The sequence below is a fragment of the Cupressus sempervirens genome, chromosome 5 (genome assembly GCF_028749045.1).
Source record: "Cupressus sempervirens isolate cs-2001-9-10 chromosome 5, ASM2874904v1, whole genome shotgun sequence".
NCBI classification, from domain to species: domain Eukaryota; kingdom Viridiplantae; phylum Streptophyta; class Pinopsida; order Cupressales; family Cupressaceae; genus Cupressus; species Cupressus sempervirens.
In genome coordinates, this window is record NC_143122.1 from 348603673 (window position 1) to 348675761 (window position 72089).

The 72089-nt window shown below is 35.5% G+C and overlaps 1 protein-coding gene across 1 annotated transcript; it reads left to right on the forward strand.

The window, feature by feature from the left end:
- Positions 1-11149: 11149 nt before the first annotated feature.
- LOC149556145 (non-specific phospholipase C1-like) lies at positions 11150-34697 on the forward strand. The gene is made up of 3 exons (XM_089830264.1): positions 11150-12295; positions 16082-16258; positions 34134-34697. Exons 1-3 carry the CDS (start codon positions 11170-11172, stop codon positions 34454-34456), a joined length of 1626 nt encoding a protein of 541 aa, XP_089686390.1. The 5' UTR covers positions 11150-11169; the 3' UTR covers positions 34457-34697.
- The last annotated feature ends 37392 nt before the right edge of the window (positions 34698-72089 follow it).

The following is a 72089-nucleotide window of genomic DNA, read 5'->3' on the forward strand; positions in this document are numbered from 1 at the left end:
ACTTTGAATCCGTGATAGATGAGATCAAATGGATTGTACCACTACATTATACTCTGAATTTTTTTAAAGTGTGCTATTTTGCAAGTCTTGACGAATCCATCTACACACTTTTCTAGGTCCATTCCATTTGAGAAAATCATTATTCTGCCATTGTTTCCAATTTTGCAAATTTTGAGTATCCCACTTTAATCGCTTGCCAAATTTTCCCAGTTATTCATCATGAGACCTAATCAGAGATTTATACTTTCCTCATGATAGTGAAATAATGCCCCAGTTTTGAAGCCCTCAAGTGTCATTTTGACCTATTTTTGAAGCCAAAACCAAATGTGATCTATTGTTTTCTGACATGTTTGCTTGTAGGCAGTTTCGCGAAGGCAACTTTGACAGTCAATATCTTTTGATTGAGCGATTGGCATGAGGCAAGATTTTGCAAGATGCAAGGATACAAAACAAAGAACCAACATGTCAGCTTTCAGAGCCTAGTTGTTGGTTTTGTTCAGTTTTTAAAGCCAGTTAGAAGACCCCCTGGCACAAAAATCACAGATTACATGAATGAGGTGAACTCATTTTTAATAGTTAATCAATGGTCAAATTTGATCTTGATCAGTACCAGGTGTTCATCAGAGCAGTTTAAGGAATAATTTGTTTCAAATGCAAAAAGATTTTAGTCGGACTCACTTTGGGGCTCGACTAAAGTCACCTAATAGACAAGACAATGGGAATTTAAAAAGCTCAACATAGATGATTATAGTATTCCAAATAACTATAATTTTTTCACGTGGATATATCATTATTGGAGAGCAAGTAAATTCCAAGTCAAAAGAAAGCTTATAAGTCTTTTAAGAAGATATTAGAAAATTGCAGACATATTGCAAGAAGGAGGCTCATAACTATATTGTGCAAAGTGGGAACATGTTTTAAATATGAGGGAAGGCCTAGTGAAAGTCAAAACAAATATTTTCCTCAGTCTTGTATCACGTGGAGAAATTGGATCTATGAGTACCTAAGTGGATTTAAGGATGGCTTGTGAGTGTTAAATGCAATGGGCGTTGACCAGTGTAAGTTCTTGCACCAGTATATTTTCCTATTATAAGCAGAGTACAAAACAAATGATGCAATAATAAAGACACAATACTTTCAAGTATACAACCCAAGCATAGGTATTTCCTATCAGAAAGTTTGCACCTCATGAGAGGGGCAAAAGTGGCACAGATAGTGATCATCATTATAATGGTCACCGTGAAAGAAAATAGAGTCAAATATTTGACAAGGTCTAGAGGATGGAGCCATACCAACATTTTGATTTGTTGACTAACACTTACAAAGATCACATTTTGCATGTACCATCACCTATTTAGTTGACCGAGGGGAGAGCATAGGGGATTTATTGCTGCTATCCTCCACATAGAATGAGGTGTTTTATCGTAGCAAAAGCCAACCAATTGACTCGGCATTGTTTCTTATTTGTTGTCCCTATCTACAATGGAGAACAAGTGTTTTCTTAAACTTTTGCTACAGGAGAGAAGCAGAGCAACTTAGAGCAATGAGTAAGGTCCCTTGCCTAGTTTTTACCTCAGGGGTGGGCAAAATTTCAAGAAGGACGTATCCCCTATTTTGATTAAGTCTATCTATCATTTCTCTCATGCAAACACATCCAGCTATAGGAGAAAAGCATGGTGAACTTGAGGGAGCCATTGGAAAGCTACTAAGACCATCGGTGGAGCAATTAGAAAATACTAGATGCTCGCAAATGATGGAGAAAGACATCGTCAAATGAATACTCACAAAACATTAAATCAAGCACTAATAATTCCCTTGCAACATTTTATGAGAGAGCAGGTGTAAGGTAAAGCATAGCTAGAATCGTAGGAGAAGGGAAGACCACAATTTTTAAAAGGAGGCTTAATCCCACATTCCTTATGGGGGAAATTTCAAAGTATTTATAACCCCAATCATAGCTCAAGTGTCTTGAAAGAAACAAGCTTTTGAAGCCACAAGTTTTGCATGGGGGGCCTTGTAACGCCCTGCCAAGGGATCCAAAAGAATTAACCTAAAGTTTTACTAAGTTTGCCAAACCTTTTTTTTTTATAAGAAAGAATAACATACATGTCAAACACAAAGCAGCGGAAGCAATAACATACAATCATAAGTAAGCAAACATCACCGATTACATTCCTTAAGGATCCCAAGACGTTGAGTCACATTTAAATTTAAATAATACCAAGTCTAACAAATACCACATCCACATGAAAGAATAATTATAATTCCAAGTCCATTTAAATAATATACATTTGTTCTGAATCCACTTGGTAATAAATTTTGAAATGCATAATCATCCACTGTACATGTCATAGGGTATGAAAGGTTGAAAGGATATACATTTATAAAGTAGATTACATCATCCCTTTCATATCCATGATACAAGGTACAATACAATAAGTGAAATCATCCCTCATAAAGATATAACCATCCAACATAAAACACAAAGATAGAATGAAAGAAAAAGCAGACAAACAACTCTAGCTACGACATCAACAGACATATCTCAATGGTAAGGGTAAAAAAAAGCACTACCACCCGACCACGTGGTAACCCAAAAAGGCCCACTCCCACCACACTAAGGAGATAGTCTCAAGTCCCAAACATGATATCAATCCAAAAATCAAAAGTAATATCTAAGTCAAGGAAACCCTAAAAGTAATCTAACTCAAAGGTTCCAAGATAAATAGACATCTAAACCCAGAGGCAAACATAGACATGTAGGAAACCTAGTATGTAAATGGGCAAGTGTCATCACACAAATCAGTGCTAGAGTTACCCTGGTAGTCTAACTTGACCCTGGCTCCTAGTAACTCTATACAACACTAGTATCCTCTCGTATTGACAAGGCATACTAACAATGCATGGTTGCAACCAAGTGTTCTCTCTACTCCCATCCTAGTCTGTACTAGCACTCGAGGCATGGGTGAGAACATACAAAGACTCTTATTAGGTTCACTTTCCTCTCATTTAGTGTAGTGTTTTCACTTATTAAACAACTTACAATGGGTTACCATGGTAGCCACTTAGCGCCTTGGCTTCCATTGCAAGCCACTTCCCGACATTACATATAGATAACCTACCCTAAGCTCATAAAAGCACAAATCAAATAATCACAATATTTCACCTTAGTCCTATACAAGTGACTAGAGAGCATCAAAAGATAATTCACAGTAACCCATTAGTTCTCTACAAGCAACTAGAAAGTATCCCAAAAATATTGATTGAAGACTCAAAATGGTTAAGTCAAGTATGTCATAACATTCATCCTGTTATCCCATAATAACTTTGAACACAATAACCAACAATATAATCAAACTCATCATAGAGCATACCAACACATTACCATGGTTGAGTTTAAAAGATCAAGATCAATTCATCATAATACCACAATCACAAAACTCCCAAGCCTCTGGTAGATGTCCTAAAATTGGTCGACACTCTAGTCAACCCAAACCCAAAACATAGACAACATATAGATAACATAGTAGTTTCATAGTTTGGTTTGATTTTGAAAGCACATAGTTGTGTCAACAGTAAGGTTTAAATATTTGTTTCAATGTAAGTTTGCAAGTACCTACGATTTACAATTCAACCCTTACAATTTACCCCATTCTTATATTTGAATAAAATGCACAATCACCCTAAATCAATTTTGAGTTCATTATTCCAAATGACCTAAGTGTAATTATTTCTTTAAAACATTAAAAATAATACTCATTGATTTTAAATAAAATAATTTACAATTTCATTAAAATCAGATTTATTAATAATAATTAAATAAGCCTAAGACACCATTGAATGTCTTATTAATTAATAATTATTAATAATTAATAACACTATTAATAAATTCATTTGAATAATTAAATTAATAATTAAAACTTATTAATAAACATTATTAAATAATAATAAGATTAATATTAAAAACTTATAATAAATATTATTAAATAATAAAAATAATATTTAAAACTTATTATTAAATATTATTAAATAATAATAAAAATAATAATAAAATTTATAAATTAAAAAATTTATTAAAACTACCCCTACATTTATTGAAAAGTCCACCGGCTTTGACAGTTACGGTTACTGCCGTGTGACCTCCCTACTATTGCAGTACCCTGCAGCAGCAGTTATACCATTGGCAGGACTTGGGGGGTGGGGTAAAACCCACCTCCCCTTCTACACATATATTTTTTAATTTTTAATTTTTATAAATTTTTTGTATATTAAAAATTTGTTTTTAATAAAAAAAATTCTCATGTTTATTTTTAATAAAAACAACAGTTTCCCCTTCTAATAAGTTTCATTTTTTTAATTTAAAAAAAATTATATATATATATATATATATATATATATATATATATAATAAATATTTGCAATTTTAGCCTGATAGAAAAAATATAATCAACCATTCGAATTTCCAATCTAAAATTTCCATTTCTAAATTCAAAACCCTTCTGGGTTAAATTCCAATTTGTAAAATTACTAAAAACAAGATTCCAATGATATTTTGATCTCCATGTATGCAGAAGAAATCAACATGCATATTAGTAATTCCAAATTGAAATATTCTCTATAAACAAAATCAGATAAACAATTCAAAGTCATGAAGAAGATAGGAATAATAAAGAATGTAATTTATTGTGCAAATTTAAAAACAATAATCTACCTAGATTTTGATGCTAAATCGCAAACACCAAAAGATTTGTGAGAGTAATTTCTTCTCTCAAAACCTTCTCTCTGAAAATTCCTTCTCAAAAATTGTGGTCTCCCTTCGAAAATGGACCCTCAAATGCTGATAAGGAGTTCTCTCCTAAATCCGGGGCACTAATTGTGTGATCACCGAAGAGGACTCCTTGATCAAAACTTTTTAACTCTCTATTATCTTTTTCAAAACTTCATGCATACTTTATGCAATTTTAAATATCTTTAATAAATTGATTTCCTCTTTTACTTTTTAATTAATTAATTATATTTTAATATCATGCATAAACTTTATGCAATTCAATTAAAATGAACTCTTTAATAATTTAATGTCTTTCCCATTCTTTAATTTATTTTCGAACAATTAATTAATAAGATATTTATTAACTAAAATAATAATAATATTTAGTATTTATTTAAAAATGATCTCCTAAATATATTATTATCAAATTAAATAAATATTATTACGCTCTAAAATTAAATTTATAATTTTATTTTTAAATTTAATTCTTTTATTTAATTAATTTCCAAGTAATTAAATATAATTAAATATTGAGAATATTAAATCATTAATTAATCTTTTAATTTGACTTAATTAACAGAAAAATCACAAAAGACCTAAAGGATGAAATACGAAAAACCCATATACAAGATCAAACTAAAGGGTTATAATCATGAATTTATGTCCTACGACACATTCGAAAGGGTAAACATCTCAAATACTTGTCCTAATTTTTTAGCACAAATGGGTTTAAAGGTTAGGATTTGAACTCAAGAATTTATCTCCCCTCTTACCATTGAGATAATGCGATAGGGGATGCTCATCTTGGCAATTTAGGGAAGTCAATACCCGGTACCTGCAATTTGCATAAAATCCACGCATGTACAAACACATATATTCTAAACTAAATAGGCAATGGTAGGAAGTGGTGCATCATGTAGATCTCGACTAGTAGGTGACTATGACTCCCTTCCTTAACCACATCAGTAATGTCATACATAAAGAAAATATACATGCACACCATACACATGCAGTATGGGGTAAGTATCCATAAGAAAACACGTATGATAATCCATCTAACTAATCATCATCAATAATTGAAATCACTGTAATAATCATCATCATGCATACATGAAGTAGATAGTACCTAGTAGTGTCATCATAAAATCAACTGAACATGAAACAATATTTGATAATCTCAAAAATAACGCTACTAATCATCAAGCATAAAACTGACCTAAAAGAGTTCGACAATAATAACAAAATGTAAACTAGAGGCAGACACTATAGGCCCATTGTAGATGGCCATGCCAGCTGGTGGCGTGATTGAACAAAATTTTGAATGCCCACATGCATGACAAAGATGATGATGTCGGCAAATGAACAGGTGGCACCCAGACATGAGTTCACAACAAAAATCGCATAATTGGAATGAAATTGTGTGACAATGCAAAAAATGGAGATGTAACTGTGTCGTAAGGTCGTCGACAGAAAATGCTAAGAATGAAAACCACAACAATTGTGTGAGATGAAGGAAATCATGACTTCGCAACCTTAACCACATAGTTTGAGGCTAATCACACGATGACGCGACACAGTTAGTTAACCGCCAGGCACAACATCACAAACATAAAATCTTAAGTCTAGTTTGAGACCCTGACATTGTGAAAATTGAAGCGATTTCACATGGCTTAACGATAGTTAAGGCCTGAAGGTTCTGAAGTTGTGAAAATGATGGTTTTGTCAAGTCACCAGAGTTAAGGTGGAACCCAGGGTTAAGGATGTAAAGGTGCACTAAGGTGACACGTGGCAAGGGTACTAATAGGGTAGTGACGATGTGGCAAAGCTAGCCAATGAGGAGCTACCATGTGGTAGTCAAAACAAAGGGTTGACTCAGATTCCAAAAAGGGGGTAAAAATGATAAAGTAATAAAATTTCATTTTTATTATCTTCGTTAAATTTTTTGAATTTGATTGACGTCCATTCGAAAATTTGAACAAGCCTAATATGAAAAATTTAAATGTTTTAATATTTTTCTATAGTTTTGACTATAGAATATTTTAAAATTTTCATTTAATGTCTAAACTATGAATTGGGACTTGAAACTTCAAATGCATGCCAGAGGGGAAATTTTCATTGAAAATATGTAATGTAGTATACCGTTGGAACCAGGAGAAGACAAGCCTTTCGAATATGGGGTCAAAATTTTTACAGATATTCACTGGTACGTGCTATAAGAAGTTTTGTGTTTTCCAAGGCATTCTTAGTCAAATGGGCAAAATTCATCATTGAGCATCAAAATTAGTTGGAAGTCATATATGAAAGTCTGTTGGCTCCAAAATTTGAGTAAAATAATCTAGTGAGTTACATTTTGCCTCTAGAGGTTATTTGATGGGTGTTTTTGCCCTTGTCTTAAAATCATATCTAGCATCTTTTTAGTTAGATGTTTCTATTAGTATTGAGATATTTTCAAGGCTTTCTTTAAGCTGCAAAGAAAAGATTCGATTTTCAGTTAGAAAAAGAAGAGAGAGAGAGAGATTGTTCTTCATCAATAGATGGAGGTTTCCAAGTGGACAAATGGCAACATCTTATTTGATCTAGCTTTGTGTATTCTTAATCTCTTCTCTTGTCCTTCTCTAGGGTTGTTGATGGTTAGCTATTTTCCAAACTATTGAGCAAAGCTGTAGTTGTGATCCCACCATTCATGCCCATCATTTCTCTGATGTAATGAACAACAAGTAATGAATACAGATAGTTCTAGTTTATTCAATAGTTTCAAAAGTTGTTTTTATTCATCCTTTATGTATTTGTTTCAAGGAAATGAATAAAATGCAGCAACAAGTTTAATCTTCATTCTAATTTCTTGTCTCCTGTTCATGTTGTTTGTGATCTTTTAGGTTTTGTGAACAAAGAGCATAAAACTTAGTTGCATCCTATTTTAGGTTGTATGTCGTGATTTGTTTTTCTTATGATTCAAGGAGTTATGTAAATGCTTGAATTACCATAATAGGGTTGTAGATTTCGTGAAGGGATTGATTGAGTATGAGATTCAAAAAGATGTAGATGTCTGATTCACAAGGTGAATGGATAGATCAGGAAGTCCTGATACATGAGATGTGTTAATGACTTTCAAGGATTAATGTCAGTGATTTTTGGGATTGCCCAATAGATAAGGCATTGATTAGCTACAGGATCAAAATGTTATGTTGTTCATGTCTAGGTTTTGTTGAAATCAATCTTTATAGTCAAAATCCTTTTCTCTTCTTGTTGAAGAGCTGAAAAGTGTTACCCTCACTTAGCTTATCTAGTTCATATGTCATGATTCTAGCTATTTCATGTTTATGTTGTCTACATAAGTATTAGAAGATTAAGGGTATTATCTGCTTTGTTAGATTCAAGTGTATGCTTTAACACTGGTACCATATGAATGAATCTAAGGTACACTCGCCTAGGTTTTGCAGAGCTTGAAGTAGAAGAAGGGTATAGCCTTATAGTTGGCCTTGGTGTCTAAATAGGTATGTTATAGATGGGAAGTAGCTACCCCTAGATGTATTTTATTCTCATTGGGGATTTTGAAACATGACATTTTAAAACACCAACAGATGGATTCATGATTAATAAACCCTTTCTCCTATTTTGTCTCGCATCTTGCATTTTCATTTGCACAATTTTTTGAGATCCTAGGGTCAGCTCCATGTGGTCCAACTCTATAATAAGTCAAATTGGGTCAACCTTTTCTAGAATAGGTTGGCCCACGTCAATTTTTTTTGAAATAGGTTGACCTATTCCATGGGGACTTTTAGGTCTCGGGGCCAATTTTGTCTCAGGGTTGCAAATTTAGAAATTGGGTAACCTAGTTGGCTTGCTTTATTTTGCCCTTAAAAACAGTATATAAGGAAGCATATGCACCTCATTTTCACATCCACATACAATCCACAATCAATATAAAAATTTCACATTCAAGTACAACACTCAAGAAATAATTTTTTCATCATACATTCAAGACATTCAAAGATTCAAGGATCCTTCATGAGCATTTCCTCTTCAAGGTCTAGTATTTTGTTGGCCATTAAGGGAGAATATCTATATCAAGGAATTCATCATCTTCTTTGATACACATTTATATCCATGGCTCCATAATGTGGTTTTGGAAAATTCATTGCATTTGTGGAGATATCCTACATCCTTCTTTGCAAATTCAACATTCACAACACACAAGAATTACAAAATCCTTAGTGATATGAGTTTCTTCAAGCAAAGTTGAATATTTACATTTGTCTTCCTTCCTTTCATGTTTTACATTTCAATTTCAAGGGTGATTCCTCAATATAGGGTTTGACCAAGGAAAACCCTCATTAAACCAAAATAAAAATTAAGTTTTGCAATGTATAGGAGAATGATAACCAAATTGTGATTGTAGATCCAAAAACTACTCGCCAAAACATTTTTGAAGAAGTTGGGTCAACTTTGCTACTATGTCCATCTTTTTATAAAGTGTTAAGACACTTTACCACAAGGTTGACATATTTTTGGAGGTCTAAGAAAAGCAAACATTTTCTAGGTTTTCTATAGTGATTGTGAATTCAAAGTATAAGTATTAGTCATAGGTTCATATCCATGAATTTTAGAGCAAAAAAACATATTCCCTTGCACATTTCAAAGTGAGTACTTTATTATTCACTTCACTTTTTAGTCTAAACCTATTTCCCTATCTTAATTAGGCTAATTGCATATATTTAACATCTACATCTATCTTACACTTCTCATTTAATCAATTAGTCCAATTTCACATTTACATTTACATTTCTTTCATCAAACATACATTGCATGAAATAGGATTTGCTTGCGTACTTCTTTGATATAATTAGGTTTGGAAACACCTCTTTATCTTGTATTTTGAATACTAGCATGGAAGCATTTAGTTAATGAATTCATCTCACATAGTTTATTTTACACTTAAACAATAACGTATCCATATACAAACATCCCCACATCCATTTCCATATCTTATTTGTCTCTGTACATTTTTCTATGTATTCCTTATTCATCCATTATTATGTGTTCACCTATATATTCCATTGACACCTTAATTTGAACATCTTTTGGTTCTTAATCAATCTCTTGGGTATGTGATTGATCTCATATATGCATATCCAACTTGTAAAATTTCAAACTAAAAGTCATAACTTGGCTAACTCCTACCCATTCCTTTCTCCCTAAACTTAACTAAGCATATTTGCACAATTTATTACTATGTCCTTATATTTGGAGGTATTTAATTACATTAAGTTGCTCACCAAGTAGTCATTAACCTATCATCCACATTTATGCAAAGAGCATGCTAGGAACAATTCAATTAGATCATTAAAACAAATTATGAGTCTACAAAATTATCGTAGAAGCATATGTATGGTTAAAACTTGTTATCTTCAATCATTTAAATGATTGTGAAGTCGTTCTTTTGAGGGGTTGATCTAGAATATGTATCCTAGCAATTCAATAACCACCTAAAGGTACTTAAAAATGCTATCAAATGTTTAGCATAGAATAGACTAAAACAAATTAGGCGAACTAGGGACAAGAGGCACACATCATACTAAATCAAATCCAAGGTCAAAGATTAGATTTATGTTTGTAAAAGTCACCAACCTCGTCATTCAAATTTTCACGAAGTGCAAACTATTTGAAATATGAGGTGAAGTAAAGACATGTACTTTTGTGGATTTGAAGTTTATTCAAGGTCTTTATTCATTAAAATAAATACCTGAACCTTCTCATTCAAATTTATAAATAATGTTTTATAAGTTTCTTTTTAGATATATATCTTATAGATCTAACACTAAATATATTATTTAGATTAATACTCAATGTAAATCCTAAATTAGTCGACCAACTTAGAAAATTCATAAAGTTTTCTATAATTTTTTTAATAATATTATTAAACTTAAAAAAAACATTTGCTTACCTTTATTTAAAAATAAAATAAAACACACCTAAATTATTTTAATATATCATTGACCTAATATATTTTTAATTGTTATAACTTAAATATAATTATTAGCTGACCAAATTACGACAATAAATAGAATTTCTTGAAGAATCAAGTTTATAGATTGTTCTCGCTCTCACAATCACTCAAAATCATGGCCTGCCCAGGCGACTTACACAGTAATATTAATTTAATGTGTTAACAATTGTGAGAAAAGAAAAAGATATTTTCCTTAATTTTACTCCACCAATCTCCGTTTTCTTCCTCACACAGAAAAGCCCTTACGACCAGTTCCATTTATATCTGATCCTAATAAACAGCATATATAGAATATACTTTCTAGGTAGACGACCAACCTTTTGTCCTTGCTTGAATTTTCATAATATAAACACCCAGAACACAATCTAGACATCAAATTTGTTTATGAAGAACAATGCTTGCTGGTGCTAGAACAATGAAGTATCAGAGGAAAATTCTGTTGCAGGCTCTTGTAGTAAACTTGATTTTTTTCAGTTTTACTTCTTTTGGCCTGGAATTTGACAAACATAAGCACAAAATCCATGGACCCATCAAAACAATTGTGGTGTTGGTCATGGAAAACAGGTCATTTGATCACATGTTAGGATGGCTGAAGGCCTTGAACAATGAAATAGACGGTGTTACTGGCAATGAATCCAATCCTGTTTCAACCATGGATGAAAATTCTCCGAGAGTATACTTTTCCAGTGATGCAGAATTTGTGGACCCTGATCCGGGCCATTCTTTTCAGGCCATAAGGGAACAGATTTTTGGGTCAGAGGACACCTCAGCAAATCCAGCCCCCATGAATGGATTTGCCCAACAAGCGGAGAACATGAGCGAGGGCATGGCCGAGAAGGTTATGAGCGGTTTTAGGCCTGACGCTCTTCCTGTTTACAAAACACTCGCTACTGAATTTGGAGTTTTTGATAGGTGGTTCTCCTCTGTACCCACCTCAACACAACCCAATAGATTCTATGTCCACTCCGCAACATCTCATGGCGCCTCTAGCAACGTTAAGAGAGACCTAGTTAAAGGCTTCCCTCAGAAGACCATTTTTGATTCAATAGATGAATCGGGCCTATCCTTTGGGATTTATTACCAGAACATCCCTGCGACTCTTTTTTTCAACCAGCTTAGAAAACTTAAGCATGTTCTCAAGTTTCATGAGTTTGATTTATCCTTCAAGTTGCATGCCAAATTGGGTATCCTTCCTAATTATGTGGTGATTGAGCAGAGATACTTTAATGTGAATATTTACCCTGCCAATGATGACCACCCTTCCCATGATGTAACAGACGGGCAAAGATTTGTAAAGGAGGTGTATGACACTCTTAGGGCTAGTCCTCAGTGGGATGAAATGATGTTTTTGATTACCTATGATGAACATGGTGGATTCTACGATCATGTTCCTACTCCTGTTACCAATGTGCCCAATCCTGATGGCGTAAACGGGCCTGAACCATTTTACTTTGAATTTGATAGGCTTGGAGTTAGAGTACCCACACTTCTGATATCTCCTTGGATTGAAAAGGGCACAGGTATGTCTTATCCTTTAGCTTCTTCTTATCTACTTCTCTTTTTTCCGAAAAATGCTTCTATACAAAGTTGTCTACAATATGAAATACTTTGAAGATGCCAGAAATCTGTTATTGTTTGAAAAACTCTCTTTTTCTTTAATCTGAATTCTGGAATAGCTGTTGGGTGTCATTTCTTATATTGGTTTTTTTTGGGGGTGAAGATTTGTTTTTCAATTCTACTGTAATTTATATGTAATATGAGAGTCTGGTTGTGGCAATTGGGTTACATGGAAGTGGATTTCTGGATTGTATAATTAAAGATGTTTTCTACTCAAAATTACCCGGAAACTGAACCTGAAACAGAAACCATAAACATTGATTTTCTACCAAATGCTGGAAATGAATTGGTGCGGGTAAGTCTGCTCAATTATTATGAAATGTCAAGATAAAACTTAATAGTGCACAGGAATTTCTATATTTTTTCATAAAAATATCACGAAAATTCTTGCATTTTCAGGGAACGTCCTTTGTAATTCTGGTTATTTTTGTTTTTGGTTTTGTTTCAGCTAAGCATAAGGAAAAACGAGGACATCCTATGACATTTCCCGCAATTTAAGTTTTTGCCGGTATATTTTACATTTACAGTTTGTTAGGCTCGAGGTTCTAGTGCTCAAAGACATTGATACAGTAGGAAAGGGTTCCAAATTAAGGGACTGCCTAGTCCCTGCAGCCCAAATAGATTCCCTCAAGAAAATAGCAGACAATTTGGTAATCCATGTAAATGCAAAAACGAGGATGTCAACTGAATTGCCTCTTATGTCTATGGAAGGCATGAAGGAGAAATTTATTATAAACATAAAATGTTATACAGATATGTGACAACACTCGATTGAATCCTGGTGACAGAGCTTCAATAATATAGTTTCCAGTCTGTCTTCATCAAATCTAGCCACTGTATGCTCTTGAATGCCCGATGATCACTCTCAGCAGATTGTCTCCACACATGATCTGAGAATCTCTCCATCACAGTAGGGATTTTTCCCTACTGCCCTGCATTTACAGACCCAGAAACATGGGTCTCTGGAAATGAAATAGATAAGGTCTACATGCAAAGCTGCAAGCCATATTCATTTATTTATTTAGTTTACCCATCAAAGTGTGAACATTGCTTGCATTTAATAAAGATTACCTCATCTACGATGAACGTAACAAGCCAAATGCAGAATAGGGTAACATGAGATGTTCTGCAGCATTAAGTGCAGTAATAACTCGCCCAGAAGTGTTGCTGTGTAAAATCTGAAGGTGGATCCTTCTTCCATTCAACAAATCCAGAAAAAAAGTGTCCTCAGTTCCTCCTAAAGAAGTTCCAAATCTTCCAATCACTATAATGCTCTGGCATTCTTGCAGAGATTAAAATGGCAGGAAGTTTAAAACAGGCACAGTTTGTTGATGTTGCTTTTTCTACTGCTATTATAATTATTATCTATCTACAATATTATTGTTATTTTTGGATGATGTGGACTGGCATGAACCCAGGGATGCTCCTGCTTCAGACACATCTGTGTGTATGTGGTTAGTTCTTGGTTGTTTGATCTGGCTTGTCATGCAACTGGGGATGAAGAAATTTTGAGCTCTTAAATGCTCAGTTTTATAGTTCAATAACAGGATACCAGGACTGTTGAGCTCAGAAATCGGTGAGAGATATCAAATATCTACCCCGGGATGCACACTTTCATGGAAAACCAGGAAGGGATTCCCCAGCTAGTCAAGCAACAAAAGCTTATTATATTTACCTTTGCCTATCTTGCAATTGGGTGTCAGCTTGATTTGGGTGCACAATGTACGAGATCTTTCATTAGGATTTTAAAGGGCAAGATGTCCACAAGATTGGAATAGAGACCTTGCTATGTGTCTTCTATTTATCTCCCAGTGATAGTCTTACGGAATTAAGCTTTCTGAGCTGTTCTTGGGTCTTAATATACAATTCATGGATTTCAATTGCATCCCAACAATGATGTTTGTATAGCGATCCCGAGTATATGAATACGATGGACAACTTCCAGCATAAATTGTTCAAGTCATTGTTAGCTTAAGTTTGTGTACAATTCTCTGTGGTAACACAACCTGGACCCTGATGTACTGGAGCTATGAGTGGCATTATTATTTTTATTGCCGTTCAGAACTAAAACCATATCTTTTGTATTTGTAGAGTGATAGGCACAATTTGTTGTCCCTTGAAAACTTCAGAGCTCACTTGTTTTATTATCTAAATTTTGGCAGAATGCAAATGCATGGTTATGATTTGTTGGATGGGTAGCACAATATTATGTTGAAATTCATGCATCAAGATTCAAAGGTATAGATCAATAACCTTGAAATTTCAGATTCTACGTATGCTGTCAAGACCATATACCAGAAAGCTTTGGTGTAAAAATGCTTAAAATACAGCCTACATTTCCTGTCTCTCCAGCCTCTCCACAATTTTTTGGAGCTAGTTGTTTCAAAATGATCTGGGGCAAGCATTCACTAGACTTTCCTGGCTGACATTTTCACTCTTAAAACAGAGACTCAGATTCATGATCTACACTGAATGGTTTAGATCATAAGATAGTTTATTGAAATATACTCTTGTTGTGGAAGCTAGGGACACTTTGGTCCTTGTTGGCTTCTCAAGCTCTGTGATTTGTGATATACTCTTGTTGTGGAAGCTAGGGGACACTTTGGTCCTTGTTGGCTTCTCAAGCTCTGTGATTTGTGCATGTAGTTCAGACAACACAGACAGATGTGATCATTTAATGTAATTCAATAGAGATTCATCATCTGCTCCTTGGGGTCTTCCCAAATGTTTCAAGATGCAGGTTGAGTGGCTCAGTTGTCCCCATTTTTTTTCTTATTTTGAATCTCGTGTCTCTGAAATGCTTTGGGATTTTTTGGGTGTCCCAGTGACACTTTGGGATGTCTTGAACCCTTGAGACATTGCAGATGCACAGCCTGCTGAAAACATCACAGGGACAACGTGATATCACCCATGTCAATAATTGTTTAAAAGTAAGAAAAAAACTATAATTATAAAATCAAAGAATAAAGAAGGGACTATTTGAATTTGTATTTACATGATTGTTGATAAAATAATAAGAAGATTTTATACTTGAATTCTGTCTTTGCACTTCAGTATTTAATGAAAATTTGAATGCTTGTCATTTGCCATCCTCATACAATCTGAATGTTTTAATGGAAATGCCTCTCCTCATCCTACTGTTCCAGAATCTACTATAACATGATTTATTCCTGTTAGTAGAAAATAGAATTCCCATCTCAAATTCGAGAAATGGAGATATTGGGGATATTGGAATCACATTGAGAATAACTGGTCTGAAGTCTCCAATAACTGGTCTGAAGTCTCCACTTTGGAAAAAACTTTTCAAAGACTATGAACAATAAATTGTGAATATCAATTAGGTGGAGTTGTGCAAATTAAAGATTTGTTATTTGCCTCTAAACTTACTTTTGGACCCAATTCTAACAAATATGACCTGGAGTCGTTGCTTTTACTAGCATACATATTTGTGAATATATTGTTAGCTTCTATTGCATCATCAGTGTTTGCCTATATCTATCAAGGATGTTACAAGAGTTGTGGACAAGGAATATGTTCTGTCTTCATGGAAGAATGGAAAAGACAATTTAATTTTGCTATTTTGTGTGATTTTTAAGACATGATGAACTTGGTTGTGCAAGATATATTTGCTAATAGAAATTTATGGTCATTCAGGCAAATGTTGATGATTTTTTTGTTTTTATTTGCAGTAATCCATGAGCCAGACGGCCCTACTCCAGATTCACATTATGAGCATTCGTCTTTGCCTGCAACAGTGAAGAAGCTTTTCAATCTTAAATCAGATTTTTTAACAAAAAGAGATGCGTGGGCTGGCAGCTTTGAAAGCTATTTTTATATTAGAGATACTCCGCGAAAAGATTGCCCAGGTTTGGGCTTCTTTGCTTTGTCTTTTTTCTTTGATTAATAATTGGACGAGTTTACTATAGTTTATATCTTCTCTGATTTGCTAATTTTATATATTTTAAAGTTGTTCTCATCTAGACATATGATTACTTTTAGAATTTCCACATATGACAGCATTGCTAAACATCCATAAAATATTGTTGCAAGTATTCAATATTTAGCATAGTCATTAAATATTTGTCAATTTGATGTTGACAATAACATACATGATACATGGAAAAGTAAATTGGAATAAGGGAAGACACACAAGATGCCAAGATCTGGCAAATCATCATCATTAAGGATGTTGAACTATCTGGATCACTGAAAGGAGTTGTAGCCTATTGCAAACTGAGCATTTGCATCTCCTGATACAAAAGTAATAAAAAACATTTATCACCAATCAGGTCCTCAAATCTATAAGTTATGGTTGTCAAATTCCAAGGAGGAGCTCATTAGATGACCTTAAATCTGCTTGAGTAGGCCAAGTTGTAGTAATTGTACAAATTGGGTGTCTAAACTGACATGGGATAGAGGCAAATAAACAGGTTAGCATCTTGGTAGAGGGTTTATCTATTTTCATTCTTCATTGCAGATGTCTCATTAACAACCTGCCTGCTATAATAATTAAAGTTCCTTCTTCAAAATCTATTGCATTTTGCTGCACTTACTTTTGCATCATATTAACTCTTTTGAACTACACCATTGTTATTTCCATGTGGATAAGATGTTTGACCTTTATTTTCGTTTTAAGAGAAATGGCTTGGATTTTATATTTTACATTTGACAGTTGTGCTTCTGAAGCCAAAACATAGATTGACCACGAGACATTTTTCTTTACTTGACTTTTCTTTTTTGAATTTTCTAGCTGCCAACTGATATAGTTTCATTTCTTTGAAATAACAATTGCTGTCATGATGTCTATGACACCTCTCCACCCCTCTTCCATGTACAAAGAATGAAATTATTCTCTTATAAAGGTTGGTTCAAATTGTCAATTTGCCCAGTGATCTTCTGTTTCTACGTTTTTGTAAACTTAGAATTGTCCACTAGGTGTAGTTTTTGTTGTTTTAAATAACTTATCTGTCTCATGAGAACATGGGGACAAGTTCTCTTGATGGCATGATTTTTATCTTCTTGTCATTCATCCTATTTGTGCTTGAGTTTTGAGTTGCTGTGAGTTGGAAAGTATGGTGATAGAAGACAGGTGGGAGAAACAACTAGAGGACATTTTTTTTTTGAAATGGAGCATAGTTCATGAATGTTTTTACCTTACTTTTCAGATTAGAGAAAACATCTACTAAATTCCCTTTTAAAAATTGCATAAATTTCTCCTATAAATTCTTATTATCTTGCATTTGTAAAATGCTGTACATTTTGGTACACCTGATCTGTAAATTTTCTGCAAATTCTAATGATCAGATCTGTGGTAATACCTTTAATCCCCTGCTGTTCTTATCTTCCTTTATCTCTGATCTTGAAAATTGGATAACAATATTGATTGTCCTTTCTGAAATATATTTATTACGGAAAGTATCGATTTGTGACAGAGTTGTTTATAGGAGCAGACTTAGTGTTCAATTGTGTGTCCTTTAACTGCAACTTCACCCCACTTATATACCATAACCGAAGGGCATGTCCCTTAAATTAAGGGACATGACCCTATCTAGGTCGGCCCAAAACACCTTCTCATTATCAGCACCTAGAAAGAAGAAGTTAATGTTAACTAACATAATTAATCTAGTTAATGTTAAAGCTAACAAACAGTCATTTACCAAGGATCGCTGATTATGCCTAATAAAGGTGCAAGGTATTAATAACCAGTAAAATGGTATTCCATTAGAAGAAGAGGATTGTGCGATCTGCACATTCAGAACAGTACGAGGATCCAAGTTACAGTTTTAACATGATCTCAGTTGTATTGTAACTACATTATTTTGTATGGTAGATTACTCATTTTGCATTAGTTGTTCTTGGAGTAGGTTTTGAGTCTGTGTAGGCCCCATGTTCACAGTCTAGGGTGCTGGTTATGTTGCCAATAATATTTCTAGAACAGTTTCACATCAGACTAAGTTATGATGATGAATTGAGCAATGTAACACAATACTAATGTAGGATTGTCAAGCATTGGGAGTCTTCCATATGGTTTAAGATAGTGTTCAGTTTTCATGTGGTTTATTTGTTTCTAGGCATTTATACTAAGTTGTTCAACCTGTCACTAATTTTTTGTGGTTGCATACTGCAGTCTTACAATATTTGAGTAGGGCAGAATCTTTTGACTAAAATAATCATTTTATATTATGTTACTTCCTTGATGATAAAATACTCTTGGGGAGAATTATGAGGGGCCTATCTGGAAGATATTGTAAGGAGCCCAAAGTTGGTTGTGTAAGACTTTATACTAGTTTATACAGTTTTGTTATCAAGTCTGGACAATCATTTGGACTAGCCATGGGATGGAGATCGAGTTTCACAAAGATTAAATATCATCATGCAGCCCAAGAAAGCTTACAAGAAATATTTTTTGACAATGCTAAGTCTCAATATTCACCAAAAATTTGTAATGGAAGGAATAACATTGTGTAGAAATGCTTTTGTCTGAAAATCCTTCCTCTTCTTCAACACTCTTATGCATGGACATGTTCCAGATTGTCAGAAACAGCAGTTACTGATAATTTTTCTTGTGGGTAGTTCTTGATTTGATAAATTCAGATTCAGAACTCTTCTTGCCTCTGTCCTACGGATGTAGAAGACAGAACTTGTTTCTCTTGGGTAATGATGATACCTAGTTAACTAGTTTACATGTTCTTAGGAGTTAGCATGGGTTGGTTATGTTTCATAGAAAGTTTCTTGTGAATATTACTACGTTAAACAAAAGGATGGAGTTGGACAAAAAAGTATCCAGAAAGTATGGAACTGCTCAAGGAAAAAGTTTAGGACAGGTCAGTTCTGACTACTTTTAATCTTGTAAAGAAATAATAACCCAAAACGATGGTAGTGGGGAGACTGCAGCTGTTTTGTTGGCTTGCATTCCTTTATGTTTCTGATGCTAAAGGGTTTCTATTAACATCTTTGTTTTCAGATATATCATATCCAAGGTTTTCTAAAAGACATTCTAAATTACACCTGTATCACTATCCATGCACTCCTCACTTATGAAATCTTATTAAAATAATTTAATAAAACCTATTTAGAGGATGTTGCTTCTCAATAGCCAAACTTAAAGGCAAATCTAAAGTGTTATATGTTACAAAATATACCATTCAAACAGAGAATTTAAAAAGAGAGCAGAAAGAGTCCATGAAGTGCCAAGTTGTATGAATAACATGGAGCCCTGTGTTACCAGTGTAGATGATAAAGTAAGATGAAACCAAGCCTAAATGATGCTCTATATAAAGGGAAACAAACATAAGACCATCTCTAATACATTGTAGATCAGTAGCAATAATCTAGAAGGTTAATGGAGTTGCTTATAAGTTGCAGTTACATCCTTAGGTTAAAATGTATCTAGTACTCTGCAATTGTTTCTTGATGAAGGTACTCCTCAGTTACTGTAGCCTTTCAAATAATGCAGATATATAAAAGAATAAAGAAGAACATCATTCACCTCTATGAAGTTAAAAACCATTCACGAGAGTGAGGAATTAAAGAAATGTAGGAATTAGGGAGTACTGGACTTAATGATTGAAAGAAGGCTAATTGGAAATCTAGAATACAGTTGGAGAGAAACTTACATCATCATAGACAATAGGTACACCAAATGGAGGAAAATTATTATGACAACTACAATAGTATGTTACTGAATTGAAGCTGGTAGAAAACCCGATGTTCAATACTATGCCTAGCTCAAATTTGGCAGATAGTAGTCAGTTTGCAGGGATAGATCTCCTTAAAAGGATTAAGAAGTACATGAACAAGCCCTAGGCCCAACAAGAAGTCATGACATTGTCTGTTAAGAAGATATAAGAATGCATTTGATTTGGAGCTAGCCTAAATCTCTTAAACAAGAAAAGATTGCTCATTCTATCATTAAATGCATTTAAATACATAACAGATGTCTTTTAAAAAAAAAATCTAGTTTGCAGTCTTACTAATCTATAGTAGAATTTTTTGTGTAGTTATAATTTCACTCAACTTTACTGATATGAAACATGGTAGTTTGTTTTGTTACACATTTCTGTTGAGCCTCTTGTCCAAACTGCATCCTTATTTCAAAATAACATCATCTTGAGGTTTATATCTATCTTTTGAGCAAGTATAACGGTTGCATAGGTAATTCCATGATTGACCTGTTTAACATGCAAAATAATGTAATTTATGAGTTAGCATATTGCATTCTCTGTCTATATCTCATTGTGATTCAATGTTAATGATATTGTATGATGTAGTGAGCATAACTTCTTTTCATGATAATTTATGTTGAATTGCGATGCTTTATAATTATGTAATGGTGGCCTATGATGAATCATAATGACTTATGATGAAATCATATTATTGCAATGATTGGATGAAGAGATGATCATTGCTAACCAAAAGAACAAGCCTTAAGAGTGGCCTTGTAAAGTAATTGCTGTCAAATTATGGTATGGAGAATTGCGATATTACTATCAGGATTCAACTGTGTAGTTTTTTGAGTCAAACTCATTGACCTGTGTTTCATGAGTTGTGATTCACAAGAATCCATCTCTCATGATAATGGATGGAACATATAGCACTCATTGCATCTAGGTGATGCTCATAGAGCTGAAGTGTTGAGACTTCATGGGAGGTCACCCATCCTTGTACTACTCCAGCTTGAGTGCGCTTAACTACGGAGTTTCCTCCATGGTTAAGCCCACTCTGCTTGGGACCAAAATTTGCAAAACCTTCAGCAAGTGCTGTGATTCATGTTGGTCACAAATTTCCTTGCTGGTGATATGTCCTCTATTCCTTGTGACGATAATGGACATGGCAGGCTTTTGCATATTTGCATTTATGGTCACCTTGAAGTAACTCTTAGCAGGGTTCTCTCCCTCTAGAAATAGAGATGCATAAGCTTCCTTCACATTTGTTACTTGATTTAATTTGTTGTACGGTCTTGCATGTGTGTATTGCATAACTAAATCATTTGTAAATTTAATGATGATTACATGATTAAAGTGAAGAAACTGTGTGGTTAAGAGGCATATTAATAAAATGATTCACATTTTAACTTTAAGAAAATAGGAAACCATGGATCAAAGATCTGACAGATCTTGTTCTAATCTTTAACAATGTGCTAGAGACCAATCAGTGAGGATGAGGTTGCTGCTGTGTATGGAAACAATGCCTCTAGGTTGCTAAATAGTTAATTGTACATCTTAAAACATTATATTAATCTTGGGAGTTATTCAGCATTTTATTATTTATACTTCCATGTTGAAAATCTTTTATACTTGGAGATGTATATTGTATTGTAAATCTATAATTTGGTACAAGAAATTCTTCCTGGCATGTAACTCAGAGCTATATGAATAAATTGTATTTAGTCATACAGTTACAAAACAGTTAGAATGACGAATCAGGTATTAATGAGAGAAATAAAAATAAAGGTCTCAGATGGCAATAAAATGGACATCTGAGTCAGTATTCTTGAAACTGATTATTTGTGCTTTCATTCTTATATTAATTTGGATTTACGTTGGTATCTATGATCCCGAAGAGGTAACACACAATAAGTTAAACAAGGGGCTGCAGTGACTTTCCAGAATTTATAAAGTGCTAACTGCAGACTGAACATGGTAAAATTTACCTATCTTATCCATTGAGGCGTTTATGATCTTCTGTCATCCCTGAACCTATATGGCTATTGGCATCTATTTTGGCTTTCATTTGCCATGGTGAGAGTTGTAAAGGCCCTATTTCCTACTGTCCAGTAAGATTCAGGGTTAAATTATATTAGAGATAAGTCGTTGCAAACTTCATATAATAAATCGTTTCTATCCCTTGGATTATATAGGTCGGGCATTTTCTCCTCTAGGAATTGTTAGATTACGTAGTTGGATTTGTTGAATTCTTTTTTATATTTGGAAAGTGCATAACTTACCTATCAAACATTTCTGTAGCAGATATGGAATCCTTTTTAACTTTTAAGAGGCGAGTCTTAGCAAACCACGATTTCTTTTGGACAACATTCCTAAACATAAAATAATTGAACTTCGAAATTCTGGAGTTACATGATATCTACCTTGAACATGCATATGTCCATTTAGTAGACTTTGTAATGTCTCTTGGTACTTCAGGCTCAATTCTTGTATCCTAAGTAGAATTGCCAAGAAAATGCATTGATTTCCATAAGTATATGATAAGTAGGGACAATCGTCCATTTGTATTTAGTTTCATATGCTATCTATATTTCTTGTTGTTAAGTTTGATCCTCTATTACTTTGTTGTAAGGAAAGAGGAATTCTGAATATAAACCAAGGCGCTTAGAGACCACCTGATAGATTCCCTCAAAGTTTACAGATCCAAGCCTGCCCTCGGGGATTTTTCCGTCGAGGATTAGAGGGTTGCTAATCCCCACCCAAGCTTGGGAATTAACCTTTTGGGATTTATTTAATGCCCTGCCTGGAGATCCTTAGAAACAAGGATAAAACATAGACTAACATATTTAATTTTGTTAAGAAACACATAATTACATGCATATAACAATCATAAAGATTGCAACAGAAGACATAACCAACCAACCAACGATCCCCAAACATTCACTACTTACCAACACGTACCTTTCCATCTAGGTGAATTAACCAAAACAATGTTCATTCTATTAAACATATTACGTTATAATTGATGTTCGTTTTAAGGCCCAAGTACAAGTCTTAAATGATTAAACCATACAAGTTCATTTCTTGGTCTAAAACGTAGAAGGAATACAAAAACTTGCAAAAATGACACCAAAATATCCAATAGGTGATCTGTAAAGAATTGGGAAGAAGTAACTCCTGAAATGGTACCTAAGTCACTAGGTCGCATTCTCTAAACAAGTTGGAAAATACCCACTGTTTGAGGTACGATATTTGTCTATCAGCTTGTACAATAGAACTCCAAGAGCCATGCAATGATCTGGTGAATCCATGCCATACTTGCATGATGGAATTCTGGGCTGAGTACGATGACCTCTTGTATTGCACGATAAAACTCCAAGAGCCGTGTGATACAACTCTCTACTATGTGTGATGAAACATGAAGTATTGTTTCATCGTACGATTTGCTGACTATACTAGGTATGACTAAGTACCCAAATTGCATGCAACAAAATAATCTGATCAGCTGCATAAAACAAACCTCCATACCGGGAAGTACCAGAGACATGCATCTTGAGGAATAGGCACTCGATAACATCAATACATCAAGGTATTAAAACGAAAACATCTACCATGCTATTCTACCAAATACATCTCTAATTCACAGTAGTGATAATACAACATCAAGTAAAGCAATAAGCACTAAGTACAACATGTGCATCAAGAATAGTGTAAGTACCAAGTAAGACATACATCAAGAATATCTGGATAACAACAAGAGGACAAAAGGAGAGAGAAGGTCAAGGCAAGGTTTTGTAACTGAAAGAAGACCATCCTTATTCTCTGATCCTTAAGAGTGGTATAGGTAGCAATGCCTCTCAACCACGTGGAACCCTTAGGCACACCCCACTGTGCTCATGGAGATAGCAACTTGGCCACAGTCACATAAGACAAAAGCATACAAGGCTAACACACATGGCAAACAATGCATGACAACAATTCAATGATCATGAAGACAGTGCAATACATTAGATAACTAGCCAGGCATGCTATAGGATAACTAGGTAGGGACTCTAGTGGAGTGTAATTGCTTGGCATCGACAAGCTCAAAGTGTATATGGTATGGCTCAATTCCCCCACGAGGCCTCATACCTAGTATGGCTCAACTCCCTTGGGAAGCCACATACCTGGTGCGGCTCAACTCCAAAAGGAGGCCTCACATCGTGCCCTCGTGACAACTTCTACAGAAGATTGGAGAACGTATAGATGCCACACCTGCACATTGGCTCCCTTTGGGACGCTTGGAGAACATACAAGTGTTCTCTTATCTTATCATTAAGTTTTGTTTTCCCATATAAATTATTTGGTTATCACTTAGTAAACCTTTTCACATTACCTGGTCGACCACTTTCGGGCCTGGGTACAAGAGAGGAGCCACTTCATAGTTCTACCCTATATACCCATGTTCATCACACTATAAGTGCCCATAGGCAATGCAATTTGCTAACCAAACCCCCAAATGAAGAACAATCCCTTAACCGACCTAAATCTAGGAGTTTGGGTCTTGCAAGATCTCGTCATACACATGCGCACACACTAGTGGGTGGGCACAACCAACTTGGTGAAATTACCCATTTAAACCTATTCAAGGGTTAGATATGAGAAATGCAACAAAAGAGTGAAGTACAAATAACTCACTCAATTAGGCATCTTGTTGGGAGAGTACAGATTCAACACAAATCCCAATGTCCATAAAGTAAAACTAGGACATGAAAGGAAACATGGAATACAATCTATTTCCATAATCAAGACATACGCTACCAAAATCCTAACACAACATGGGTGGCAGGCAAAAGGAGGCAAAGATAAAACATGCAAAATTCAAACTGCTCAGATTCCAGCAAAAGTGGAAACCCACTTTTGAAATGTGGTCAAAGTACCAAGGGTTGAATAAAATTCCCAAACCAAGTTCAAAATCACAATCCAACAAGAATAAAAAGCCCTCATTCTCAATTTGAAAACACATTGTTTGAGTGGGATATAAAATACCTAGGAATGTCCTCTAATCTTTTTGACTCGAGGACCTTGCTCTTCGTAGGAGAGGCTACTAACCCAAAATTCAAGTCAAGCCAAAAAAAGGAGACATACAAAAATTGGATGGCATGCAAAACAAGGCGACAAAAAACCCAAAAACCAGAGTTCTCGGATTTTGATGAGATGGAAAACCCACTTCTAAGAAATGATCAAACTTCCAAAAATCAAATACAAATCAACAACCAGGCACACGCAAAATCTGACAGCATAACATTACCAAAACTTACAAAACCCTCATTGAGAAAACATAAAATACTCACACCCGCCCAACTAGGTGGAGAAATCAAACACAAATGTGGGTGAATGCTAATTCTCGGCTCACGATCTTTTTGCAATTTATTTCATTTGAAATAATGAGGCCAATTCAAAATGGTAAGATGCCCTACCTCACACATTTGGTTAAACCAAGAAACGAAGAAAAAATGAAGACTTTACCGAATCGGCTGAAATCTTCAGCAAAGTGGAGCAATTCCGACACGAATCCAATGGGATCTATCTTGCAAAGATTCAACGAGCCAAGCTCCGACAATGAGCATAACAATAAAATGGCCAAAGAGGGTTTGGAGGAATATCCCCAAGACCATGAAATAAAACAAGTGAGAAGTGATTTGGCATAATATAAGCACTTTCCCGAGTGACTTATAAAATAGATTATTTACCTATTAAATAATCTGTGTCCACTTTCCAAATCAAATAAATCAATTCTAGATATTTGGAATTCAACTATGACAAATCAGATAGAGAATAAATTAAATTATATCAAATAAATAAAATCCTGCAAATCAATTTAGTCAATATTTAATTTAATAATTAATGTGACAACTACAGAACTCTAAATGCACAAATGCGTTCATGGTTCTAATCACATAATGCATTATAAAGCCAGATTTACCGATTTCTTGAGGGTTAAATAGTTCCAATTATAAGGCTACGTTGCCCATATAGGAATGACATTGGCTGAACATGAAAGGTCAAAGTTACTATCTTTTGGTGCCTACTACAGGGGATATAGTTACACACTCAGATTATGGTTTCAGGGTGAATGTACATAGTACCTATTCAATATACAAGAAACGTCAAGTGTAGTCTGCTCAATATATAATAGCCGAAGCACATAAAGACACAATCATGTGAAGGGGAACAGGACACCGTGTAGATCTTGCAAGCAAGTGACTACGACTTTGTTCCCATTTTGTAGTAGCACCAATAGGTAATCCACACATAGCAGTGCTGCAACATAGTATAATGACATATAATTACATGATATTGCATTTAAATTAGATCATTTAAATAATCATTATTCATCAATTGAGCATATATAAACTAAAATTAAAGAACATATATCCACAATGTAGAGGTACAATAATCATGAATCCAAATGAACATGTTCCATATGCAAATAGAATCCATAATCCCATACCCAAATATAGATAAATCATTTCCCAATTATTTTAAGCATATAATAATGGAAATAATAACTAGATCACCCAACAACTTATATGGCACAATATGACATAAAATCGCAGAGAATCGTCTTGAAGTATCGTCAATAATCTCAAATACAAAGTATACTAGATAACATCATAAAGAACCATCACACAAATATGGTCAAAATACCACTAATCAACATGATCAAATACATGAATTATCACTATTGAAGGAAGCAAATCAGGTGCAATAGTCCAAAGTAACACACAGTGCAACCACTGTTCATATCTCAAGGGTACTCACGAAACAACATCGTAATACCATACAAAACTAGGTAACCATTAACACGCACCTTTGTGAAACCATCGAGTACATCATAAGTTTCATTAATCAAGGTAAAGCATAATCAATTTATTGATACAAAAACAGAAATCAAATGACTCCAAGGGTGTAGACCACTCATCAGTCCCAACATGATCTCTCAAAAGGCAAGAATATCAAGGTCACATCCCTCAGGATGGCATACAAAAAATCAAATGGGAGAGGCACTACATCATCTCCCCCCAAAGACTAGGCTTACTCCTGGAAGCCTGCAAGTCAACAAGGAGCAATGCACACCGAGTGCGGAATCAAAACCAATCAAACTCAAGGATAGCTTACGAACTTCTCCATAAGTCAAACCAAATCTCTCCAAGATTCGCAAACCATCTTGTCAATCACTGAAAAGGGTCAGCCACAAGAGAAAGAGTATCACACCATCACAAAACCCTTCAACAAGGAACTCAATGTGCTAGGAAAACTAATCTAGCCATGAACTCTACACTGGGAGGCAAGAAACACCATTACAACATGCACCTACCAAGTGACCACTATCCATGGTCAAAATACTACGCACTTCCAATCAAATTGGAATCATGGGGAAGAATCATCCGAAAATACCAAAGAACACTACCATGCCAAACAAGAGCATTAAAAAATCTAACTAGAATCTCACTAACTCACCCTCAAATTTCAAAGGATGAAGATTCTTTGCCCATGTTGCACTCTTTTGAGGGATGCTACATCCAACCTGAGGCAAAAATATGTACAATCATATCAAGCTACATGATCACAACCAAAAGCACTCACATCAAAGAGGCTTGATAGTGCACTCCTTCCTTATGAAGGGATACTAATGAGAAAACTTACTATCAAGCATACGAGCAACATAGTCTCAAAGATATAGAGAGTCCAACTATCATTGGGGACTAGGGTCACTTAACCCAACTAGAGATGACATCACCTTTCAACAAGGTTGAAATGAATTCCATTGGTGAACAAAATCGTATATTTAACTTCATACCAACTCACATGATGGTAATATGTGTTCATAGATACCATGCCCCTCTAGCCATACGCTAGGGATACTACTCTTAACCTTCAACTAAAACCCAATTTCCAACCTTCAAGTCAACCACGAAAGATCAACTTGACCAAGGTAGCATCACAAAGACATATGCATAAGGAGATATAACTACAAAGTGTTGTGATTGGAAGGGAGTCTCTCTCAACCTCTGCACTAAGTCAGCCCAAGATGAGTTGGGAAAACTCACAGTACCACCATCTGAACACTCACCCATCACTAACTACACTAGTGTTGGATACACACCAACCCACTTACTTTGAAAGAGACAAGTACAAAAGCAATGCACAGACATTAAGGCCCACACCAAGGGTCAAAACTCATCATAGGTGGACTAAGTCACACCACACTTTCCAAAGGTAACCTTTTTACCAAGAAGGAAGCACTCATGGTCTGCACTTTACATCACGGAAGTAGATCGAAATAATAACGAATATGTATACACAAGCACAGGTCCCAACTAAAGGATCAAGTAGATTATAGAGAAATAAGGATTCATCCTTTAAGACTTCACTTGAAATGCTGAACTTCCCCAATGGCCGTGAATCCGATCTTTGATGGTTGAATTGGCCTCTACTTGATAAAGGTTATCTAGAACATCAATTTTCACCTTCCGGACATGAGCAGAAGTGACCATTGTTTCCCAAACAACATTTTTCATTACCAGGGTCCCAGATGAGGATTTTCACATAACCAGTTGATAATATACTTATCCTAGCGAACAATATGCAAAATAATGCAAATTTTTGTACGAGATTTCCCAATTAGCAAAGTTATCTTCGCAACTTTTGCATCCAAACTTGTTCAAAATGCATTAGAAAGCTCTCGACGAGCTCTAGGAGATGATGGAGCTAAAACAATTCTAGGACATAAGAATTTTTGTTTCCACACAAAAGAATACAACATAGCTAAAAGAAGACAGTCTTGGTTGTCAAGACATGCAACGGAGGAAACACCTTGAACCACAAAAGAGAAGGCATGCCAAAACCAATGTATGGAATGAAATGAAAGATAAATTACACATTGTAAATTGATATAATTGTTAGAGTAAATAATTAATTAATTATTAATTATTTATTCTTTTACTTAAGCTTACTTAGGTTAATGCATGTAGTTAATAGTTGCAGTGATGAGTTGTTGACAACACGGGAGTTTGTTCCCTTCTAGCATGTTCCACCTTTTTGTGAAAGTGTGCTTAGTTGTCAATCTTATCTTCTACCACTTTCCAGCTTGTTCTACAAGCTTCCTTGAGGCCTTTATATTCGGTCTCTCTCATTGTAAATTCATCCATTCACATAGCAATTTCATTTTTTCCTATTGTGAAATATTTTCTCTTGCGTTGTTTGCTTCAAGCTCTTGCTCTTTTGGTTTCTCTTCGACAAGCTATTTGCATGTAGGTGATTTTGGCGCATTGCAAAGTCGGATTTTATCAACTCCTACATGGTATTAGAGCCTCCCTGCTGTTTCTTGGCTGAAGGATTTTTGAAGCTGCAATTTGGAGACAAACCCTAGCTTGTTTGTGATTTTTTCTTCAATCGGAAGGAAGAGAATTTTTTCAGTATTTGGAGAAAAAGGAGAAAGACGGTTTGACATAACAGATCTGACACTTTTTGGGCTTTTTTCTTTATTTTTTGGAGGTGCGACGGCGGTGATTCAAAAAAAAAAGACTACAGAGGTGATTTTCAAACAGCGATATCTCCCTCATACGGACTCATTTTTTCGAGCAATTTTTTTGTTTTGGGGTAGAATTTCGTGATCTACACATTGGTGCAGGAAGTTTGACATCTCTGTTCCTCAATTTTTCTGCAACTCGAAAATCCCATTTTTTGCACCTTCAAAGGCTTCATTTGGGCTCATATGGACACATTTCAATGCTATTTTAAAAAAAAGTGCATGATTTATTGTCTACTTTCCAGATTTGGAATCAGTTTGGAGTAATATTGAGCTCTTGGTTTTGGTGTTGAAGTAGAGGTGTCAGTTTCCTCCCTCTTTGCATCCGAAATCCAGGTTCTTTTAAAAGTTTTTCTTGGTTTTCGTAGTTGTTCTTTTGTGGTATTTGAGGGATATCATTATCTGTTGTTTGGGGGGGGGGGGGGGTGTATTTTCTTTTCTGCAATTTAATTCAGAATAAAACCCTTCTACTTTCGTCTTCTCTCAATGGCGGATCCATCTGTGACCCATTTCACGCCACACAACTATCAGACCTGGAAGGCACAAATGACTCGGCTTCTCATGCCAAGGGGCTAATGGTCATGTTTGGATGAGAATCAACTTGTTCTCACACGAGCTTTTGAGGTTCTTTAGCACAGGAACAAAATGGATGAGGCCATGGGATTGATTGCACTGAACATTTCAAACAGTCTACTATTTCACTTGGATGGTTTGACCACTCCACGGGCTTACTGGCTCAAATTTCAGACTTTGTTTGGCACAGTGAATGAGTTCCGGGCACTTTCGCTTGATGCAGAGTTGACTTCTTTGACACTTGATAGTTTTCCCACCATTGAGGACTTCTTGATGAAATTCAAATCTTTGCGTACACTTTTGCAGGGATGTGGGAAAACCAAGACAGATGATGAGTGTATCTTTTTGATACACTCAAAGTTGAGGGGAGAGTATCATATCTTCTCTTCTACTTTCTACTCCACTATGGATGCCTTGGGTGACAGACACAGGGTGCCATCATTTGAGATATTTTGTGATCGGTTAACTCGTGAACATTCCAAGATCAATCAGAGGGATTCACTTTCAGGTTCACAGTCGCAGGTATTGCTTGTCAAGGATACACAGGAGCAGGAGTCGAAGCAGATATTAGATCCCTCTTCTATTGGTTCATCATCTTCTAAGAAGGAGGAGAAAAAGAAGATTGAGACTCCTACCTGTTCTATTGTTGAAAAGGATCTCATGATGAGGCACATTGTTTTCAAAAGAGATTTGATGGCTAGGAGAAACAAATTGTAGATTTGCAAGCTCTTCTTCAGAAGAATACTGTTTCTTCTCCATGCTCTTCTACCTCACAGGGGTCTGCCTTTTAGTCTTCTTCCACATCTTCGCCATCTACATCAGATCTTGGAAAGGGTCATGCATTACAGGCTTCCATTGCATCTCCTTCATAGGTTCCTTGGATACTGGATTCAAGTGCTTCTCACCATATGACATCTTCTCAAGGTGTCTTCTCTACTCTTGAGGCTTCTCCTATTCCTCATATTCTCATGGGGAATAACACTACCCTACCAGTTTGTGGGAAAGGTTTAGTTCACATCCAGGATGGTATATTCAATAATGTATTGTATGTTCCATCTTTGCCTGCCAACCTTCTCTTGATTTCTCAAATTACACACAGTGGATTAGGGAAGACAATTGAGTTCACTGTAGATTTAGTCTTCATTTGGGATCGTGCTACAGGTGGCCTTATTGCTATAGGGACAATTGATTGTTCCACCTGTCTCTATACCTTCTCACACTTTTGCCCACCATCTCCATTTTTGGAGCACACCTCTTCTCTTTCGCAGGAGCATCATGTGGTGCAGTTCGGATGCTTGAACCTTTGTATTGTTCCTAAGATCCCTGTTTTGACTGCTACACCACATCCAGTTGAGGGCTTTTCTCCTCCGCAGGATTCTTATTCCGCTCTGCGTGATCCTCCAACTCCATTCATTGAGCCTCTAGGTGCATCTGTTGCAGATACTACAGAGGACATTCATGACAATGTCAGCACACCTGCCTTGGGGATTCCATTTCAGGATTCTCATACTTGTTTCTTTGGGAATTAGCTAGGCCTTCCAGTTTTCCCTCTCATTTAGGGGTTCCCTTGTTTTGTTCTCTTGTTTACTCCGCATTGTAGTTTCATTGGTTTGATTCTTTCTTTGGGGGCTCCATTATTCTGGGGGGGCTTTGGCATCTTTTCTATATCTCATGGGGGGGGCTGGTTGTACTTATGGTTTTGAGAGAGTCTCTTAAAACATTTCCAGTGGAAGTTGTCCTTGGGGGGTCTTGTTGAGGCCTTCCTTCCTTCCTCCATTTTTTTAACATGTTTGTACGTACGTCATTTTGGGGGAGAGTTTTCCCCATGAGGTTTTCCTTCTTTCCCCATTTTCAGAGGTTGCATGTCTTTGCATTCTACATGGGTGCCTAACATGGCCTTGTTGTCAGGACCCATTCTGCATTTCATCTTAGTTTTTGTGAGCTTAAGGCATTCCCCTAAGTTGCACTTAAGGGGGGTTGTTAGAGTAAATAATTAATTAATTATTAATTATTTATTCTTTTACTTAAGCTTACTTAGGTTAATGCATGTAGTTAATAGTTGTAGTGATGAGTTGTTGACAACACGGGAGTTTGTTCCCTTCTAGCATGTTCCAACTTTTTGTGGAAGTGTGCCTAGTTGTCAACCTTATTTTTTACCACTTTCCAGCTTGTTCTACAAGCGTCCTTGAGGCCTTTATATTCGGTCTCTCTCTCATTGTAAATTCATCCATTCACATAGCAATTTCATTTTTTCCTATTGTGAAATATTTTCTCTTGCATTGTTTGCTTCAAGCTCTTGCTCCTTTGGTTTCTCTTCGGCAAGCTATTTGCATACAGGTGATCTTGGTGCATTGCGGAGTCGGATTTTATCAACTCCTACAATAATATCATCTATCATGACTTGCATTAACTCAACCATTTTACAAGAAGTTACTAACATGTGAACTAAAAGATTCACAATTCAATGCATCAAGAGTCATATGAATTTGCTTCAGCCTTCCTTCTTTATGACTAAAGTCATAAGGAAGATCTTAGTATTACTTTTATTACTATATATGTATTTATATGCCTTATAATTCTTATAGTTCAGAAATATTAGATCTTTAGATCTTTCAATTATTTAATCCAGTCATTCACTTCTGATATGTAATTCATTACCTGATGGAGTGGGATTGGACTTCTTTAAATATTATATCGCAACCAACAGCTGCATCCCTTGTTTGGAATGGACATGACTATTATAATTGTACCACTTGATGATTGATTGTTATGGTCTTAACTGCACCTCTCCATTGCAAATTGATTCTCTTAACTCAATCATTGTCTTCTCTTATTTTTGATCAGCTTAATTGCCTTTGATTGTGCTTTGTCTGATTGCTATTATTAAATCCTTTTATTGATAGTGTGACTTTTTATTTATCAACTAATTGTTAATAGTCTGTGATTATGCATCAATAATAAATATGGATGTGGACTAACCCAGCAAATGGATATTATACGATCGCTGTCTTCTTTACTTCTGCCGCTCCTTGATACTTTTTTAATGAAGTCTCTGTTTTAAGTATATAATTTGCTGGCCTTCAAAAAAACAGTTCACTTATAACACGTGGTGACTCTTGAAGTTGGCCAGATTAATGGAGTCTCTAATATGATCATATTCTTTCCCATTTATCCCTTTCAATTTTTATAAACTACTGCTTGTATTTCCCATAATATGTATGGTAATTTAGGAGAAAAGCCAGACAACATTGTCAGAATTGTACCAGACATTGTCTCCTATGCCAATTGATACTATTCTGCAGCAGTTGCATATCCTGTTGGAGTACTATATTGTTCACATAGATAAATGCCTTGGAATTTACTATCATATATTTTCTGAAGCAACAGACACAGGGTTTGATTTATATGATTATTATATTTATTATTTATTTTTATGATATTTTTATTCATTCATTTATTTCAAAGTTAATTTCATTTTATTATTATTAAATCCTATCTCAGGAAGGGGAGATCGCAGACTTACTGAGTTATTACATAACCTACCCAGTTACATAGGTGGTGAATGAACGATAAAATACGAGTGAATCCTGATCACATTGAAAGTTAGCTAGCTTTTTTAATGATGAATAAACAAATTGATTCATGATTTGTACATATATAGCTGAATTGCTCTACTAGATGCCACATTGCTAAGTAAATAATGGGGATAAAAATCTTCCAGTATAGAATTTGAATAAAAATTTAGGATATTGACTCTATAAATTTGGTCTTTAATACAATATGTTTAGTTTGTTGATTTCATTTATTTTGGCATCGTTGAGAATCTCTTGGTGGTGCTATTCTCTTTTATCTTGGACCATAATTTTCTTACATAAAAAAGCTACTACTTTCTTTGGGTGCTGAATATTTTACACTGTCAATACTTTGCAGAAACACTTCCTGAACCAGTCAAGTCATCAAGGCATGTTCCAATAGATGAAGATAAGAAGATTTCAGAGTTCCAGGAGGAGCTTGTTATACTTGCTTCACAGTTGAATGGGGATTGTTTACTCAAAAGCTATACTGATCTTGGCAAAACTATGACAGTGAAACAAGCAAATAGTTATGTACAGGATGCTGTTGCTCGTTTCTTGGAAGCTGGAAGGATGGCCTTGGAGGCTGGGGCCAATGATTCGGCTATTATTCACATGAGGCCTTCTTTAACAAGCAGGAAAGTGGGACCATTTACTTCTAAACTGTCACAATCTTCTTGACTTGAACCCAAATAATGATTCGAGTCCTTGAAGATCTAGAAGAGTATTTTTTGTGGTTTATTGTGTCATCATGACACAATAAACAATCTGAAATACCCAGTGCTTAATTTGTAATTATCAATTACTGCTACTTTGGCTATATTTATCGCAGAAAATATGTATATATATTTCTGATTGTACTAATTATGTTACATCAAAGCTACACTTCAATGAAGTCGACCATTAAAATTGAACAATTTAATGCTGGAATTGTGACTTTTGTTGTTGGATTTTACTGAAAAAGGGCCTTTCTGGGTTCTTGAGGTGCCAAGGCCCCCCTACCCCTTCTCTACCATAAAAGAATAGGGGCTCTAGTCTTTCCATTCCCCATTGACACTGCCAATGGCTACACAACCACTAACCTCTAATGCTACTGCATTTACTACCTTTGTAGCGGTGGTTGCCACTGCAGCCTATCAAAACAGGTCATCCATTGAATATATAGTGGACCCTGGGCCCTATCTTTTTAATGGGGCATCTGTTGGAGTGAGATTCGGCCCTATGCAATGCATTGTATGGTGCACCTGATGCAGGAGATCCATATTGTCTGTCTAGAGAAGATTTTCTTTGATATTTTATATGGAAATATGGAATTAACTTTGTGCTCTTTATGTTTCCATCTTGTAATGTGCAGTTCATAGAAGCTATTTCTTTTCAGGTTTAGCTTATTCATATTGTTAGTTATGCCATTCAGGTATGGCATGCAAATGTGTTTATGTTATATGACACCAACATATGCATTTTATGAAAAAAAAAATCTTTTGTGGTTTGCATAGGTAGTAATATCTTCATTGATGTAAATACTTTCAAAAAGAATTGTTGGTATACCTACAAAACTCAGTTTTTGATTCTGCTTTTAGTCAGATGCATTGGCAAGTGATCCTCAAATTTGTGTCAATAAGCATTGCTGATCTTTCTAGTCAGTTGACAAGTATTTTGTTATGTTCTATGCTTAAAACTAATATTTCCTGCAAGGCAAGGATGATCATCATGAGTTTGGTAGAGAAGATGATGATGTCACAGGCCAAAATGAAGGAAAACAACTTATGATAGCATGGTAATATTTGAAGAGAAATTTTAAGTTTATAAAGCACACTTTTTGAGGGCTTTCAAACATTGCCACCTAGCAGCAGATCTCAAGACCTTAAATATGGTATGCAATTTGATGACTAAAGCCCTCTTATTTCTCTGTTATGTGGCAAAATGGCTATGGAAATGTACCAGCATGTTAAATGGGAAAATGAAGTCAGACTGTAGCACACTTTTTAATTGGAAAAAATCGCTAGAAGTTCTACCAAACAGTCAATAAGAGGGCAATATGATAGGTCATCTGAACCAGCTTAAGGAGGAGAAATAACTATTTATATAGGTGCTAGTTTCATGGGGCCTAGCCACTTATATATTCGGGTTCACTTCAGACATGGAAATAACTGGGCAGATTTCTGCTTGGGTACTTGAGACTATCACGAGGATGCAAATTTTGAGAGGGGCAAAGCCATATGATATCCCCTCTAAGCACGCACAAAGCAAGTGGTTTTAATCACTAGAATTGTGCCTAAGTTAAAGACTGGACTAAGTTATGAGTACTGTAAGACCTATTGAGTTGCTAGAACTGCTGTGATATGATATCCTCTCTAAGAACAAGAATGAAGTGGTTTAGCCATCAAAAGTAACGCTTTAAGTTAAAGGTTGGACTAAGTTATGAGTAGTGGTAGACATATGGAGTTGTTGGCATTGTTGTCATTGATGTCAAAACCTTCATCTGACATCTTAGGGATATTGGTTCATTGTTGGCAGTTTTGGTTATGTACCTATGGGGCTGTTGGTTATGCATAAGAGGTGTTAATTATGCACAAGATAGGTCCACTACAAGCAATTTTGGCATTCCATGGTAGGTCTACTTGGCTATACTCATGACTTGCATGTTTTGGTACACTTGTAGTATGCTTTTAGTAATCAGTGTTTCATTGAGTTGTTTGTTGGTTTCTGTTGACTTCTATACTTACAATGTTGTTGCAGATGTCACTGATATCTAGACAATGGTGCAATACATCATATGGTTTTCATATACTAGCTATTCATGTTTTGAATAAATATTATCAAGTTTCATCTATTGATGGGTTCAGATATTTCATGGATCAAGTATTGGACCTGGTTGTGCTGTTTCGATAATTTCAATAAATATAATAAGCATTGTACACATCTTAAGTGCAACCTATTTGTGGGTCCTATTATAGTGTGTTTTAAGTTTTCTTAAGTGTGTCCTAGATTTAGGATTGGTGGCAATGTATTAAATATAATTGTAATACCTTTTTGTACTGGGGCCATCACATTTCGATGTGGCAAACACGTGTATGATTGGATACCAATATAAATGAAGAATACCTTTTTGTCTCTAAGGTATGGTACGAGTATGGAATGTAATGGGATATGAATAGGTTGATGGAGAAGTAGATATAGTGCAGACTTGTGAAGAGTTTTTGACGGTGAGCAGAAGGTTGTGAGCATAGTTCACAAACCTAGCACGACCGGGGCGAGTTTGCCGAGTTGGCAAGATGGGTCATGATGGTTGAGTTTTGGAAAAAATTCGGGGAGTTTGAATCTCATAACTTGGCTGTCGGCAGTGTTGTTTCGGCACTAAAAAACTTAAAAAATAAAACCGTCTTAAACACTTTTGTTTTTGCATTTCTTTTCCTTCTAACCCTAACAGGTCCTCTAATTGCTTGTTATGGGAAGAAGAGAAAGAGAAAATAGAATCCATAGGTTTACAACCAGTAGGGAAGAAGAGCATCAAGGAGACCACAAATATCTTTGGGGGAGGCCATAGGCTTATATTGAGAGCATCAAGGAGATCACAAATCACTTTGGGGAGGCCATAGGCTTACATTGAGAGCATCAAGGAGTCAATAGCAAGACTTCTCAACTCATTTGTAAGAAATAAGTGTTAAGCTTTGTAGATTTTGTGTGTTTATTAATGAATTTTTCATTGTTAATTTTGTTTAGTTTAAAACTTTAACTTTCTAAATCTTAGTGTTTTTTATTAAATTGCATAAGAGAAGTAGAATAATAGCAAAGTGTAAAGTGAAAACCCTACAATTTTTTGTAAACATGTATTTATAATTTTTTTTCAAAAATTTGTTGGGTTTGCTGATGTTTTTAATTAGTTTATAACTCTGTAAAATTTTCTTATTGCAGTAGCCTCAATGTTTTAACAACGTTCATTTTTCTCAATGCCTGAAAAAGATTGAGGCTTGGAAATGTATTGGAGGTTTTCCTGATAGAAAAAATAATCAAACAAAATGTGTTTTTTTGTAAAGAAATCAGATAGGTAGGCATCAATAGATTCAGATGCGATATTGTTGGTATACTTGGGCATGATATTAATATATGCAAAAAACATACTTGTGAGGCAAAACGTTTTTGTTATGCCCTGTTAGAAACACATGAACAAGAAAAGATAATTAAGAAGAGAATTGAATCGGTAAAGTGCTATTAGCTCCCATGCACTTTCAACCGCAAGTTTTGTTGGAGAGGGTTCTACCAAGCCTCCCTATCATCCTAGTGCTAATGCTTGTGGCAATGCTAGTGCTTTTGCTCTTGATAGTGACACTATTACTAATCCTAGGGTGCAGAAATCAAGATTGAATAGGTCTTTTTGTGCCATGTAGTACCACTGGCGCATGACCCTCGCTTGAGAGCATGGGTTTGGAATAAGGAGATTCATGATGCTACAAAAAAAAAAATTTACAAATTTTGAGACTTTCCCAATGTTACATTTATTGCAACTAGGTAATTCTTTTTTATTTGATTGTTTTAAGTGTAAAAGTAAATTTTAAAATCTATAGTTTGAATTTGAAACTTTAAAGTTAAAGTCCTACTTTGTCTAATCACAATGCTCTATCATCTTATCATAATCTATTTGTGACAAGTCTCCTTATTGGCAAGGTTTGATAGATGTTGTAACCATTTGTGGGGTGGGGTTTAAAGTCTCTACTGAAGCTGAGTTTAGTGCCCCCTTCTTTTTAGAAATGGTTGAGGATATAGAACTTGAGCTAGAGGACCATCGACAATCTTGGTGCCAAAAGGGTTGCTCCATCATGACAAAGGGTTGGGCGGATATGAGGAATAGAGCACTTCTAAGTTTTCTTGTTTCTTGTGGAGGTGATTGATCATTCTACTTCCCTAAATGCATTGAATAAGTTAAATTCTGATTTGTTGATTGATCCATGATCCATGATTATTATTTTGCTCTATTTTAATTTTTTAGGATCTACCATGTTCATGAAGTGTATTGATGCTTCCTCACATGTAAAAAGCGCCAAATACTTATGTGAGACTATTGAGTCATAAGGAGGTGGGAGAAGAAAATGTGGTGCAGGTGGTGACAGATAATGCAACAAGTTATGTTGCTATAGGTAAATTTTTAAGTTTTAACTTTTCAAGTTTTGAAATTTGATGGAAAGACCTCTATAAATTTATTTAAAACTTTCTTAACATATCTAAATATCTTATCAATTTAAAATTGTTGTAGGCAAATTTTTGATGTAGAGACACCTCAATTTTTTTGGTCTCCATGTGTGACCCATTGTCTTGACCTCATATTGAAGGATATTGGTAAGCATGAATGGGTCAAATCATGTGATGAAAGAGACTAAGTATATCTGCAAGGTTATCTACAATCATGCATTGGTCCTTAGCATGATGAGGCAATACACATCACAAAAGGAGTTAGCTCGTCCTGGTATCATGAGGTTTGTCTCAAATTTTCTCACACTAAAATCCTTGATGACATCAAAGGCAACTTCGAGGCGCATGTTTGTTAAGGAGGAGTGGACTTCCTCATTCTATGCTACGACTACTGCATTGATAGATGTTGACAATTGCATTTTTGACAAGTCAGGTGTTTGGACTCCTTGTGAATAAATCTTACACGCACATTTATCAGAATTTAACATTTAATATTTACTTGTTTAATAATTTAGTTTTACTTTCAATTTATATGCATATTTGTATTTGGTTTGCAACTTTGCAATTTTGTTTATTTTTTATTTAATTTGTGACTTAATTTTTTTTAAAAATCATTATATGTGGGTCATTGAGCCCATGGTAGTTCTCCTATGAGTTGTTGATGGGGAGAATCCTTCTATGGGCTACATGTATGAGAACATGGATAGGGTCAAGGAGGCCATTAGATTCAGGTATGCAAGAGTGGAGGATAAGTGTGACCCCATTTGGGAGATCATTGATAGGAGATGGCAAAACTAGCTTTTTAGGCCCATCTATGCAATGACTAATTACCTTAATCCGACATTTTGTTTCTGTTATGACTTCAAGGTAAGTAAGGAGGTTCTTAGTGGTTTATATACAATGGTGCAGAAGATGTGTAGTGATGACACAATGTCAACTACAACCTTTGAGATGGATAAATATAATAATGAAGGGGTAATTTTCTCAAGCAAGATGTGCACAGATTACAACTAGGTAAAAATACATTCTTAAGTTTATGGCTTATAAGTTATGCATTTTAATTTTGATTTTGTAATTTAGCCTTAAAGTTGTACTTGTAAATGAGATTAAATTTTTTCTTTTCCTTATTTTAGATAGATGGTGGCAAGATGTTTGGGTCCTCAATCCCAAACTTTCAAAAAATTGCCATCCGTATTTTGAGTCAGCCAAGTAGTGCTTTTAGATGTGAGTGCAATTGGTCCATGTTTGAGCACATCCACTTGAAGAGGCGTGATAGATTGCTTGTGGAAAGGTTGAATGATCTTATCTTTGTTCATTACAACTCCATTGTATGACCAGACAAATTTTGGACACTGACTCCTCTTTGATTGCTCTAGAGCCTGAGTTTCTCATTGAGGCTACCAATACAGTCTTCACTGAGGAGGACCAGGAGTGGGTTGACCAGATAGACATTAGAGGCTAAGGCAATGGCTATGGTTGAGGAGGATAGAGCACGTTCCATCACACGTACACACACTGTTGATGTTTGTCATTGTTGATGTGTTTGTTTGATAAGGACAAATACATCTTTAATGTTTTTCCATATTTATAATATATGTTATTATTCGTATATGGTGATATCATAAACTTACATATATATATATATATATATATATATATATAAACCATATAACCTCCTCCTTTTTAACCTCCTTAACCCCTCCATGGTTTGCAATCTATTTTACTCATCCTTTTGCTCTCTTCTGTCCTGATGATGGATCACAGAGTGTGATCCGAAATGTTAACACAAAAAACTCTTACACAATCTCCTCCAAAAATTGATGCTATACATATAAAATATATTAAATGAATGGAATTCATATTTGATCAAGGTTGATATAATATTTTCTCATGAGTAAGCATGCACGATTGGTATCTATGAAGGGTTAGTATTGTTAAAGGCCATCGGGAGTCATGTGTCCAATGGGACGTGATTCATTCCCTCGATATTTAGTGTAGTTTGCTCAGCGGAGAATAAACAAGTAGAACACATATTTCATACAGTCTTCTCATTGACCTCCGCTGATTATTATCTCCTCTATTCATTGTCTTTGTTGTGAACATGAACATATATATAAAGACATTAAAGTCTTAGGCAATTTTATTTGATGTATAATATACTTAGCAATAATAACTTATAAAAGTCTGATAACTTTAATAGTCATGGCACCTCACACGCAGAGACAATGGCTTCTCAGTTCTCTAGGGTCGACCTTAGATGCCTTTGTAGAAGGCAAACCTACTACTCTAAGGCTTAGGCTGAGGCTAAGGATGAGGCTTGATCAGATAGACTTGATTTTTTGTTTACAATGTTTACACTTTACAATTACACATGCATTTCATGGAACATTTGATGTTAGGGTTTTTTTTATATACATACATTTGACAACATTTATAATTCTATATATCTATGTCATATGATTCTATGTTTTTTATTTCATTCAGCTACAATTTACATCTTACGTATGTGATGGATTTGTCATTTCTGCTCCTTGTTTATGTGTGATGACAAATTAGCTTCTATATGATGATGTTATAGTGTCTTTTAAGTTTTATTCAATAAAGGGTGCATGAAATAAGCTTTAAATTGTTAAAAATCTCTAAATTTCAATGGTTTTTTCATTTTTGTCGAGTCATCGTCAAGTCATAACCAAGTCATGAGTTGAATTGGCCTTGTGGAGTCCAAATTTGGGAACTATGGTTGTAAGAAAAATCGGTGAGATTAAGATGCACCTTGCATACTGTTGCCAAACTTTCAGTCTATCCCTTTTGAGCTTCTAGTTTGATGGTATTCATTGCAATTATGTTCAGTGGTTTGTCTAGATAGCCCCAAGGTGGCTCTCTTCTCATCAAGTTTCCTAGGACTCTCACTATGTCTTTCCCGGGTTTCCCTTGCTCCACTTCCCCTTATACTTGCATGTAGGATTCTTGTTGTTCTACTGCATTAAGGTCTTAGGTGAACTAGGTATGGATGGAATGTTGTTTAAGCATCTTCCTGATGAGAAGAGAGTCTTACTTGCTTCTGCATTTCTATTCCTACCTCAGAAGGCATATTTCCTATGGATTTTGAACCATTCGACTAGCTATTCACCTTTGGCGAACTTCATACAACGGTTATCCTAAGAACACAATTATGATAGCATCTCTAGATATGCACCCACTTATTTTATGGTGAAAAGACCAAGAGGAGTAAAGGCATGGAACTAAGAAACTCTCAATTCAAAATTCTGAAGCCAGATTTCTTTTCTGTGTAGGGAGACAGAGCTTCATGTTTTCAGCTAACCATTCGTTGGAAACAAACTTGTTCTATTATGTTCCCGAAGCTAAGAAAACCTGTGCTCCACTCAAGACATTTCATGCATTAAGTAGACCTAAGTGCGATGTTGTATAGAAGTTCATCCAGGCCCTTAATGTGCATCACTAAGATGATGAATCCACGGTCAACAATTCATTTCGAATATATATAAGATAAAAGGCTAAGTCAAAGAAAAATGCTTTGAAATGCTTCTCTCTTCGGAAAATGAAGGTCTCAATGGTGCTTTTCCGTCTTAAGGAAATGTTCAAGGCTGCCTTTCCGAAGACAAGAAAAGTAAAGAATTCTGAAAGTATAACATAAAAAGATTGTGGAGATGCCAAAAAGATGCTTCCGGAGAAGTCTATCATAAAGGTGCGCCCCGGATATAAAAGAAATCAAGTGTTCAAATGATTGATGCGCAAAGTCTATTTCGCCAGATTCCCCAAGTTAGGTTGTGAAATTAAACAAAGAAGCCTTGTGCGGAAAACAAAGAAACAAGGTGCCCAAGGTATCAAAGGAGTACTACTTGCGCTATGATCCTAAATTAAAGAAGGCAAGCTTGCGGAAAGATAGAACTATGCTTTCATCTCCGCATATGAAGAATTGTTGTGTGAGTGCTTGATCCAGATTCTGAAGTAAATATGGGAGTTCCCACTAAGTAAAACAAAATTGAATCGGTAAAGTGGCTAATCTCGTTGCGATATGAGCTTCAAGTAAATGAAATGATTATCGGATTTATGAATCTCCATCTGTGGGTGGAAGTGGAAAATTTTAAATAGCCTTTAACCTTCAAAGTTATTACAAATCCTATCGTTACGACTATTGGTTGTGATTTACTTCATTCGTGTGGCGCCAACATTTGGATTTTTGCATCTATACAATTGGATTTTGTCCAAGCATAGTTCTTCGTTGTCTTAATGGCTATTTATTGAGCAGTTTATCCCTTTTATGAAATTATAAGTTAATGGCAATTAGAGCAGCAGGGTATGATCGTCTAATTGAATTGGAAAGTGAATTCAAAAGCTTCTTAGATACCTCGTTTAAGTTTTATGATTTAGGAGATCTGCATAAAAGGCTCAACTCTCATCCAATTCACCCAATAACCCAGAAATTGAAGGAAAGCAGATTAGTTGAAGCTGCTAGATTCTCCATGACTGTGCAAGCACCAAAATTGGTAAAGGAAAGTATCTAAAGGTACAATTCGGAAATGAAGCAAATATTGCTACTTGATTAGTCCATTCTGCTATCTATAAACAAAGCATTGATGCAGTCTGCAATTGGCATTCTAGCAAAAGAGCAATATTGTGATATTGACTTCTTGTCCTCTGCATCGATGTTCAACGAAAAGAAGACTTTGAGAAGAGAAGACATGTAGAGAACTTGGTTCCAGATACCTCGTTCAAAAAAAAGTAAAATGCCAAAGACTCTTTTTGGAACCAATTTAAAGAAAGAGATTGTGGACATCTTGGCACTTTTGCTGAGATTGAAAGGAAGGGAGTAAATCTTAGATTTCATTGAATGCCACTTTTTGGTGCATGCCATATGTGCCGACGGATTGTAGATCGATTGGGCTGATATCATATGTGAAGAGCTTGCTTCTTGGCTAGGTTCGGTTAAGGCATTCAAATAGTTCTATATGTCTTCATACCTAATATATGCCTTAGCCACTTCCCAGTATCGAAGACTATGATGAAAATACAAAGGTGTATGAGTTCTATTACCACCTACAACTATAGAGGAGCTTTGAAGAATATGTAAAGGTTAATGATGCCTTTACAATGAGTTTGTGCTGGGAATTGCAAGGCTGCCTTGAGTGAAGGTTTTCACCTGAAGCTATTTCGGTTGTGAGCCAGTTCAGACGCTGTTTCATCCAGTTCCTGTCTTTCTCCTACTTGAGGATTGGTGCATTTGATGGTCTCCCAAAAGGCTTCCCAGGTCTCCTAAAGACAAGGTTGTTCTTGTTGAACTATGTCGACAAATACTGGAGGTGAACACCTTGTGTTCCAATGTGAAGAAGATAGCCAGGATTTCCTTCCCAATAGTGGTAGGACCTTATTCTTGTGCTTCTAAATCCAATGCTTGGAATCTAGTCAAAAGTCTTGAGAGCAAGATGAAACTGATCGATTATGATGTAATAAGGCCTTAGTATGACCTAGTAAATTTGTGAGAGATCATCTGAAGCTTGGGTACACTCATAGACATGTCCCAGACATTGAAGACTATTGGGCCAGATGTTGTGATGAATATTAGACTAGGGAGAGGTATTGGTGTAGGCTAACAATAGATGAAATTAAAATGTATAATGACACCGTTGATGTTTCTGATCTTGCAGATGATGGTTCCTACATGCATCCCTCATCCTACAAGCAAATCAAGAAGATTCCCATTGTGTCAACTCCGCCTGAAGGTCCTATTGTTGACACAACGGAGGTCTTGATGCGTGGGATCATCAAAAGGACAGACAAGTGGGTGGAATGGACCAGAGCAAGGAAGAAAAGAACTGGGAGTATAAGCTCTACTGGTGGAGTAGCTTTTGGAGCTGCTCAGTCAATTGCTGCTATATCCACAACTGTTGCTACCTCAACCTTAGCTGGTCCAACACAATTCGTCGGTGGAGGGGCAGACCAACCTCTTGAAAAGAATGTTTAGATTACTCCAACTTGTGGAGGAGGATCCCTGCTAGACATGGGAAAGGTCGGTGATAGCGAGAAGAACAAAGAAAAGGAACAGGAGAAGTCAGTGGCCAAGCCTTCCTCTCCTGTGCAAGTCATCAACCTTGATGGTGACAACAATCCCTTGGATGGTCAAGAACAAGATGCATCTTAGCAAGTTGACACTCTAGCCCTCTTAGTTACCAAGGTAATTGCTTTCCCCACTACCACGTAGAGCAAGATAACACCCCTAGTGGTGAGGAAGCCCTTTGATTGTACAACCCTATAGTCGGTAATCAATGTCCGTTCAACGGAATCATGGTTGGAAGAGACCATTGATTGAAAGAAGAGAAGGTGTGAGGAAGTTGCCACGTCCAAGGAACTCACCATGCAAGCAGCTTCGTCTCAGCCACAATCAAAGAAGACGAAGACGCAGAAGACCATAGCAACATTGGCCATTGCCTCTTTTGCTGGTCATATGCTAATGGAGATAGCAGAACCTTAGAAGGAGGGTAAGTTTCATGAGCTGACTATTGATGATTTCCAGATCAGAATTGTCGACATTGGTATTCCTGTGCATGATTCCATGGTCAACATATGGAAATCAATGAATGAGAAGATTAAAGATAGACTAGAAGAGTTAAGGGTAGAGAAAGAGGTACTCAAGGCCTCGAATAAGGAACTAATGGATTACATCAAAGTTGCACTTGGAAGCACCTCTACAAGTACATCTGACCCTAGCGTAGAGGAGAATAAAAATCTGCAACTAAAGCTACAACAGGAGAGTCAATTCGGTCAAATTAGCCGTGCCTGGATTGATAAAATGAAGGTCCAAGGTCCTCCTCTAATTGAGAACCTTGGAAATTTGTTGGTAGACACTGACAAATTGAGAGAAGTAGTGTCCAGTCATCAAACTACAATGCACAAAGCATCAGAGAATTTAATAGAGTAGTTGGCCTTATTGCAGGAGGTAATTGATATGAAAACTAATGTTGCAATGACCCACGGGATTCTTAAAACAGGCGAAGAATAATTGCTTCATTGGAAGCACTCATTGGAATTCATATTTGGGAGCTCATTAAGATTTGCAAACGAGCTAAAGGACATATATGATTTAGTGCAGATTGTCATGGAAAAGATATTTGAACATCTAAAGGTACTGCATACTAAATCATATGTCATCAGTAATGGTTAGTTGGTTGACATTGAGCGAGTGAGAGCCAAATTTCTAGCATTTGTAGAAGAAGCCTTTGATCCATCTAGTTTACAGAGATCGAAGATCCAAGAGCTTTCAGCAGCATATTCCATTCTAAGGCGTGCATCTGAAAAACTCCAATCAAAGATTGCCAGAGTTGAAGAGTTGCCAGAGATACATGATTACTGGATGATTCAAGTTGATGACATTATCATCCTAGGTGTTAACGAACTAAATAGTGTAATTGACGCAATGAAAGCATACAGAGTTAAGATTGGGACCCCAAAGGAAATTTGATGCTCTGACACTCTCTTATGACAAATGTCACCTCTTCTCTTTCTCAAATTCTACTATTGTAGTCATTTTTGGCATTCTCATTGTAGGCTTAGACTTTGTAATGGATGACGACTCCATCAAATCCTATTTTTAGTATCCATTTGTTTAGAGGTTCTCTGCAATGAAATCATCAAATGTAATTGGCCACCCTTGATAGGCCTATAAATGTAACTTTTTGAGAAGTTAATAAGATCGGCAAAATTATTTTGTGGGCAAACCCCTGTAGTTGGGACTAATGTGTGAGACTCTGAGGCTATATTTTAATTTTGCTATTTATTAGTTTTTGTATGGTACTTGGGATGAAATGTGCTGTAAATGAAAACTGAAAGATTGCAAATAAACTTGGTTTTGTTTCTTTCATTTCAGTAGATTGTAAGTTTTACTTTTTTCACTATAGTATTACCTTTTTCCCTTGTTCTGTACATGTTAGGTCATATGCATTTCTTTGTTGTATGAGAAGTTCGGGATATGGTTAATAAAAGCAATCCAGGTGTTGTTAAATGTCAGTGACTTGAGCAATCCAGGCATTGTCAAGTTAATCATTCTTTCTCCTCTCATGTAGTGGTAGATAGTCTTGCATTGCTACAATCTTTTACTCAAAGGTAGAATAGATTGCATTTTAGGTGTTAGACGGGATCAACTATGACTCACATTCATTCCTAGCTGCGGAAGTTCTGAGTCAAAATCTGAAATTGCCTAGATTGTTTGAAGTGTTAGGGAATCTGGTCATACCTCTTTTGCTCTCTGGTTAAAAGCATACCCCAAAATCTAAAACAAATTCATTGCAAATCTTTGCATTATAAGGGAGTTGTACCTTTCAATTCAGGGGTCTTTGATAAATCACTACAGACCCATTGTGTCGTTAACTGTTTTATTTTCGATCAACATTGGGCACATTGAGAGTCAAGGTACAAACCAAGAAACTAAAGAAGACAAACTGTTAACCAACACATACCAAATTGCAATGGACTAGATAGTAGTATATAGAGAGAAGATCAGAGTTCAGAAATATTGTTGGATGTGGTAACTAAGCTTAATTGTTGAATTGTTTCATGCATATTTAGAAGCAATATTATCAGTTCGTGTTTTGTTCATCTCCGTTTTGATATTTCTATTGTGTATGGGTAGTTAGCTTGGCCGATAGTGGACCAAACAACATGGATCATACTGGCAGCGAGCCACTTGGAAAAATCACCTTAATCAACATCACTTTAATCAATGTTTATTTCATGAGAATTAGTTCCTCTGTGTTTTTTTCTAGTTTGGGTTTCTGGTGTTCCTTGTATTGGTGATTCTATGCTTTCATGTTTACATCTGTTATGAATGTTTGATGTAGTTACTGATAGGTCAGGAGTTAATATAGTTAATCAATTGTATGGTTTATGGGTTTACTGGTAAAGCAAAAGTTTTACTAAGTGCTTTGGAATAACTAATTCACCCCCCTATCAGTTATTCAACCTGTTCAACAAGTAGGGGATGCTTTCTTTGTGGTTTTGCCACTTTAATATTTTCCCAGTAAAATATGAATTCAATGCTTAATCATGTGCACCGTATTGTCTATACTCAATTTTATGGGAAAAAACTGCAGATGAAGCATGTCAGCACCTATAAGAAGGCAGTACATTGTACGAACTCAACAATCATGAGAGTACAATTTTTAGAAAAGTTAAAGCCTTCTGATATCTCCTTGAAGCACACCAATCAAGTAGTTTAACCACCAAAATTCTGCACTTAGGTTATAGTTGCTCTTTAATTTTTAATTCTCCAAAGGGTGTCCAAAACCATTGGATATTTCACCACTGAACCTTGCAAAATCTGTCCAGAAGTGTCCTAGAGAATCAGGAATACCGTTCTATGCAACTATGGTTAACAACATAAATAATGGTTGCTCAGTCATATTTTGTAAATCTGTGATGGTGTTTTCAGTGCATGTGAAAGGGTTTCCAAGGTTTAGAACAGTTTCAAAGAGGCTTCAACATTTTGTTTCTTCTTACTGTTATGCAGTCTTTATAGTGTTCTCTCTTCTTCCAACAGGATAGATTTTTACCTTCTAGCAGGTTGGGTATTCAATTTTCACTTACCAAAGCACAACCAGTGAATAGTAATTCATCTTTTAAACAGTTATGGTCATGGAAGTTTCAATCAAACATTTTCCAAAGTAAGGCTTCAAGTTCAAACAATTGGCTTTGCAGACATTTTGAAGTGTTGAATCTGTTGATAGATTCCCCATGGTTCAGTTTTGAGAAGCTCAATAAGGATTGTATGTTTCAGCAAGATCCTTGAGCAGACAGTTGAGATTCGAAGTAGGGCTTTAATTTCAATTCATCAGATAAGATTGATGAAGTTGTTACGACATGAGATCAAAGTTTTAGAGTTCTTCAACAAGCTTACTAGTTTGAGTGTGAAAAATCGTTTCATGTTGCTGTAAGGACATTCATGTGCAACATGCCTTTGAGAGTGCCAATGGCATTGGACATTTGTCAAATATAACAGCAGTTATTTATAGGCAATGGATGTGAGCCTATTATTAGGCCTTTGTATTCTATTTATTAAATGTCTTAGAATTAGGTGTATTTAAAGTAGTTATATTTCTGCAGACAGGGATAGAACCATTTTAAATATTATATTTTGGGATTTGTTTATTGTTATTTTGTAGATCTTTAAAAGCCATTCTTCGAAAGTTTACAAATAAGTACATTAAGCAGATAAATCCAAATACACGATTTTAAGTCATTGCTACATAAAATTGTGTTAGTATTTTGTAAATTCCATTAATCAAATGAATCAACTCTACCAAGCTCTGTATTGATGTTTGTTATTCACAAATTAGTGGATCACTTAGCTATTTATTTTTCTAGAATTGCATCATTTCCATTTGGTTAATTCTGATGTTAATGTGGATCTGGATTCTATATCAGCTTGCAGTAAGTGGGTAAAATTCAAGTTGGAAATAGAATCTTTCTTACCACACTTCATACTCTTCATGCTAGGTGCTACATAATAAAATGTTAACGTAGATCTGAATAAAATCATTCATGCAACTGGAGTCATAGGTGGTTTTTAACATAGTTACAAGACTTGGATTTGCCTCGGATTTGGAAAGCCTATTTTTTACTTGGACTCTGCAAAAACCTGGCAAGGACGCAGCAAATTGAAAAGCCTAATAAGTTCAAAGCTGTGTAAGGATTTTAAACTTTTTTCATGCATCATTTAATAAATTAACATCAAAGACACAATAATTGAGATAAATAGAAGCTACTTTGAACATACACAGGTTTACATTGACCACATAAAAGTATAAATGTGAATTTATGAAGGAACTAAGTTAATAACACGTTAGAAATATAAATAGTGTCACTATCAAATGTCTGCAATATTCATAGAATATTAAATCCATATTTCCTTTAGAAATCCACATTTATACTTGTGCGATCTCTACTGTCTAAAAGAGGGTAGAGGTCACTTTGTATCAAGTGGGACATCAAGTAATTCACCAAGCTGGTTTCCAACTAAATCAATAACACTATACAAAAATCAGACTGAAATCAGCACCATAAACTGTTGCAGAGATGACATGAATGCCTTGACAATGGATTGAGAAAATCTGTCCATTGCAGACAACACTAATATACAAGTCTGACACGGAATTTGTAGCACTGTTGGCCTACAGTTAGGTACGTAAACATGATCCCAAACAGTTCAATGAGCCATCATGAAGTAGGTTGGAATAATCAACTCTCAGTCACCATGAAACTTAGCACAAATCACCAAGATATCAAGAGAATGACCCTTGCAAGCCTGATGGACGAACTGCAATGGGTCAAATAGCAGTATTACCCCCTAAAACTCTCAAAACTTGCATAGAATAACTGAGTCCTGGGTTTGGGTCTGGCTGACTTGGTGAGTCAGCTTAGACTTGGCCGAGTCAGAGTCCAGGGGCAGAAAAACCCGGTAGAGCCAACTCAGCTCTAGACTCTGAGTCCTGTAACTATGGTTTTTAGGGCTACACATTGGTTGTATTGCTTGCATCTGACAAATAAAGGTGGTTGGGGACTTGCAGATCCTGAGACATAAGTGATATGTTTCACTGCTAAGTGGAAAATTTTGGTGCTGTACTGAATTAATGTTACTTTTTTGAAAGGAAAATGGTAGTTGGTGAAGTAGTTGGACAAAATCCTCCTTGCTCCTTTCTTCCAAATTAAAGGGTTATCTCCCTTACAATCTATATTTTAGGCATGGTAGCAACTTGCAAGTCTGTCAGTTCATGATGTGGAAAGGTTATTCTTTGCGAATGTGGTTTTGCCACTCTTGATTTTGGGTAAGTTAAAAATGTTGAAGGCTAATTTTTTGCTAATTTTTATTAGTTTTTGTTTAAAAAAGTGGCTTATCAATTCAGCGACATCTGGGGTTTCATTGCTCTGAACTGGGCTCCAAAGCAAGTGTCTAAAGGTCATTTTGGATTGTAGATTAAGTTCAAATGGTTCCTTATTTTGGTGCAGTTCTTAGTGTTTATGTAAGAATACACATTCTTTCAGGTAACTTTTGAAGACTGGCTATGGCTGTACAGACTTCAAATATCACTTGACTCTCTTCTTTTGAAGAATCTGCCTCCTCCCTCGTATGATAGCGAATACATGTCTAAACCAACAATGGAGATGCATTTTTACAGAGAAATACTGGACACAACTGGGTGCATAAGTATGGTGATCTAAAGCTGATGCTAATGCTTTGATTCTGGCTGAGAAAAACCTGCATTGCAAGCTGTCTGTGGGGACAGATGTGTCCACAGACAGCTTACAATGTATGATGATCTAGATATGGTAAAATGCACTTTTTTTTGTCAGCTAAATGAAAAATTGAAACATCTATTTTGGGAAATTCCATTCGCTAAGAAGTGCCGGCACTCTATTTTCTGTAAGTTATCTTGGCCATATTTGAGCGTCATTTGAAGGTGGGGGATGATTTATTATGTTTTGTGGGTTTGGATAAAATGTAGTGCCAGATACTGTTCAGAGCCCAGACATGATATTGTATTCCATTTGAGAGATTTTACATCAACTTTTTTTTTCTCAAGATCTAATATTCACCATGGTACAAATTGTAGCCTTTAATCTGATGGCTTTGTTTTGAATTGCTTCTCCATTTTCATATTGCCAGGTAAGTTATAGAAGAATTTGAAGGCCTTCAGATTAAAACAAATTAAATTACAAATTTCTTAGCTGCAAACAAATAATATCTGTGTTCAATGCAATTGCAAGGACTTACTTTTCTGGATCATAGTTTCTTTGCATTCGAAATGTTCCTTCAGTCATCTCTATCTAGGTGTTGGCTCAACATGGTAGTTGCAGTCATGAGTCTTTATTGAGAAGGTTTAATTATGAGGAATTGTTCATATTTGTTCGTTTGAGTCTTATTGCAGCAATGGTTGCTGCTGTTTTAAGCCACTAGAATGTAAGTTTTGCTGTTATATACGTTGGGGTTCTTTTTTTGCAACTTTTTCCACAGTATCTGACTGATTCTGGTTTATTTATTTGGCTGGGCCTAATGACTTTTTTGACTACTGCCTGTAGTGTGGTTTAGGTAATACAATTTTCACTACTTTTTAAGCAAGTTATACATTTTTTGTACATCTGCATCTTTCAATACAAACATAAGTGTAACGATTTTTAATTCAAATAGCATTTTATCAAATTGTAAAGATTGTCCAGGCTGATCTAATAGTTTGTATATAAATAAGAAAATTTAACTTAGATTAATTAACAATAAGTTGGGCTTGATAAATTTAGTTACAATTATTTTAGGAAAGAAAATATAATGGAAAACAGTACATAGCTCTGTTATGCAAGAAGCATGTTTTATGGATCCTGAGTAGTTTTGGGATCATGAACGGTAAATGATAGTTTGATATTCCGGTGGGGATCAAGACATTGTCTCTTTTTTTCTTTCTGTTTGTAAATTGGATTTAAGTCTTCACAAATCTGTTTGCTATTAGACGTGATTTAGTAGATGACAAAATTCTTTTCTTTATTTATTTTTGGATAATTTTTGTTTTATATTTTATATTTGAAGGTTGATTATATCTATAAATACCTTGATAGAGCTGCTATTATTAGTCAGCCTATAAAAATGTACCTAAAAAATGTAAACAGGTTTTAATCATGCATGTTCTTTTAGGAATTCTTTTGTAGATCTACATTCATTTTGCTATTCAGTTTGAAGTGTATAATTAACTATCAAATCTTAGATGTTTAATATGAATGAATTGAATGTCTTTAAATACAAGGATATAGCTATCAATTTTACATGTTAGAATCAGTACAACGATATGACAATAAGGTTATTGGCAGGAGTTAGTAGAAGTTATTAATTTTAAAGTTGAAATGTCAAGTTTAAGGGTTAATTTGATTCACAATCCTAATCAATGTGTGAATATCATAAAATTATGAAAATGTAGAAACATATAGTTGGGATAGGGGTTGCATGTATAATAATATATGTAAAAGAGGGATATGTGGTACATAGTATGTTGGTGCATCAAACAACGCTTGGCCTTTCGAAAAGATAAATAGTGATAATTAGCCCAAGGAGCTAAAGTCAAGATAGACAATCAAGTGGGGTTCGTGATAGAGTTGTAGTTGGTTCCCAAGGAAGATGTTCCTAAAGGTTTTATGGGATAATTAATGAGATGAAAATAATATTGCGCATAGCTTAGTTAAACATTATGCGTGAGCATGCTAACTTTTTTTTGTCTTAAAATATTTCTTATATTTGTTTACTAGTCTTTTAGAACACAAGTTTCAAAGCACCATATCAATACCATTTACACGAGACTTAATCAATATTTCCTAAATATAATATCATTTTTAGTTCTATATTTTGTGTGTATCTTGTGAAACACTAGAATGTGCACAACTCTCTATAGATAGGTAACACAATTATACTCTCACAATGTAGGTAATTATAGATTTTCATGAGCTCATACAAAATAACAAGGACATATAGTTTAGAAAGAATGGAAGATGCATTCATTATAAATTGAGATCGATTGCCTTATGAGGGCTATTGTCATTTTTTGGTGATAAGGTCAAGTCTAAGTTAAATGGACAAACATACTTGTAAAACTCAAGGGTTGAATATAAATCAAATCGAAATAGAGATCTAAAAATAATATTCAAACTCTCAATCATCTGTTTTCACTTAACTATAACTCGTAAAATCTAGAAACTTGTCATGACCTTTAAAAAAAAAAAATTTATAAATGAAAAATGGTTTTCTAACTATTAATATTAAGCTTTTCCATATTTTTAGAAATAAGAGAATTTCAATACATCGAGCCTCATAAGAGAACTTCAATGCATGGATGCCCAATTATAATATTAAACTTTCATCATGCACTATATTTCATTTCTTTAAATTAGACATTTCATCAAAAGGGAAAAAAAAAAACCTTATTACCTATTAAAACCTATGTACATTGATATTTAGTGCAAATTAAATGTCTATAAGATAGCTAATACCCAATGAAATAGTTCTCTTCTAAATTTTCATAAACATGGTTAATATACAATTTCTATTGATTCTCTCAATACCATTTCCTCCATAGCTAACTCAACACCCAAATCATATCCACCTCTACAAATACTCATCATGTAACCAAATAAACTCCTCCATAACCACCTTTGCTTCATCCTCTCTACTAAACACAACCTCCAAAACTAAGAAGCTTTGCAACCACCTCAGACCATCTTTGGTAGACAAATTCTCCATCATTTTCAAGAATAGGGCATTCCTCTCAACAATCATACATCTTTGAGAAACCCTCCTGTCGTACCTAAGTTCAATGATATGAAATTTTAACACTTCCTTATCTTGCTTGTACAAGTGCAATTTAGTACTAAGAAATATATGAGTTCTTCCTCAATCATCCACATTGTCTAGAACATCCTTCAACTCCCTAAGAAAGAACTTTCTCACCAATTTCCTGTAATGAACTCATTCTCCCCAACTACCAACAAACAAGCCACACACATAGATACATTGGAATTAACCTAATATTAGTGTTTTCGTTTTATAAATTCTCCCCCCAACACTCTCTAAATCATATGCATGATCAATCCATGCTCTACAAAATACACTCTTTTCATCTTTACTTTTTGTAACCTCACGTAAGAAAGACTTTTTCCTTTTTCTACGCCATAGCCTCACATGAGTTTCCATGTCTGCAAAGAAACAAAGAAGATGATACCAAATGCACAAAGGAGAAAGGAATCATAAAGCCTTAGTATATATATTCCAACATTCTACCACCCACGGTCATTTGAAATTCATCACAATATTAGCATCTAGGCTCAAGCAATCTCTAAGAAAATTGGAAGCTCTCCAAAATCACATTGGAAGGGTATATAAAATGTATTAACTAGAATGCAAGAAGCCTTATTGCTTTCTAGATCACCCTCATGTTGCCACACTATTAAATAATTACTTGCAAGGCATTACAATTGTCGTTTCTTTGCGTCGAGTAAATACCAATCATTTCGAATAAACTAGGGAAAAGAAATTATAATAATGTACGAAGAGTGGAATGCCATCACACATTAATATAATTACATGCCACACCCAATTTGCAAGATCCCCTTCATTCATGCCATCCTCATTTTCTACTTTGGATGTTGTCTTGTAAAATATGTTTGCCTTCTGTTCTCTTTTCGATAAATATGGGAGATCGCTAACAACCCTCATTCATTTGCCCAACTCCCAATTTTGGACCAATTTTGGGTTTATTATTGTCTTATGGAATTAGCCATAATCAAAGATCAAGTGTAGATTATGAACCCTAATGTTAGTCCACATTTGAGGCCTTGAATCAACACTCTCATCTCTACTTCATCATTCAATATCATTTGTAAATGTTTTGACATTCTTTTTATGAATATGCTTTCATGGTCTCATGCAATGCAACCAAAGCCACCTCGGCCTGGGTTACCCCTTTAAGCTCTATCAAAGATTACTTTGATCCACCCCATTTCTAGTTTCTCCCACTTTAGGTTCTCTTGGGGATTATAATTACGAAAGATTAAACTTTGTATGAATTACACCATTTTTATTATTTACTTACTAAATTTCTTCAATTTGAAAAGAAAATTAAAACGCTCATTTTTTTTAACATAAAGACAAATTATATGTTTGTAATATGGGAAAATATAGTTCTCTAGCTTGTATAGGTAACCAAAGAAGCTCAAGCATATTTGTGCCTTAATTACCTTAAGAGGGTAGTGATCCATTTGGCTCAAGATGTTAGACATACAATGGACACATAATTGCTTGTGGAGTGAAAGGTGACTATGTAAGTGGAGATATGGATGCAAGATCTAGGAAAAAATATGATGAAACAATGACTTCCAACATGCACAAAAGAAATAAAAAATTGATATGATGATTTCAACAAAAGATCCAACAAACACAAACAATGAATGGTCTATTGTAATGTCCCCATCTCTTTAGCCTCTCAATATATTTCTTAGCCTTTTGTCCTTTGAAGTCTAAGTGGAAATAATTAAATTGATTTCTTATAAAGTCATTCAATAATTTAAAAATTAAAAGAGATGACTTTATATTTAATTTAATATTAGGGAATTGTTGAGAAGCACAACTCATCTATTGTTGGAAAGGAGGAAGCTTCCGGAATAGTGCGATAAGATAACACTTATGATTCTTTTAGAAGGGGGGGGCAAGAATAATATAAATAGAGGAGAGAGCCTCATGGGAAGGCATCCGGATTTGTTATTGACATTTGCCTATGTATTTGTGGAGCCAAGGGCCTGCAGATAATCAATTTGTCTTTGGGAACGAAAACTCCCAATGATAGCAATTTTGAGGGTGTGAAACATCACCTAAATTATTGCCAATTGGAGGTGGTATTACAGTCACTTCATTGTGTTGAATTCCTGGCCATGGGCCAAGTGTGAAGAGGAAGAATAAGTAGGGCATTTGCTATAGGAGCTTGTTGCAGGAACACTGTATTATCTTGTCATTAGGGCATAATACCATAATACCTGGAGATATTGATTGCATTGTCAATAGAGACTCAAAGCGACTTCAAAAACTAGGTTTCTCTTGTTTATTCATGCATATTATATGCTACTACTGTAGGTGTCAGTCTTTATCAGAATTAAGCATTTATTTTTATATATATATATGATACAAGAGTTTGGATTTGATATTAGTTTGTATTCAGATCTTGTAAAGATGTGTCTTGGTTGTAGATGCATCCTTTTCTCTTAGTGCATTAACAGGTGAAAGGAAGGATTATATTCATTGTGCATCTTGTAACCATTTATTACCAATATAAAATTAGGGTAATTTGTGATCAATTTGAGCAAGGCTCATTACAGTGGTATCAAAGCCTTTCATCCTGCCATCTTGTGAATAGTCAAACAATAGATGAGTGAGAGAGAAATTAGATGTTATAATAGGGAACAATAGAAACAACAATATTAGAATCCACAGGTTGAAGGGGATACATCCTCAAAAGCTTTAAGATAAAGAGATACCAACAAAACAGTTCAAAATATGGCAGAAGAAGAAAATAGGGATGCAAGAGCTGAAAAGAAATTTGATACCATGCTTGATATGTTGTCATGCTTATTAGCAAAAATGGATCAGCAAGTCACTCAAAATTAGAACACAGCCACTCAAAATCAAAACACAGCCACTCAAAATCAAAACACAGCTGAACATAGCGGAAATAATGAGGGAAGGTCTATACATCATGCTGAAGAAACTAGAGGATCAACCTCTAGGTCTCTTTTTCCCACCTTTATACCAAGAGAAGAACAACCACTTGCTACTTCAACTGTCTCTTTTAGAGATGAAGCTAGACAGGCTTACTTGGAGTATACCAATTTCCCTCCTGATATGAGAGAAATATGGACATTTGATCAATTCATGAATCAAAGGAATAGGAGAGGAGGAAGGAATGATCACTATGCTCCAAGAAATGACTATCAACAAACACTTGGTAAGATTTCCATGCCTTACTATGATGGAAGTAACAAATGCACAGCTAGGTCTTGGGTTCAAAAGCTTGATAATTATCTTTCTTTGAGACCAATGCTTGAAGAGGATGCCATAAGATTTGCCACACTACATCTTGAAGGAGCTGCTCACAAGTGGTGGTATCATGGGTTAGTCACTCTTGGACATAACCTTATCACTACATATGAGGAGTTTACTAATAGGCTGATTGAAGGGTTTGATGTCAAAGATCCTGAGGTGACTTTCCGTGAACTGACACAACTAAAACAACACGGTTCCCTTGATGCTTATGTGAATGACTTCCAATAGCTATTGGTCATGGTTCCTAACATTAGTGAAAGAAGATTGGTGGTCTTATTCATGGAGGGATTGATGGAGCCATTGAAGGGTTGGTTGAAAGCTTTCGATCCTCCCTCACTACAGGAAGCAATGAAGAAGGCAAAAGACATGGAGTTTGCTGCCCCTACAAGAAAGTTTACATCAAAAGGAACATTTTCCAGTCATGACAACAAGAAGTTTCCTAATGAGGACAAAGCTAAAGATAAGTCTACTTTTCCACTTGATCGTGAGACTCTTAATGATTTGAGGAAGAAGAAACTATGCTTCTATTGTAAGGGACCATATGATATTAATGATGACTGCCTTATGAAACCTAAGGGGAAGTCAAATCGTGCAATGTGGGTACTAATTGAAGATTCTAATTCAGATTAGCAATCTGAAATTAATGATTTAGAATCATAAAAAATTAGAATATGATGAAGAATTAGAGGAAGAAGTAAAGCTTAAAGAGGCTCATCTCACAAGTATTTAGTGAGAAGGGTCTTTTAGGATGCGAGGGGTTCTTGCTGGTCAAAAGATTATTACTCTTCTTGATACAGGTGCGACACACAATTTCATTGACACTAGGATTGTTGAGAGGCGTGGTATATAGACTAAGAGGTTTGAGGAAATTCGAGTTAAGGTTGCCGATGGTTTCACTCTTAGGTGTGACAAATGATTTCAAAATTACCCATGCGCTTGAATAACTATGAGTTCAAGGAAGATTTTTATGTGGTGAACATAGGAGACACATATATGGTTTTGGGAATGACATGGTTACATGACATAGGAATATTCACCCTCAACCTTCGTGAGATGGAAATGAGATTTGAGATGGATGGAAAAACTCATGTGTTGAAAACACTCAGAGACACCAGTTGCAAGACTATTTCTCTCAGGAAAATTGAACATCTCTTGCGTCATGACATGATTGAATGGGCAACAGGTTGTGTTTTGAAGCCAACACAGGAAGAGCAGCAAAAACCTATTTACCATCCTGATATACAAGAGTTGAGGATCAAGCATGACAAGGTCTTTAGCAAGATTCCACCTGGTAGACCTCCAGATAGAGGGATAGAACACATCATCAAATTGGAAGAGGGTGCTAAGCCTATTATAGTCACTCCTTAAAGGGACCCTAAGCGGCTTAAAGATGAGATAGATACAACTATCAAGGAGTTGCTAGCCATGGGGCATATTAGACTGAGTAAGTCACCTTTTGCTTCATCAGTAGTATTGGTTAAAAAGAAGGATGGTACTCTAAGGATGTGTATTGATTATAGAATGCTTAACAAGAGAACAATCAAGAACCGCTACCCCATTCCAAGGATTGATGAATTGCATGGTACCAAGTACTTCTCCAAAATTGATCTGAGATTAGGTTACCACCAAATTCGTGTGAGAGAAGAAGATATTGAGAAGATAGCTTTTCATTTCCATTGTGGACATTTTGAGTTTGTGGTTATGTCATTTGGGCTAACCAATGCCCCTGCTACATTCTAGTCTACTATGAATAAGTTATTTCATTCACAGTTGAGGCAATTTGTGTTAGTCTTCTTTGATTATATCTTGGTTTATAGCCGGATATGGGAAGAACATCTTGCACATCTTGACATAGTTTTGGGTATTCTTGGTAGGGAATCTCTATATGCAAAGGAATCTAAATGTGACTTGGGCATGACAAAATTATTGTATTTGGGTCACATCATTAGTGCAGAAGGAGTTTGAATCGATCCAGATAAGGTCAAGGCAATTATTGAGTGGCCTACTCCGACTAATCTGACACAACTTAGAGGATTTTTGGGTTTATGTGGATTCTATCGTAGATTTGTCAATGGGTATTCTCGCCATGTAGCACCACTTACAGATTTGACTAAGAAAGGGGCTTTTGTGTGGACTCATGAGGCAAATGAATGCTTTGAGATGTTCAAACAACTCATGACTACTTGCCTAGTGCTTGCATTGCCTGACTTTACTAAACCCTTTGAGTTGCAGTGTGACACTTCAGGTGAGGGGATTGGAGCTGTCCTTATGCAAGACAAACATCCAATTGCATATGAAAGTAGGAAGTTGAGGGGCCTTGAGAGGAGCTACATTATATATGACAAGGAAATGTTGGCCATTATGCATGCATTGGCCAAGTTCAGGCAATACTTAGTGGGCAGTAAGTTCATTGTTAAAATAGACCATAATAGCTTGAGACATTTCCTTGGGCAGCGAGATCTGAATGACCGTCAACAAAAGTGGGTAAGCAAGTTGCAATCTTATGATTTTGACATTTCTTTTGTCAAAGGTTCATAGAATATAGTTGCTGATGCCTTGTCTCACCGACCACATTTGAGCTCAATGGCTGAGGTTTCAGAGGATTGGAGTCATTTGACTGTGGTAGAATATGCTAAGGATTCTTGGGCTTCAAGTATTATTGATGGGTCACTACATGATAATAGGTACACAGTGGTGAATGATCTTATCATTTACAAGGGGAGGATTTTCTTGACTCTAGGATCCAAAGTGAAGAACAAAGTATTGAGGTCCTTTCATGATTCACCAGTGGCAGGCCATCCTGGGTATTTCAAAACCTATCGACAGATTCGGGAGAGGTTCACTTGGAAGGGTCTAAAAATTGATGTTCTATGATATGTTAGAGAATGTGTTGTTTGTTAGTAGAACAAACAAAACTAGACATATCCTATTGGTTTATTACAACCACTTCCAATTCCAAACAAGAAGTGGGAATATATATCTATGGACTTCATCACAGGGTTGCCAAAAGTGCAAGGCAAGGATTGTGTTTATGTGGTGGTTGATCGCTTGACCAAGTTTGCACATTTTTTTCCCAATCACTATTTCATTTTCAGCTACACAGGTTGCTGAACTATTTTTTCGTGAGGTGTTTAGATTGCATGGATTACCACAAAACATTGTTAGTGACTGAGACAGTTAGTTTATGAGCAATTTATGGAAGGAGCTTTTTAGATTGTGTGGGATTGAGCTTTCTTCGAGTACTAGTTACCACCCTCAAACAGATGGACAGACGAAGATAGTCAACAAATGGGTGGAAGGGTACCTCAGAAATTATATTGCTGGGCAGCAAAAAGGATGGGTTAAGTGGATATACCTTTGTGAGTACTACTACAACACCACTTACCATAGTTCTATTCAGATGACACCATTCATGGCCTTGTATGGTTATGAGGCTCCTAGCTTTCTTGATTTGTTGATAAGTGATAGTAGAGTGCCTAGTGCTGGAGACATGTTACAGGAAAATCAGGATATCATGAGGGCTCTTTGTGAAAACATCCAGAAGGCACAAAACCAACAAAAACAATATGCAGATCAGAAGAGAATGGAACACTCTTTTGAGGTTGGAGACATGGTGTATTTGATGTTGCAGCCCTACAGACAGTCTACTCTCAAGAAGAGTGGTGCAGAGAAGCTCAAGCCACGATACTATGGACCCTTCTGGGTCATTAGGCCTGTGGGTGAAGTGGCCTACAAGCTAAAGTTGCCAGCGAACATCAAAGTGCACAATATTTTCCATGTATCACACCTCAAGAAGGCATTAGGACATCATGTGGCCCCTTCTGCAGTTCTACCACCCTTAGATGATGAGGGTAAGTTGATTTTGATACTAGAGGCTATACTAGATTTTAGAGAGAAGACATTGAGAAGCCGTGTCATTAGAGAATATTTGATTAAATGGAAGAGCCTACCCATTGAGGATGCTACATGGGAGAGTGAAGAGATTCTACAACATCCAGAGTTGAGATTGCTTGGGGACAAGCAATTTCTAGAGGCGTGGATTGTAATGTCCCCATCTCTTTAGCCTCTCAATATATTGCTTAGCCTTTTGTCCTTTGAAGGCTAAGTGGAAATAATTAAATTGATTTCCTATAAAGTCATTCAATAATTTAAAAATTAAAAGAGATGACTTTATATTTAATTTAATATTAGGGAATCGTCAAGAAGCACAACTCATCTATTGTTGGAAAGGAGGAAGCTTCCGGAATAGTGCGATAAGATAACACTTATGATTCTTTTAGAAGGGGGGGGGGGGGGGGGGCAAGAATAATATAAATAGAGGAGAGAGCCTCATGGGAATTCATCCAGATTTTTTATTGACATTTGCCTATGTATTTGTGGAGCCAAGGGCCTGCAGATAATCAATTTGTCTTTGGGAACGAAAACTCCCAATGATAGCAATTTTGAGGGTGTGAAACATCACCTAAATTATTGCCAATTGGAGGTGGTATTACAGTCACTTCATTGTGTTGAATTTGTGGCCATGGGCCAGGTGTGAAGAGGAAGAATAAGTAGGGCATTTTCTATAGGAACTTATTGCAGGAACACTGTACTATCTTGTCATTAGGGCATAATACCATAATACTTGGAGATATTGATTGCATTGTCAATAGAGACTCAAAGCGACTTCAAAAACTAGGTTTCTCTTGTTTATTCATGCATATTATATGCTACTACTGTAGGTGTCAGTCTTTATCAGAATTAAGCATTTATTTATATATATATGATACAAGAGTTTGGATTTGATATTAGTTTGTATTCAGATCTTGTAAAGATGTCTTGGTTGTAGATGCATCCTTTTCTCTTAGTGCATTAACAGGTGAAAGGAAGGATTATATTCATTGTGCATCTTGTAACCATTTATTACCAATAGAAAATTAGGGTAATTTGTGATCAATTTGAGCAAGGCTCATTACATCTATGTCCAACTATTGAGTAGAATCAAGAGGACATAGTTATGTTGGTAGACCTGCTCTTAGGACTCAGTTGCCTTGGGTAAACTACTCCTAGTTATTTTACATCTAACTATAGACATTATGGAGCTCTCCTCATACTTTTTTTGTACATTTTTTTTTTGCATCTACCACTTGTTCTTACACACATAAAATATATAGAATGTTGGGTTGAAAGGGTTCTACCTAGATCAAACCTTGGTTTTGGAATCAATTATGAAATTAGAAATGTATTGCCATATAACATAGCTTAGATATGAGAATTTAAATTCCTTATACCTTTTTGATCAATGCACTTTGAATGTAATCACATCTGTTGATGTAATAACATGGTTCCTAAAGATCTAAAAAGGAAAATCATGAACACAAGCTTACATGAAGGGTGTTGAGGCTTGCCACAATGTTAGATTTTAAGAATATGGCGAGACAAAATGTCTTGGAGGATGGAGCTCGAGTGACTTGAGAGAGATATGTATGTATGACAAAGTAAGGGGGAGATTTCTTTTGTACCCCTCCCTAATGTTACAAGGTGTAAATTTTAGATAAAGCTAATGCAAGCTTAAATTTCTTGTTCTTGCAAGCCTAACCATCACATGATTTATTAGGTCAACCAAGGTGACTTTCTCCCCAATGTAGGCCCAAATTAATAAGAGTTGGGGCCTAAAATGCTAATGATAAGCCAAAATTTAATTATAATTAACATAATAGTATTTGACATGAGAAGCCACAGATGCCTAAATATGGCTTAGGTGAGAATAAAATTGCATAGGAGTGTAATGTAGAATGCTATATTTAGTTAAAGTTTAGTGGGAGATGCACACTCATTTATTCATGAGAGAGAGAGAGAGAGAGAGAGAGAGAGAGAGAGAGAGAGAGAGAGAGAGAGAGAGAGAGAGAGAGCACTTAGTTTAAGAGAATGATCCTCCAAACCCTATGATCTTAACTCATACAATAACATGAAAGGGCACACAAAATAAAAGATAAAGGAAAAGATAAATAAAGATACAAAGAAAGAGACACAGTAAAGGGGTTAGCATTAGAAACAAAGGTTCCACATCAATTAGTTAAAGAGACCTCAATAATAGACATGTTTGAACTACTAATATCATAGTGTGAATGTTATTACAAGAGCACAAGTGGTCATATGGAAAGAGAAATAACACACATCAAAGATGCGACAAGACATCATTATCCATTTAACTAGCAAGGCATGATATTATTATGGGATTATGGAGGAGAGATAAAGGAAACCATGGATCACATAGGCTAGCCAGCTATGTTATGCTAGGTGATCCATGGAAGAGCATTGCTTTTAATGGTCAAGTTGTATTGTCTAATCTACGAGTTAAAATAGGAGGAAGAGAAAAAAATAGTCTGCCAAGTTGAGTTATGCTAGTTCCATCCATTTCAAGAGAAATTTTGGTGCAAAAACAGAGTTGATAGTCTAGTAAGTTGTGTTATACTGATCAACCTGTCTCAAGGATAACCAAGCAAAGCATTGTATGTGAGGAAACTCACTAAAAATGGTGCAAAATATAACCAAGGAAAGGATCATATCCAAGAAAATCTCTAAAAACTGGTGGAAAGGATAACCAAGTAGATTACTATATCCAAGGAAATCCACTAAAAATGGGGTAAATTTGTAACCAAGGAAAGCATTATATCTAGGGAAAATTCCTATATTTGAAAGGAGGTGAAACTTATGACCCCCTTATTAAGATAGAAACATGCAACATTGGTGGCCTATTAAGGAAAAGAATAATAAGGATACATACATTTAACAACAAGGAGATATCCTTTAACCAATAATGTACATGCTACAACAACCCTAGATGCATAACCCTTCTAAGGCATTAAAGAAATAAATTAAAAAATATATCTTGCAACAAGTATCAGGGGATCCTTTTGAGGAATGCACAAAGAGACGAGGAAGAGAAATTTTCCCAAAGACATCTACTTCCAAGAGGATATCTTGAACACAAATATCATTATTGGCTAAAAGAGGAGAACAAGAATTCAAACTCTACCAATTACTAGGTAAAGAGATTCTTGATGAAGAATAACACACTTTTGGTCATGAATGGAGTGCTAACGTACTACATTTTGAATATCTAGAAAAATTATAAGATCTTTGTAACATGAATAAGACATCTATCAAAAAAATCTTGAACACATGATCTAAATCAAATGCAATCAATAAAAAAGTAAAAATAATTATGATACTATTTGATTTTTTATTCTTTGGAAAGTTACAAAAGGGGAAATCAGATGCTTTTTTTAAAACCATATTTAAGCCTCCAAAGGACTCTTCTATCTAGGGCCAAACAATCTTCAAGAGGTTATGAAACTATGGTAAAATTATGTTGAGAAACATGTGTTTCAACCTTGCAAGCTTTTTCTGAAAAATTCTAGAATTTGTTTGTGGTAGTTTTCCACATGTTTATGTATTGAAAAAGGTGTATGTGTTGTTAAAAATGTGCCTTGTTTTGTAGAATATAGGTGGGCTATTTTTAGAGTATAACCAACTCATTACATGACTTCTATAGGGGTCTAAAGTAGGGGACAAAATTATGGATGGGAATACTATTTTAACTTGGTTGTTTTCCCATCTTGGAATTACAAATGTTAAGAATGGGTAACATGTGGCATGGTTGTTTTTCCCATGGTTTTGTAAAAGTACAAGTTCTTTCTAGGTTGTAAAATCACTATATAAAGAGGGCTTGGGGAGGAGTTTGATCATTGAGTTCTTTTTGCAAGACTGGATGTTAGAAGGTGTCTCTTCGAGCTCGAGTTGTGGTGATGCACTTCTATAAGAACTTGCATTGCAAGTGTATTGTAATCATCTTGATTTGGTAATACATTATGCGAGTTTTGGAGGGTGGGGTTTTTCTCTTGGAAGGGGTTCCCCATGGTAATCCTTGTGTTATGTGCTTATTTTGATGTTTCATTTATGCATGTTTATTTGTCCATTAAAATCTCTATAATAATTAGTTGAATTTACATAATCTTCCTCTCAAGATTAGTGTAGGAAGCGATTCCATGCACCTTTGCTTCCTTACAAGTGGTATCAGAACCTGGCCAAATTTGGTTCTATTTGTTGGGTACAGGGTTTTCTGAGCTAATCAAGGCTTGAGTGGGAGCTTGTGCAAAGGTCTCATTTCTGTGTTGCAGGATTGCAAAGATGGAAAGAATATCAAGGAGGATTGATGTAGAGAAGTTTTTTGGCACAAACTTTGAGATGTGGAAGCTGAAAAAAGAAGATCCATTGATTGATTTGGATCTATAAGATGTGATTGATGAGAATAAACAGAGGCTCACAGATCCGACTTCAGCCACACAATATGATATGACAGATAGAAAAGCTAAAGGTCTCATTAGATTGTGTCTTGTAGATTTAATTCTGATAAATGTCCATGAAGAACCTATTGCGAAGAAGCTTTGGAAGAAGCTAAGTAAAGATTTATCAAGCGAAATCAATTGTGAACAAGAATGTCTTGAGGAAGAAGTTGTATTCTTTGATAATGGAAGAAGGTGGAAAAATTTATGAACATCTAGAAAGTTTTAATATGACTCAGTTGACCTTCATTGGGGTGTCAATGGATGAAGAAGAAAGGTGCAAAATCTTGTTATGTTCATTGCCAGACCCATGGGACAATCTTGTCATGGCCATAGGGAGCACTTCAATTGTTTAAAGATGGAGGATATTTTTGGTTCTCTACTGTCTGAAGAGATGAGAAGGAAGGTCTCTATAAATGCTAAAGAGGCTTTGAGTGTTTAAGGAAGACCAAAAGAAAGAGGCAAGAATGAAAAGCAACATGGCCGTTCTAAGTCCAAGAATAAGAGGAGATCAAAATCTCCTGGTAAGTCCAAGGCAATTTGCTGGAATTGTGGCAAACCCAAACACTTCTGAAAGGACTGCAAAGAGGAAAAGAAGAAGAAGAAGAAACAAGATTTGGATTCTGAGTCAAAGAAGGAAGATGGAGATACTTTTATTGCAGCCTTGTCCACCCATGCAGGTGACAATGCATGGTTGATAGACTTAGGTGCATCTTTCCACGTGACTCCCAAAAGAAATTGGTTCAGTAAGTATGAAAAGTTTGATGGTGGTAAGGTGTATTTGGGTGATAACTTAGTTCTTGATATTGTTGGTCATGGAAGTATTCATGTAAAATTTTCTAATGGTAGAATTAGAAGATTTGATAGTGTCTTGCATATCCTAGGACTAGAAAGAAATTTGTTATCTGTTAGCAAACTAATAGATGCAGGTTTGCATGTACAATTTTTTGAAGCAGGCATGAAAATGGTGAGATGTGCTATGGTAATAGCAAGAGGAAGTAGATTGGGTAATTGTACCACCTTGATGCATGCATAGTTGAGTGTAATAGTACTTTTGATAAGATTGTGAAAAGTATTACATTGTTGGAGAAAGAGAGGGTTTTGTTTTCAATAGATGGTCATGGTTTCTGGGTACCCAATGGTGCTCTATCTACTGAATCAAAGTTGCCTGCATAAAAGACTATGTTATGGAACCAAAGACTCAAGTGCATAGGTGAGAAGGGTCTATGAACCTTATAAAATAAAAACCTTGTTGATGGGTTGAATGACTACAATCTTGAGTTTGATTTTTGTGAGCATTGTATCTATGGTAAAAAAAACCACATTCAATTTTACTGAAGTTCTCATAAGTCCTCATGTATTTTGGATCTAATCCATTTAGATGTATTTGGTCCACTTGATGTTCCTTATATTGGTAGATCAGTTTATTATGTTTCTTTCATTGATGATTTTAGTAGAAGAATATGGGTTTATTTCCTTAGGATTAAAGTTGAAGTTTTTAGTCATTTCATAGAATTTAAAGCAATGGTTGAGTTGGAGATTGGAAATAAAATAAAATGTTGAGAACTAATAATGGTGGTGATTTTTTTTCCATGATTTTGACACATTTTGTAAATATTGTGGTATTAAAAGAGAGAAGATAAATCCATATTCTCCACAACAAAATGGTGTTGCAGAAAGAATAAACATGACCTTGATGAAGAAGGCTAGGAGTATGATGAGTAGAGCTGGATTGAAACAAAATTTTTGGGATGAAGCTATAGCCATTGCTTGCTACCTGGTAAATAGGTCTCCTACATCATCTCTTGTTGATAAGACAACAATGGAAGCATGGTCGGGCCACAAGCCTTCACTTAGACATCTGAGAGTGCTTGGTTGTTGTTGAGATAATGAGTGTTGCACACATTGCATAATATTATTATATTGTATTATTTTATTTTATTATGTAATGTTGTATCTAGGAGCACCTATATGGACGTGCAACATGTAAAGATTCCCATGAGATATACTTGATGAGTTGTACTGTAACATTGTGATTATATTTCATGTAATTATTTAATATTGAGAAAAATAATTAAAATTCTAATATTAAATGTGAGGTCAAGGGGTTGGGTAGCACATGGTTTTAGCACATGGTTTATGTAATACAACTTGGTGGTTTTGTGGGACTTGCTACTATATAAGCATCCACAAAGGTGGTTGTTGTTGTGTGTGAGAAAGACAGAAGGGAAAAAGGGAAAGAGTTGAGTAGGACAAGGCTTGACAAGTTAGCCAAGGGAGTATTTGTGAAGGTTGGAAGCATGGCATGGGATGTGTCGATTCATGCTTGTTCACATGGATTGTTTGGTTGTGACTATGGCTTTGAAGGTTTCCATGGTTGTATTGAAATGGTATTTTTACTAAATAATACATGGTGATGGATGCTTTTTGAGGTTGGGTTTTTCCCTCAATGAGGGTTTTCCAGGGGATATCTTGTGTCACAATTTTGTGAGTATGTTGTCTATTCTCTTGCATGTGGATTTTAATTGCATATTTGTTTAAGATATATTATAGGTCATGTGGAAACAATTATATTCTTTGTTGCAAGTTTCCTTACAAGTGGTATCAAAGCTATGATTTTATTATTGTAACCCTAAATTGAATCTATGAAAATGCATGAGAGGATAAAAGAAAGGACAAGATATATGAGTTGTTTATTGTAGATCTAAGGGTTTTAGGTTTGTTGTTATGATGGGATGTTGGTAGGTTTTGGGCATGTGAAATTGTTGGATAAATATTGTTTTTTTTCGGATGTTTCATTTCAATGAGGGTTTTAGGGAGAGCTTGCAGAAATAACCTCCTGGGCAAAAAAAAACCTCACCACTGGATCCGAGTCAACATTTCCATAAATTTTAATGTATAATATGCCCTAATTTGGCCATGTTTAGAGGAAATGAAAAAGTTTTTTAGTTTCAGCTTGTGATGGCCATCAAATTTAATCTTGTTAGAATTTTCGTTACAAAAAAAAAAATCACTATGAAAATGGTAAAAAGACTGTCTTAGTAAAATGACCATAACTTTCTCTCATGATATCAGATTTTAGACTTCTTATAGGCATTGGAAAGCTAATTCAAAGCACTTCAACTTGGTATAAGTTTGGTTCATTATTTTGACATTTTGTTAGGTTTTAAGAGCCCTAAAATCAGATGTTTATTTTGAGCACAAATTAGGGCATGACTTGGGCATACAAAGTCAAATTTTGGACTTTGAGTAGTCAATGGAAAGCTCTTGGAAAGCTCAACACATTGATTCAGATTTGGTGTAAGTTTGGCATGATTTATTTGGTGCTATATTAATCTAAACATTTTATGGTATATATTGACTATGGTAACATTGTAAGTTTATGACATTGTATATTTTAAAGATTTTAGATTTGATGTCATTGTATACTCAGTACATATTCCAGATTGGTCTAATGATGATATGATTATCATTATTTGATTTGGATATGTATGATGACTTGTTGGGTCTACAAGTTGTGCAGTGTTGTAAGCAGTCTATACTTACAAGTTGTATTTATGGTTTGGTTATGTGTTGTCTTTGCCCATTGATCTTTCATTATTGATGCATATTCAGATTGGTGGCTTGTATTTGGGTTGTCTGTGCCCTAAGTCACATGATTTGCTATTTTTTTTTCATGTAGATGGGATAAGATGTTGTTACCAAGTATAGTCATGGTGGAAGATTGTGGTTGACTATTTTATGCTGACAGGTTGGACACATTGAGATTTAATTGCTCAACTCATGAATGTGATCATGGTGCCATGGATTTTGGCATGACATGATTGGATATACAGGTACATCCTTGATGTTCATTGGCTTAGATTCCTGATCTGATTATGGTGGTATATCTTCTTGGTTGAGGATCATGGTTATCTGGTTTCTTTTGAGGAGCTCATGATGTGCACTTTGAGTTCTTTGATGGTTTGATGTCTTGGTTGATTCTCATGGTTAGAAGATGGATTTTTATCATGATGTCATGGATAGCTTGGATATACAATTTAGTGGGAGCTTGTGACAGTGATGGGGTGATAGTGCATGATTAGTTCCTAATTTGGTTTGTATCTTCTTGGTTTGGAGATCTTGGTTTCACTTGGTATTGACACTTTGGTTGTGTGAATGTAGACCTAGAGGATCTTCATGTAGGAGATGGATTTTATGATGCCTTGGTACCACAGTTGAGTGGGAGTTGTTGGTATTGATATATTTATTGAGTATTTGTAGATATTGAAGGTTTGTTTTAGATTGTGTTGCTACTAAAACATCTTTGACATTTGCATGGTGCACTTGTTATCTTCATGGTGTGTGAAGATGGTTAGATCTTGAGGACTCATGGGGTTCCTTGTTATCTTCATGGTGTGTGGAGATGGTTGCATCTTGAGGACTAGTGGAGTTCTTGGTAAGGTGTGGTTTATGCTTTCATTTGACATGTTATCCTTGGTGTGAGAATGGTTTCATTATTATGCCATGATATACTCTTGATACACATTTAGAGTTGTGACATGTTATAGCATATTCATATGGAGCATGTTGTCTCTTTATTTGAGATGGTAAGATCATGTTGTCATGTTTATGTTCCTAAGGCTATGGTTGGAACTTTGACATTGATCTTAGTATAGTTTCTTGGTATTGAGTACACTAATCATAAGCTAGATACTTCATGATATATTGCTATGTTGCATTTGGAGTTTGCATGGATTGATGAGTTACATGTGCTCATGGATACTTAGAGATGGTGATGATGCTGATTTCTGTTGGATTAGAGAAGTATTTGTTGGGATGATTGATAGTTTCAACAGAAAGTTCGAGGGGCATTCACCTAATATGGACGTGAGAGGAGATTGTTCTCAGACGAGTCTTGATTCTAGGAGACTTGGATATCTTGATGAGCATTCTCATTCCCCACTCTTGGTCTACTCGAGGGTTTGCTACTTGAGAGTTATAGCCCATTTTTTCTCTCAAGTGCATTATATTTATGCTTGTCTTTCATGGATATGGATCTTGAACTATGGTTCATGAGTTAGTTCTGGAGGGTTCATCTGAGAGATGGTTTAGCATTGGTTATCTCTATTTGCATATGTTGTTATGCTGGTTGAGATTGGGAGATAGTTTTATATTGGGAATATTCCTTGGATTAGGAATGGTTTATGAGTTTGATCTTCTTGTGAGAGGCTTACATCTATGATTAGTTATATGGTATGGTTTGGGTGTTGTTGAGGCTTCTTGTTGGGGTTTTATGGAGGAGATCATACTTGCACAGTTTACATCTAGAGGTGTGTGTAGAAGGACATGATACAGGTTATGATTTGCATGGTTTCTCTTTGGTCTTGGTTATCTTCCTAGATGTTTGGTTTTACTTACATTAGATTTGAGATTGGTTAGAGTTTGTGATCACTAGTTTATGCTCATGTGTGTCATGTGAGAGATGACATGGTTATTCATTATCTCTTTCCTCTATTGGTTGTGCAGAACTTGGGAGACTATTTGAGACTTTTTGTGAGAGTTGTTCTTGCAAGTTATTGGTTTATGTGTTGTGGATGTCCTTGAGACTACATGGATTCACTTCTTTTAGATGTTGTGAGTGGGTTGGTTACAGATTTGACATTATCTTTTGCAATAGGAGCTTCTTCGTATATATGTGGTAGGTATTGCTCTTGAGGCTTATGATTGCAGGTTACAGATTGGATATGTTGATGATGTGAGACTCACTTGGTATACCTTTGGAGGTTGGATGAGTTTGGCACTTGTTATTGGTGTTATTTCAGCTATGGATATTTTGACAACTATGGATATGTGTGATTACCTTTGGATCAAGTTTTTATATTTTGCATTTTAGTTGGTACATGATTTTATGATCTTCTAATATGATAGGTTGGGTGGATTTCTCTTTGGATGGCTTCTATGTATGTCTAGTGGCAGTGGCATAGTAGGAGGTGAGATCATTCATGTTTGAGATGTTGGATACTTTGGTTTTGTTGTAGGTACCAAGATGGAGCACTTCATGTACTTTGATCCATGATGGTGGATGTGCTAGGATAGATTGTTCCCTTGTTCATTTATGTGGCTACAGATTGACCCTATGCAATGTATACAACTCGTGGGAGATTGTTGAGATAATGGGTGTTGCACA

Coding starts and splice junctions, on each gene's coding strand:
- LOC149556145 (XM_089830264.1), top strand. CDS start 11,170: ATGCTTGCTGGTGCTAGAACAATGAAGTATCAGAGGAAAATTCTGTTG. Junction 12,296..16,081: donor TTGGATTGAAAAGGGCACAG/GTATGTCTTATC, acceptor TTTTATTTGCAG/TAATCCATGAGCCAGACGGC. Junction 16,259..34,133: donor TCCGCGAAAAGATTGCCCAG/GTTTGGGCTTCT, acceptor AATACTTTGCAG/AAACACTTCCTGAACCAGTC.